General features: G+C 42.0%; 2 protein-coding genes across 2 annotated transcripts; both read left to right on the top strand.

The window, feature by feature from the left end:
- The first annotated feature begins 6170 nt into the window (after positions 1 to 6170).
- MAD2L1 (mitotic arrest deficient 2 like 1) lies at positions 6171 to 14032 on the top strand. The gene is made up of 5 exons (XM_058549980.1): positions 6171 to 6327; positions 7181 to 7327; positions 9891 to 10011; positions 11005 to 11108; positions 11831 to 14032. Exons 1-5 carry the CDS (start codon positions 6255 to 6257, stop codon positions 12001 to 12003), a joined length of 618 nt encoding a protein of 205 aa, XP_058405963.1. The 5' UTR covers positions 6171 to 6254; the 3' UTR covers positions 12004 to 14032.
- An 11944-nt stretch (positions 14033 to 25976) lies between these two features.
- Positions 25977 to 62861, top strand: LOC131411605 (rho GTPase-activating protein 20-like). Its single transcript, XM_058550632.1, has 17 exons — positions 25977 to 26077; positions 27985 to 28152; positions 34508 to 34657; positions 35714 to 35755; positions 36391 to 36475; positions 40516 to 40593; positions 42909 to 42975; positions 47775 to 47942; positions 50632 to 50807; positions 52186 to 52347; positions 55119 to 55228; positions 56020 to 56209; positions 57397 to 57535; positions 57644 to 57829; positions 58455 to 58630; positions 60034 to 60195; positions 62769 to 62861. Exons 1-17 carry the CDS (start codon positions 25977 to 25979, stop codon positions 62859 to 62861), a joined length of 2253 nt encoding a protein of 750 aa, XP_058406615.1.
- Positions 62862 to 72089: the final 9228 nt, after the last annotated feature.

Genomic DNA, 72089 nt, shown 5'->3' with positions numbered 1-72089 from the left:
GTGCACGCCCGGGATCCGAACCCAGGCCTCTGGTAGCGGAGTGCGTGCACTTAACTGCTAAGCCACGGGGCCGGCCCCACATTTTATATTTTTGATGGCACATTTTACACATTTTTATTTTATGTATCCATTAACTAATTATTGTATTTTAGTTAATTTTACTACTTTTGTCTTTTGACTTTCATACTTGCTTTATAAGTGATTGATCTACTACCTTTAATAAAAATTTACCTTTTCCAGTGAGATTATTACTTTCATATGTTTTCTTATTATCAATTAGTGTCTTTTCTTTTCAGCTTTGAGAAGTCCTTTTAACATTTCTCGTAAGGTTGATTTGCTGTTGATGAACTCCTTTAGCTTTTGCTTATCTGGGAGACTCTTAGTCTCTTCTTCAATTCTGAATCATAGCCTTGCTGGGTAGAGAATTCTTGGTTGGAAGTTTTTTCATTTCAGCACTTTGAATATGTCATGCCACTCCCTTCCAGCCTGTAAAGTTTCTGGTGAAAAATCTGCTTATAGCCTTATGGAGTTTCCTTTGTATGTGACAAATTGTTTTACTGCTCTTAAGACTCTCTCTTTATCATTAATTTTACCATTTTAATTACAATGTGCTTGGTGTGGTTCTCTTTGAGTTCATCTTGTTTGGAACTCTCTGGGCTTCCTGGATCTGCACATCTGTTTCCTTTCTCAGATTAAGGAAGTTTTTAGCTATTATTTCTTCAAATACTTTTTCTGACCCTTTCTCTCTCTCTCCTCCTTCTGAGACCCCTATAACGTGAATGTTATTCTGCTTGCTGTTGTCCCAGAGGTCCCTTAAGGTATCCTCATTTAAAAAAATTTTTGTTTCAATTTGCTGCTCTTTCTGGGTGATAGTCATTGCTTTGTCTTCCAGCTTGCTAATTTGTGCTTCTACTTCACCCATTCTGCTATTGAACCCCTCTAGTGCATTTTTCAGTTCAGCTTCAACTTCTAATTGGTACTTATTATATCTTCTGTCTCTTTGTTGAAGTTCTCACTGTGTTCATCCATTCTTCTCCTGAGGTCAGTGAGAATCTTTGTGACCATTATTTTGAATTCTTTATCAGGTAGGTTGCTTATCTTCATTTCATAAGGTCTTTTCCTGGGAATGTGTCTTCTTCTTTGATTTGGAAAGTATTTCTCTGTCTGCTCATTTGCCTGACTCTCTGTGTTTGTCTATATGTATTAGGTGTAACAGTTACCTCTCTCAGTCTTGAAGGAGTGGTCTTGTGAATTTCCACAGTGATGATGAGGATCTGTGGGGCCAGAAGTGCAATCTTCCCTGGTCTCCAGAGCCAGACACTCAAGGGTCATCCTTCATGCAGACTGCTTGCCCCTGCCGGCTGTGGCGAGATGCTCGCACAGTGCAGTTGTGGTGTGGCTGCAGCACAGGGTCAGCAGGGCTCAGGGTGTTCATCTGGCCCAGTTGTAGTTCTGATGCTGCACGGGGTGGGCTATGTGTGGGGTGTTCACCCAGCCTGGTTGCAGCACAGGTGCTACACAGGGAGATGGAGGTGTGGTACGCTTGCGTAGGTTGGTTGCAGTGCAGTTGCTGCTTGGGGTGGGTGGGGCTTTGGGCACTTGCCCGGCCCAGTTACCGTGTGGCTGCTGTGCAGGGAGGGCAGGGTGCAGGGTGCTCACCTGTCCTGGTTGTGGCGCAGCTGCTGTATGGAGTGGGCAAGGTGCAGAGCATGCTCACTGGTGTTAACAGGTTTAAGGACGGGCACCAGAAGTGGCGTCTGCCAGCTCCGTCATGATGAAGTTAGAATGAGATTGTGAAAATGACATCCACCAGTGTTTCTGTCTCTGGAGAGATTTTCTGCAGGTCCCTGCCTCTCCATCAGCCACTGTAGGATTGGTAAGTGGGTCTCCCTCACTTATGCTCTAGGCGCTTTTCAAACTGTTGCTTTTGCACTGGATCTCAAGGCAAGTGTGTCTACACAAGCCCTGTAAGAGCAGATTCTCCATTTCCTACAGTTCCGTGTTTCCCCTGGACTTAATCCCTGTTGATTTTCAAAACTAGATGTTTTGCAGGCTTGTCTTTCTGGTGGCAGGCTCAAGGATCAGAGTGCCTGATGTGTGGCACAATCCCTTCAATCCTCAAGGGAAAGTTCCATATTTACAGATCCCTTCCTGATTGTGGGACATCACACTGGGATGGGCTCCCGGCCGAGACCAAGTCTCTGCTTCTCCTACCCTTCTTGATGCATCTCTTTTATCTTTGCTGCAGAGGTGCTGTTTGTCCAGTTCTCAGGTCCTTTTCAGAGGAAAATTATTCCATATGTAGCTGTAAATTTCTTGTATCTGTGGGAGGAGGTGAGTTTAGGGCCTTCCTGCACTGCCATCTTGAACCTCTCCCTAGAATCGTTAAGAGTTATCATGATAAATAAGAAATAGAACAGGTTCAGAGTTTGGGCAGCTCTTCCTAATATCCCATAGCTTTGAACAACTCTACTCTGTATTACAGGCTTGCCACCTTGGAGTTATCTGCACTACCATTTCATTCTTCCTCCATATCAGTCATCAACTCAATTCTTGTTTTAAAATGTCTTGCTCTGATGCGGTACCTTCTTTTTTTGGGGGGGGAGGAAGATCAGCCCAGAGCTAACAACCATGCCAATCATCCTCTTTTTGCTGAGGAAGACTGGCCCTGAGCTAACATCTATTGCCAGTCCTCCTCCTTTTTCTCCCCAAAGCCCCAGTAGAAAGGTGTATGTCATAGTTGCACAGCATTGTAGTTGCCGTATGTGGGACGCCGCCTCAGCATGGCTGGACGAGCTGTGCGTCGGTGCGCACTTGGGATCCGAACCCAGGCCTCCAGTAGTGGAGCACATGCACTTAACCGCCAAGCCACAGGGCCAGCCCCTGATGTGGTGCCTTCTTATTCAAACTCTCTGGCATCCATCTAGGCCAGGCTCTCAACCTCCTAGGCCTGCATGGCTAAAATATCCATCATAGTCTACTGCTTTTCAAAAAGTGATTTAAGAACTTGCATCAGAATCATTTGGGACGCTGGTTAAAACACGTCATCTCTTAAACCCCATAAAGTAGACCAGCACCGTCCAATAGAAATATAACATGAGTGACATATGTAATTTTAAATGTTCTGGTAGTCAGATTAAAAAGCTAAAAAGACACAAGTGAAATTATTTTAATAATATGTTTTATTTAATCCAATGCATGTAAAATATCATTTCAATATGTAATTAATTAAAAAACATATCAATGTAATTCTTTACATTCTTTTTTTATCGTCTCTGAAATCAGGTATTTCATACTTGTAGCATATCTCAGTTCAGACCAGCACATTTTAAATGCTGAAGCAGCCACCCATGGCTAGTAGCTGTGGTACTGGACTGACTCAGGCTTGGAGAAGGGGGAATAGAAGCCAGGAAAATACATATTTAGCAAAATACCCAAGTGATTCTTTCACATTCTTAAGTTTGAGGACTACCACTCACAGTCGTCCTGTACACAATCATTTCTACAACCATTACTGAATTTACACCTGAGAAAATGTCCCGCTAATCATTTCAATCCTAAGAACCTAGAAATCCCTGGTACTTCCAGTTCAATCAACATAGATGGGTATTCAGAGCTCCCTAAATGTGGCCTCACCTCATCCATCCAAGCTGCTCTCCAATGGGAAAATGTTTTCGGTTCTTCTGTCAAGTTTTCCTAGGAAACTATTCAAATGCTCATTCCTTCAACAAATATTTGTGGAGCACCCACCAAATATCATCATGGATCCTCCACCAAAACAGGGAAGATGGAACTCAAATCATTCTATAATCATAACAAGGTAATTATTTTCATTCTGACCTTGAAAGCAATGCTCTGAAATAGCACTATGAAATGCTATGAAAATGCCTAAGAGCAGGACCTTATAGTCTGAGGGGTCAAAGAAAATTTCTTTAATACAACATTTAAGTTAAAAAAAGAATATAGGGGCTGGCCCCATTGCCTAGTGGTTAAGTTCGGTGCGCTCCACTTCCGCGGACTGGTTCAGTTCCTGGGCGTAGACCTATACCACTCATCAGCAGCCATGTTGTGGCAGCATCCCACATATAAAATAGAGGAAGACTGGCACAGATGTCAGCTGAGGGTGAATCTTCCTCAGCAAAAAAAAAGAGAAGAATATAAACATAACTTGAAATTTGAACAGATAAAATGAAATTTCTAAGCAGAGGAAAGCACATTATGAAAAACCCTGAGATGGAAAAGTTACTAAAGGATCAGGCAGACTAGGAAAGTACAGGGCTGCCCAGGTAGGCAGAAGGCAAGTAAGGTCAAATTTGTAAGCCTTTAATTTTTCTTTTTTTTTCCCCTTAAGTATGCATATTTAATCAAAACTAGATTATAAACTCAAAAAGCACAGACCACACCTTCTAAGCCTTAATTATTTCTTATATCTCCTCACAGAGCACAAATAAAGTATTTAAAAAATACTTCATCTATACATGGAAAAATACATTTTGCTAGCCTTTTAAATTCTAGAATCTCCAAAATTATACTAACAATTATTTGCATCTTCAGCTAATTTACAAGCTATATTACTATGAAACCTAAGGAAGTCTTTCCTGAATTGCTGAGTATTAACATAAAGTTCCTTAGAAAGAGAGACAATTTGTATACACAGTAAGGTAGCATTGCACTCTAACTCAAGTTCCTGGTGCAAGGAGTGAAAAGATGGTGATTTACACACACAGATACACACACGTACCACAGAGACTGAAGGATGTAAGGAAAATATTTTGTTGGGTCGTCAGCCTCTTACTTATTATACCTATGTTTTAATCTTCAAAGTGATCAAAATCTGATATATAACTGTGATAGGCAGAATTCTAAGATGGCCTCCAAAATTCCTGGTCTCTAGGGAGCACATCCTATATAACTCCTCTCCCTTGAGCGGGGCCAGAACCTGTGAATATGAGGGCCTATCACTTCTGGGATTACGTTCATCAAAGGAGAAACTGTTTGACCGGGTCTGACCTAGTCAGGCAAGCCCTTAAAAGGGAACTCCCTGAAGTCAGGGAGACTACAAGTGTGAGAAGGCTTACTGTACCTGGCAAAGGCACAAACCTGGCCTCTGGCCAACAGCTGGCAAGACAAAGAACCACAAGGACGTTAATCCTGCCAACCACCAAGGGGCTTGGAAGAGGACCCCAGCCCTTAGACGAGATCCCACGCACAGACGCCTTTATTTCAGAACACTCAGCTAGGCCACGCCCAGACTCCTGACCTACGGGACTGACATAATAAACGCCTGTTCACACCACTAATTCGTGGTAATTTGTTCTGCAGCAATAGAAAACTAATACACTCAGCCATTTCTCATATAATTAAATAACACAGTATGTCTGGTACAGTTTTTCAGACTGCATTTTACAAATAATCTTTCCACCTGCTACAAGAATAAACTCGTTTCACAACGGCCATGAACATTAATTGTGCACCATCTCCTTTATACCTCTCATCCTAACATGAAGTCATTGAATTTGTGCGTCAAAATCCACGGAAAAGTTCTTCAGTGTTGAGGGGCCTTTTTGGCGAGGTGACCTTGTTCCTGACCAGCCGCCTGCGGGTGGGCAGGGCGGACGGAGAGCAAGCTGCACCCCCAGCCGCCCCAGACTCGGCCGCGCAGGGGGCTGGGGGTGGAGGCGGGCGGAGCCCAGGGCAGACGCAGACTAGGCAGAAAAACGGCTGCGGTTCGCCCCTTTGGCCCCCACCCCAGTTTCTCGGGAAAAGCCGCGCTCCCACAGCCATCGAGGCCTCTAAAGCCGAGGCTCGGCTGTGCGCCGCTGCCTTCCGAACTCCCAACGTGTCCAGCCCAAGTCTCAGCCCTCCACTAGGGATCCCTGGGGAGTTCATATCATTTTGAAAATATCTTCCGAACGCAGAATCTGTGCTCCTCGGTCGCTCAGTCTGCAGGCCTAGGGAGCGGCCAACAAGACCGGGACGTGCCGTCTTCCTCCCTCCGCTCCACCTAGCCGACCGCAACGGGAACTGCCCGCAGACACCCACCGGGTTAGGACGCCCGGCACAGCGTGACCACGCTGACCCACTGCGCCTGCGCCCGTCGCGGGGGCGGGGCTTAGAGGCTGGTCGCGCCTGCGCGAAGGGCCCGACGGCGTGCTGCGTCGTTACTTTTGAAACGAGTGGCGGGCAACTGCTGCGAGAGCCCCTGCTGCTCCTGCCCCCCCGAGGAAGCGCGCGCCTCCGTCTGTGGCCTGGCCATGGCGTTGCAGCTCTCCCGGGAGCAAGGCATCACCCTGCGCGGGAGCGCCGAGATCGTGGCCGAGTTCTTCTGTGAGTCCTCCTGGCGGAGGCCGGGGGCGGGGAGGCCGGGGCAGGCCGCCCGGTAGGCCCGCGGCTCGGCTCCGCGGCGGGGAAGCCGGGGGGCCCGCAGCGGCCGCGAACTCGAGCCCTGTCTGTCCCGGCCTCCCGTCCGGCCGGAGGAATCTGGGGAGAGGCGGGTGCGGGCGTCTCCCCCGGCCGCGGTGCTAATGGCGGAGGAGGAGGCCTCGGTGCTGCGGCGGCCTGCCTCGCCGGGTACGGCCCCTGCCCTGGGGCGGTTCTTTAAAGTGCAGATCCGTGTCTGCCCCCCCGCCGCCCCAGGGCCTTGGGACGTAATGCGACCGGGGCGGGGGGCACGTGTGGGTGATTCTGGGGTTGGCGGTGATGCACTCGACTTTGGGAAGCGCTGTTCTGCACCTGGCCGGTCCTTCCTTCTGTTAGAACCTGGCAGGACTTGTGAGAGGAAAAGGAGGAAAAAGACAGAGAGAGGTTTGCCCGGGGCCTTGGACCAGCCAGTCAGTTGCTAACGCGCGCCGAAGCCTCTTTGACATCCCCGAACCACATAATCTGAATTTGGACTTGGATTACAATGAAATGAAATTTGGCAGTGGTAGATTAATGCAGTTTGGCATTTTTCTTTTATTGCCACAAAATGCAGGCATTGCTTTCTCTCTTTTACTTAGAAGCAAGACTTCAAGGATTTTTAATGAAATTTTGTACCTACTGTGCTTTCAGCAAGACCCGCACAAACACGTCTGTTCAGGCATTTACAGACATACCATTAATGAAACCAAAGCCAGATCTAAATGTTTTGTTTTCCCGAGTTACAAAGTGATAATAAGTTCAACATTTTTTTTCTTTTCAGCATTTGGCATCAATAGCATTTTATATCAGCGTGGCATATATCCATCTGAAACCTTTACTCGAGTGCAGAAATATGGACTCACCCTGCTTGTAACTACTGATCCGGAGCTCATAAAATACCTCAATAATGTGGTGGAACAACTAAAAGGTATTCAGTTGTTGGAAACGGTTTTGAGTTTTGCAGGCCTTCTAGAATCCACATTTTCTAGCGTCTTGGTGGTCATCTTTCAGCTCTGTACATAGGGTTGTAAAACACACTACCATCTCAGATATACTGACTCAGCTGGGAGGAAGCAAACAATGTAAATTGAAAGAAATCCCACCCTTCCCCCACCACATTTTGAGTGAGCTGAATATTTTGATGTGAGGAATCTGAGACGGCTTAACAAGACAGCCTCCATCAACTCCCTTAGAAATGACTCGTGCAATTCATGTGGCCAAATGGAGCAAGTTGGAATTTTACATAATTATGATGGTGTTCATTATCTGAGAAAAATCCACTATACATTCTTAATATTATATATATTCTGTAGCTGCTTGGAGTCTAAAGTTGTCATTATTAAGATCAAGGAAATAAAATTGGATTCAACGTGGGAACTAAACTTAAAAAAAGAAAAAAAAAAAGAACAAGTACTAAATAGTAGAGCCCAGTAGAGTTTTCTTGTTTTTCACCTGTTTCCATTTGTCTTTTTTAAAAATCTTGCCTGTGAGTCAGTAAGCTTTTTCTATCTGAACACTCATTTTTTTTAGCTCAAGAAGTTGCTGTATTGTTGGATCAATACTTGTTTTCCATCTATTCCTTTTTTTCCTTCCTCTAGAATTCCTATTAGTTTCTCTTTTATGTTTCTCAACACTTAGGATTCTTTTAATTTTTCTGTGTTGTAAAATGTTCCCATTTGATAATCCAAAATACTAGTTCCAAAACACACTACAGTGGTCATCTTTTTTTTTTTAATTTTTAAATTCATGAATCTCATATATATATTGTTTCAAGTAGCTTCATTTTTAAAATTACATTATTGTATTTTTATTAACTTCAGAGCTAAATTACCCATAGTTTCCCATACTTATTTATAGGGCTATACTCAGATTATTTGGCCTGGAAACCTCTAGGCAACTATAGAGCTGTGTCTTCATCTTAATTTGATGAAGAAGCAATACTTACCTAAGCTACTGGTGTTTTGGATTGTCTCCTTTGAGACACCTCAGATGTATCTAGACCATCCTATTTAACTTCTTCCTTTTAGTTTAGTTAAAATGGAGGAATTGCTCTCCTTAGAGGCAAATTGTTCAATCTGTTTTGAATCCCATCCCTCTAGCCTTCTGAGGGACTTTATCCTATGTTTTCTGTTGTATTTTCGACTTCTTTGTTTTGATTTGGATTATTCCCGTTGGTTTCATCTCTCTCCAATTTTAAAGAAAAATTACCACCTACCTCAAATCTTCAAATTACCACCTAATCTCCTCCTTTTCAGAGCTAAACTGAGAAAAAGTTGTTGATATATGCCAGGGGTCAGCGAGAATATTTTTACGTTTTTAAAGAGTTGTTTTGAAAAGAATATGCAACAGAGACCTAGGTGGCCCACAAGCCTTAAATATTACTGAATTATTTTGTCTCTTTAAAAAAAAAACCTGCTGATTCCTGGATATACTATCCCAATTTCCTAGATTTATTCAGGGGTCAATTGCAGGCCCTCTTCTCACTATAATCTCTCTCTCGATGATCTCTGACACGTTCCTAGCTCCATTAACAACATCTGTATAGTTGACTCACAAACTTACATCTAACCCAAGTCTTTCTGAACTCTAAGCTCATATATCAAGTGGCTCTCTTGATATCTTCATGTGGCTGTCTCAGGGATACTTCAAACTCAGCATATTAAAAACTAAGTTTAGGATCATCTCCATTTCACTTCTCTTTCCTCTCTGAATGGACAGCCACCCAACTATTGATGTAAGCCAGGAACCTGGGAGCTGTCCCCAACTCCTTCCTCTTCCTTACTCTCATAGGTAATCCAATAAATCTGAAGCATTATAACCACAAAATCTCTTGACTCTGTCTACTGCTCCATCTCTACCAGTTTATCCTCCTACAAGCTTTCGTTACCTCTTGTTTTAATTACTAATTAACTAGTGTCCCTAGATCCCCTCTTTACCTCCAGTTCCCTTTCTATATCACAGCCAGACTTGATGGTTTTGAAATACAAGTCTAATTACCTCACACCGAGCTTCAAACACAGTAATGACTTCCCTGGTTCTTAAAGTATAATTTCTTTAATTTGGCCCACGTGGCCTTGTCTGGCCCTATGCATCTGGCCAGACTTACCTTGTTCTTTCTCCCTTGCTTAACTGCAGTTGTATTGGCCTCCTTGCAGTCCTCTGGGCAGATGCTCTTCCCTTTTGAGTGTTTGTACAATTATAGTTTCACATGTGTTGGTGCAGTGATGAGGTTAATGCCTGGCTCCTGCACTCTAACCTTGGATTAAGATGGAAGTACTGGATGTTCACTACTCTCCTCAGCACCCACCACTATACCTGGTACAAACACGGAGAATTTGAAAACAGGAGCAGTGATGGGGCAGTGTTTCTGTGCAGGTTGGAGGAGTTCCAAAATACCAGTGGTAAGAATTTGCTGATAGGAGGTGGGACCTGAGAAGTGAGTTGATTTGTAATGCAGTGGACCAAAAAAGATGCCTTGTTGTATATTGCAGATTGGTTATACAAGTGTTCAGTTCAGAAACTGGTGGTAGTCATCTCAAATATTGAAAATGGTGAGGTCCTTGAAAGATGGCAATTTGATATTGAGTGTGACAAGACTGCAAAAGATGACAGGTAAGTATGAATTAGACTATTTTCACTTTCATATATTTTTTCCAAAACTTGTTTTCTTTACTAAATGAGTTCTAATTATATTGAACTAGGTTCATATAAGGTGTAGTTTGTTTCTAAGATATGTTTAATTTGATTTTAGTCTCCTGTGGAAAAGAATTTTGCTCACTTTAGCGTATCACTGATTTGTATAGAGAGTGTACTTTTAACATAATTGCCTTTAGTCTAAGTCGGTGACCTTCAAACCTTAGTATTTATGGTGGTATATGCAAAACTACACATGATGTACTAGATGGGCCACATAATGAATTGTTTAAAGGTACTTTTAACCATAAGGGATTATCCTAGACTCTCTCCCAGCTTACAGTGCCACAAACTTCCTGAGACACTTCATAAACTCTGAAGTTTCCAGACCTGCTGGATGGGAAATGCCCATCATTATATGCTAATGTCTACCATTGTCCTAGGTGTGCTTACCTGTAAACTCAGAACCACTTCTTATAATGAAATGCAGTTTGCTTCTGAAGCCTTTGGTCTATTTTAGAACATTTTTAGCTTATAAAAATAATTTGACTTAAAATTTAATATCTTATTTGAGGCAATAGGGAATTAGACATTTAAGCATTACTAAAAATGACAAAATGATTATACCAATTAAATGTTTTAGATACCACTTGTTATTTTTATTTTAAGAGGTGCTGACATTTTCTTAGCTTGAAACACTTGACAGATTTTCTAGTCGTGTGATATTAAATGACCTAGTACTAAGACCTATCCTAAAAGATGCTTGGAAGGATAAATGAAATAATAAAGATGCATATTGTGCCTACTAGATTATAGGTCCGAAGGATGTACTTATACTCATTTTTTAAAAACCTCTTTTAATGTGTTACTTATTTGATTTTGGAAGCATTTAATCAGATAAATAATCTTACCAGTTTTTAAAATAACTTGTTAAAACTTAAAATGAATTCATTGATTTGGTTTCTTTGATAGTGCACCCAGAGAAAAGTCTCAGAAAGCTATCCAAGATGAAATCCGTTCAGTGATCAGACAGATCACAGCTACGGTGACATTTCTGCCACTGCTGGAAGTTTCTTGTAAGTATTGTACAACTTCACATTGGCTTAAATTTGTTGGAGAAAAGACTAAGCTACTGATTTAAGAATTACCCCTTTATGAAATTTTTTCTTATCAATATCATGTAATATAAATGAGGAAAAAAGCATTATAAAACAAAAGTATTGTTGTTCTATTGTTATGTGTATTCTAGAAAATTTGGAAATGCTGAAAAGGAAAGGAATGAAAGTATTCCACAATACTCACTCTTGAATGTTTTGATGTAATTCCTTTCACGGTTTTTATTTTCTACACATTTTTATGTCTATAATTAAGATGATAGCTCTAATTGTGTCTTGCTTTTCTTAGTTATTCCTTCATTCATCAGATAGTTCCTGAATACCTACTATATGTCGGATGCTGTTCTGGGCACTGGGACACAGCAGTCACAGAACCAAAATGTTAGCTTTCCTCTGGCTTATTCATACTATCCCATGTGATTATACACTTTCTGCAAATATTTTTAATGGTTTTCTCGTTAAAGAAAAAAAACTTGAAGTTTTCGTAAGATAATGTATACGGAATGCAATATTTTGTGTACTAAAATAAATTTCCATTGAGGAAAAGCAATTAACTAGTGAGTAGAGACCAGGCTAAACTATCTTTTCTAACACCTCAGGTGGTTGAAAATGTGAGAGAGACAAGGAGGGTAGTTTTACTTTTGAAAAAATAATGTACTTTAACCATCTTATCCCCATTTTAGGTTCATTTGATCTACTGATTTATACAGACAAAGATTTGGTTGTACCTGAAAAATGGGAAGAATCAGGACCACAGTTCATTACCAACTCGGAGGAAGTCCGGCTTCGTTCATTTACTACTACAATCCACAAAGTAAATAGCATGGTGGCCTACAAAATTCCTGTCAATGACTGAAGATGAGATAAGGACAATAATGTGGTTGTAATTCTCAAATGTGGTTTTCCTAAAGCCAAGTCAACTGTAGTTGATGTGTTTTATTTCATTGGTTAATTTCTAGAAGGGGAAAACTTCACATACTTTACTGAACTGTGCATAATTGTTCCATTTTTTGGTACCGGTTTGACTTTCCATAGGGTTGACATAACTTATTGGACACTGTTCAAGAGAGAACCAGCAGATTACATCAGCACTGTCATGTCGGTTCCTTTGAAGGTGGTAACTGTGGATGGGAAAACTTTTGCTGTAAAGCTAAATGCCTTCCTAAATAAGACTTTTTGGTCAAGTAACTTGACTCAGAATATGGGTAGGGAGATACAGCAAAAGAAGTCTGAATATTCAGAAGCTTTGTTTAGATCTTAAAAGTAACCAATATTATCCATAAGTAATGAAATATTGTTCCTATTAGGTCCTTTTGCTGTTGACTGCATTTGTAGTTTCCATATTAAAAACACTTCCAATTATTTGATTTTAATTTATATAACTTGAACCCATGAAGCTATGAATATTTCTACTCGTTCAATTCCTATGATACAGATCTCTTAAAAATGTCTTTTTATGTTTTATAAAATCAAGCTTTAAATCACAATGATGAAATAAAGTTAAATGTGTATGTTTTAAATTCGTCTTAAAATATTTTTATATTGGTGTGGTTTAATACAGTTAAATAGTAGTTAGGATGGATTCTGTGCAGCAAATGATTTCTTGTGCCCACTAGGTTGTAGGGCCTAAGGATACAAAGTCGAGTTAAGTCTTGAGGTACTTTCAGTTTAATGGACAAGCTTTGATTATACCCCCTTCATCTCAACAGTAGTTTTAAAATAAGTATTATTGTTTGTAAAACAATAAATGTCATTTGGAATTAATTCAGTTTAGCAAACATTGAATTGTAGAGCCTTTCTATTCTCCTAGTCTTCCTGTCAGCCTAGTTTTCCTTATATACTTAAACACCACGCTTATTCCTGTGCCTTCATTAATACTCTCATCAGGTATGTTCTTTCTACCCAGTTTCCAACTATTTTTCTGAGGTCAGTTTAAGACAGACTTCTAAAACGTCTTTTCTAAATCTTATCTTATTTTGTAATAGTTCAGTTTATTAACTGCTTATTATCAGGCACTGTTCTAAGCTCTTTATATATATTAATTCACTTAACCTTCACTATTAAGTAAATACATAGAATCTGTATCGATCCATTCAAAAATTACATATTGAGCATCTATTAATATGTAGAGTACTTTGCCAAGTGCCAGAACGAATGAAACAAGATCCTGGCCTTTCTGAAGGTTGAGGTCTTATGAAGGAGAGAAAGGTTCATTTCATTATGCATTCAGTCTTTGTTATTTCCCCTGGATAATCTTCTCTCTTTGATCCAACGGTGTGCTGTTTAAGGGTAAAGGATGCTGTCTTTCATTCTTTCATCTTTCAGTGCTGGATAAATAGGAGGCAGTATTTGATGATGAGCATGGTGAATGCTGCTGTGAAAGCCCATTTCTTAGAGTGGTTGACGCTGCCTAATTGAGGGCCACCCACAAGCTTTCTGTTTCCTGAATAAGAAAAGTAGTTTTGCAGAAATGGAAATGATAGTGGCTTTGGTATAGGCAAGAGTCAGGCTTCCAGACAACATGAGGTATATTACAAAGTGGACACTATTAAGATTGAAACATTTGAATTCCTGGGTTGTTCGTTACCTCTTAACATTTGAAATATGGGTTGAGAAGGAAAGCAGAAATAGAACTTCAGTAAAAATATGGAGGGAGTTGAAAATTGTGGTCCTATTTTAGGGAATATGTTTGAAAATCTTTATAGAAAGCAGTGAGTGAGGGCTTCGGGAAACATTGAATGCCTCTTTGCTAAACAACGGGAATAATGAAACATGGTTCTTCGTCCAAAAACCTTGCTGGTAACAACATTCTAATATATTACTAATAACACTTAAGTTTCTGTCATTTATGTCTTTAGTTGTGAAATTAAATGATCCTAATATTACTACTTTTAACTTGTGATTTATTATGGTCCTGACCTCTCTTCTGTAAGAGCTACGTCCGGAAATTCGTGCTCTGGATTTGAGTGTTGGTCTCAATAATAGGAGCTTCTGCCGTACAATCTGTTGCCTGCAGGTTACTCTCTAGTAACGGTTCTGTACCAGCTAGGCTCTTGTTTATTTGAAAACAGCAAAAACTGGCTTTGGAAAAATTTAATGGAAGGCTATTAGCTGCATAAGTCACCAAAGGAAAGGCTGAAAGCTGGAGAACTAGGGCAGCTTCAGGGTTCTCAGTGACAAATGTGTGAACTCTGCATAACTGTATGTAATAAATGGACCACTGGTGTTACCCGGTGATCTATCCAAATGACTGATGGTTTCAAGAAAAGTGATAATGACAAGCTTCGTTTGTGTTTTAACAATCTGAGATGTAAGACTAAGAATTATGTGAAATCACATTTTAGATATTTTGAGCACTTCATCTCAGCCAACATTGTGAACAGGGTTAAATTAGATTTTTACATTATCTGCATGTTACTATTCACTTGTATGAGATTTCTGAGGAGCTAGTCCTGATCTTTTTCACCCCTGACAGATTATGTATCAATTGAATATCAGAGTTGAGTAGGAGCCAAGCTATGAGCTTATTGATAAAGCTAGATTGGAAAAGCCTTGGCCTATGTCTCCAACTGGACTTGTCCCACCCTCTCTCTTGACCTTGAGGCTCACCTTAGCAGGGAGATATTTAAACAGACGGATGGGTGAAAGAATCATGACCGATTTCCACCCCATGTTCAACATACAGAAGCCGAGATGCCAAGAGAATCTGGTGGGCCTCTAGATCTGGCCTGGACTCTGATTCAGTTTTGCTCACCATAGGCAGAGGAATGAAAACATGCTCCAGTCGAGCCCATCAAGGTCTGAAATAGAGTCCCAGAAGGGACTGAACCACGTTTGGTCTTCAAGATCATTCTCCCAGAGTCATCAATGGGAGAAGTCAAGCCTCTGTGGGAATGTTTACGTTGAGGTATGACAATCATGTATTAGTTGGCTTATGGTGTACAGCAGACAACTATAGAATATCAACAAGAAGCATTTTCTACTGCCAGTCTGCAGGTCAGCGGGGGTGCTTGTCATTCTCATGCAAGTCTGCAGGTCACATGTCTTTCTACCATTGAAGGGGCAGTGGCTTGCCAGGACTCAAGCCTTAGCTTCAGAACTCTTACACTGACACTTCTCCTACATTCCACTGATCAAGGCGAGTCATGGCTAAGCCAAACTTCAGTGGCCAGGGAAGTATACTCCTCCCATGGAGATGGGTGGAGGGGTGTGAAAATCTGATGAAAGTGATCTAATCGACCAGGGATTGGCAAACTTGGTCTCTAAAGGGCCAGATAATAAATAGTTTAGGTTTTGCAGGCTTATGGTCTGTTGCACCTAGTCCAGTTGGTCATTGTGGCTTGAAAGCAGCCTTAGACAACAGGTAAACGAATGAGCATGGCTGTGTTCCAATAACAAAGAGGGGCTTCATTTGGCCTATGGGTTGTAGTTTGCTGACCCTTAATAGAACACAGTTTGCCTTTCTGGTCACAAATATTCAAACCCCTCTCTAGCTCAGAGCATTTGATATTGTGATATATAAGGCTCACATTTAAAACAATACCATTTGCTGTCTCCATCCGTAGGATCTCAAATTGGATCTTTTTCTATTTTATCTTAATTCCATATTATCTGAAACACAACTGGCTATTCTTTTGAGGTACTCCTCGGGACACCCCCCAGTGAATTTTGATCTGAAACCTTGAAAAGGGAGGTTCTTTGGCATATGAGGCATAAAAAGAGACTCAGAATAGCATAAAGGCCCTATACATCTATTTTTAATCACCCTATAAACATGTATGCTGGATAAATGTTTTTATTAGAATGCATTCAAGTTTCTTAGCTTCATTACCCTCCTAATATTTTAGAATATAGACTCAAAAATTATTAGCATAATGTGGGTATCCACTAGACATTTAATTTTTTTCTCTATGTTTTCATTTGCTTAGTCTGCAAAATTTATCTTAATTTTATTATATAGTCATGCAGTCATGCATTGCTTCATGACAGGCATATGTTCTGAGAAATATGCTATTAGGTGATTTTGTTGTTGTGCAAACATCATAGAGTGTACTTATACAAACCTAGATGGTGTAGCCTTCTACACACCTAGGCTATATGGTACTAATTTTATGGGGCCACCATCATATGCCGTCCGTCATTGACCAAAACGTTATGTGGTACATAACCGCACATGAAAGATCAGAATAGCTATAATGCCACATTGTAATACCTATATTTTCCACCAGATGTCATTAATGCTGAAATTAAGGTGCATTTCTTTTCGACTCTGAAGACTATAATATTCAGCTTTTCTTATTGGAAGTTAACATTAGGATTTCTGACTACAAAAATCTGAAGACATCAGGAGGAAAAATACAGTATCTGTTATTTGCTAGGCGCTTTACATGAATTATTTCATTTAATTCTCATGCTTTAGTGCACAAGTAGAATTGCGGGGTCAATGGGCCAATTACACTGTTTTTTAAAGTTTAGGTCTCTTCTGTCCACGGCCAAGGAAACTCTTCTGACTCCTCAACAAGCTCATCGAAAGAAGTGTTTCTTCACCGTTTTCCTAATGGCTCTTACTTTTTACATCCTTTTAGCAACGGAGTGTCCAGAACAAATTGGTTTTCCTTTCCTGCACCTTACAAAACTTGACCATGTCTCATTGGGTGAGTTTATATTTATACTTTCCTCACCTGACTCTGACCACTGAATAGAAGGAACCAAAGACAGAGGACTTTATCTTATACCTTATCTACTGTTTAAAGAGTAAACCAGGTGTGAATTTGTGAGCAGTTGTGAAACATAGTTTTCCAACTAATCAGAAGAATTGGTATTAAGCAACCTCAGTTCCTCTTTGGGGAATTAGTTTTTGGCTTTACTTGTAAACAATAATTTCTTATTCTTTTTTTATTAAATGTCAAGTTATTTTGTTCAATGTAACCGTGATAAAAGTTTGTGTTGGAATAACTATGGGACAGAACCTGTCTATTAAATTTCTAATTTTATTAGTTACATTTTCTAGAAACAGATCTTCAGCGATCATTCCATTTGTCATGAATATGGCTTTAAAAGCTAGCAGTATTAACTGATGCTTATTAAAAAAAAAATCTATTTGGGAAAGCTACTTAATCTCCACTCAAGTTGACAATCCTGTTCCAATCTGGCAAAAACACTGTAGCCCTAGCAACAAAACTATTAGAAAAGGCCTGGAGAGAAGAATGCCACAGTTGACCCTCTGATTGCACAAGTCAGTTTCTGTTACCATTTCACCTATTTTTGTCCTCTTTGTCCATTTGATCTATTTTTATACTAGAGAAACATAATATAGTTTCATTTATTCGTATAAACTCCATTTTCATCTACTTTTTTTTTTCTTTCATGAGGAGGACTAGCCCTGAGCTAACATCCAATGCCAACCCTCCCATTTTTTCTTGAGGAAGATTGGCCCTGGGCTAACATCTGTGCCCGTCTTCCTCTACTCTATATGGGACGCTGCCACAGCATGACTTAACAAGCTGTGTGTCAGTGCACACCCGGGATCAGAACCTGCAAACCCCAGGCCGCTGCAGCGGAGCGCGCACACTTAACCGCTGTGCCACCTGGCCGGACCCCATTTTCATCTACTTTTATCTGCACCATTTTGCTATGCAAGTTTGTTTGCACAAGAAACTTATATCAGATCAAAATCCTTGTCTTGGAATTTTATCTGTGCTAAAAAAAAGCCTGTGAGTATAAGCAGGACCACCCATACTCCATTTACATGCAAGGGAAAGATCTCAAATGTCTTTAAAAACTATCTAGATATGGACACATCCAGTGGATGCCTAGACATAGAGCTGAATTTCTTTCTGAATGGCAGTCTCAACTAACCAAGTGCAGAAGTTAGTGGTTTTAAAGGTTGAGTCTGTAATGCCCAAAATCTTTCAAGTCTACAATACAGTTCTTGGATCACGGTGTACTCAATCATAATAGCCAATACAGCTCGGTAAAAACCAGTTCACAGTTTCCAGGTGTAGGAAAGGAAATTCATGGGTAATGATAATCTACTGCATGCCAAGAACCAATTCATCCTGGTTCCTTCTAAGTGAATGGAGGTAGGGGTTGGTGGGGAAGTGGGAGACTTGGGCCATAGCCTGTGTTCTTAGAAACTGGTGCTGGGATGTGGGGAGAGCCATGAGGCAAAGAAAATGATGAAGTCTGAGTCCCAAATGAGGAGTCCTCTGGAGCAAGAAACAGCCCGAAAACCTCAATTCAGAGCCAATTGTGAGAGGAAAAGAGTGCAAAGAGAGAAGAAGGGCTTGATCCAAAATGAAGGTTTTAGAACTCTGCTGATGCCCAGTGAGTCCCAGAGAATAACCATGAAGAGACACTAGGGAGAAAGAATCCTTCATAGAGTATCTTGAGCTCAATTTGTGGGCAGGGAGGGGCTCAGGCATCAGTCTAGTTCATTACGTGCATTATCTCAGTCCTCACAACAACCCTATGAGGGTTATTATCCCCATTTTACACGTGTGAAAACTGAGATTCAGGAAGGTTTAGTAATCTGTCCAACTTCAGACATCCAGAATCCATCCCTGGGCCCGAGTTTCTACTATATCTCATTGCCTCTCAGAGACTAGGGAACAAGGGAGGGTCCCCCTGCTCCAGTGTGCACAGATCAGCCAAGAAGATACAGTTCCATATGAATCTAACTCCAAGTTGGGGAAGTGAGGACTTGTAGCCACAATATTCGAGTTGCATTATTAGCTTTATTAAGAACACTTTTTCATAATAAGCTATCATTGCACAAACACAGCCTATTTTGCTGTATGACAGGAGCATTCATCTTTCTCCACCAACACTTTCTTCTTTCTTTCTTTCACTTGTTTTTGTAACCAAATGCTGCGTTGGAATTGGGCTTGTACTCTATGCGTTTTAACCAGTTTAAGAAATAGACACAGGAAACAGAAGGAGACTGAAATGTATGTCTTACCCAAATTATGGGGTTCCCTAGTAAAACTGGGTAGGAGAACGAGGCTTAGACCTAAAGCAGAAATAGGGTTTGCTACTCCTCCTCCGTGCATGAGCTATGGAGTGGTCAGGCAACTTCAGTCTTCCTCGCAAGCCCCACTCCAGCCCGGGAGTAAGCTCTGCAGGCTGAAAGCCCAGGGCAGGAGGAGGAAGCACTTCACTTGAGCTCCTGTGAGTCTTAGAAAGACGTCGTCTTTGTTGCTTGGGATGGAGTGAGAAAGCAGTAGAGAAAGGGGCCCCAAATATTTCTCCAATACCACTTTCCGTCATCAGGATTGGAAGGGAGGCCTGAAGAGTGGAGTAACAGGCATCCCTCCCAACGTGTGCCAGCTTCGTAATCTTTTAGTATAGTACAGTGTGTGTTCCCCTGGCCTTATGTGAGTTGATTTTAGGTAGCATGCTGACAGGCATGTTTTAAAAAATTTTCTTAATTACGTATATATTTTAATCTGTTTTTAGAAAAACTATGTAATACATTTTAACACTACCGTAAGCAAAAGATTTTAAAAATACACACTGCGTATTTAAAGAAAATAGATCGGTATTAGCATGGGTGATATGGAAACACAGAAAAGCATGAAGGCAGCACACATATGAAGGAAGGTTGGGAAACAATGTGCTAACCCATTGTACTTAAGCAAGTCAGAAGCAAGCCCTGGTGGGCTGTCCCTCTCAGCAGGGCGGTCTGCGTGCTCACAGTTATTGTGCTCCACCATCCTAAAGAAGAAAGAAGGAAGGCCTGCTTCTTTCTACACAGAGCCCCTCTGGAACTGCTGGTGGGCATCTTGCTTTTTGCCCACAAAAGACTCTAGCAACATGAGTCAGGATTCCATGCAGCACCCTAGGCTGAAAATTCACTCCCTATTCTATTTCTCATCACTAATTATGTCCAGTCACGTTGTCCAAAATAGCTCACCAGACTTTAAGAAAACAAGGACTAGATCAACAACATAAAAATGTCCCAAATTTGAACAATATGAAACTCTCCTTATTATTCAAATTCCCCCAAATTAAATCCCCTTGCAAATAAAAGCACACGGAAATTAAAGTACAAATGCCTTCATTCCCAATTTTATACAGTTGGCTCAGTCTCAGCCAGAGGGTCTGACTCAGATCCATGCTGCAGCTGGGTTCCTCCAGCTGCAGCATGTCCTGGGCTGTCTCTCACAGGAATGGGTGTAGCTTCCTCAGCCTCTTCAAAGTTATTTCAAATCTCTAGTTAGTTCTACTGTCCAAGGGCTCAGTAGTCACAAAAGACACTGCAGCTCCACTAGAGAAGTTAGCACAAGCAAAATTATGGCCCCAAATTAAGTGAATGGTGTAGTGTCGTTCGACATTGCTGTTGTCAGCCATAGAGCGTGGCAGATACCTTAGTGGTACTTGTGTTGGAGAGAGCGAGGGCTTAAGAGCAGCTGGGTGTCAGTCCCACTGTAGGCCAGCCAGCTGCACGCCTGCCGAGTCCACAGTCTGCAAATCTGCACTCTCCAAGCAGAAACTGCCCATCAACAGTCGTGCCTCCACACGTTTAGTATGTGTTTGCATTTCTTTATTTCGTTTTGTTTTGGTGATGCTTGTGAAGATCTCCCCATGTATATTGCCTACTTTCTCTCCGAGAGTGACATTTGAGACATTATTGCCTTCTTAGAACATTTAAATATTCTGGTTTCTTCATTTCCTCGTGCCTAGTGTCTCGTGCTTTCTGCACTTCAGGGCCAGGTTGTGGTCAGTCTAGAGAAAACCTCTACTCCCCAATTCCTCCAAGTGTGTTCTCTGCAGGACAGTAAAGTACACTCTTCTCTATGCAAACATGAGGAATGGGGTCATGACCATCACTCTCCTCCCTTAGCACTATATTTTAACTTAATAATATGCCACGTTTTATTTATTCTGATAACAGTAATTGTCATCACTCTTCCATAGACTTTTCATTCCTACCTAAGCAGGTTGATTTGGACCCAGCTAGGCAGTAGTTGATCAGAGTCAAGAGTGAAAAAAAACGTTACAATACTAGGATCATAGTAAAGGCCACTGAGTTAGGATTACTCCTGTCAAGAAGTAACAGAAGGATACCAACGTTTAGCAGAACTTTAAGGAGATTCTAAATATCACGATTAAAGTAGTCAAAACGTAGTAGTCCAAAAGGTTGGGCCAGTGAACAGACAGAACACAAACACACGCACACAAATACTCCAGAAAACCCAACCGTCAGGGCAGAACCTTGTCTGTTCTCTCTCACAGCTCCCTGTCTTGCTAGGATCTGACCTTGGTGTGAAGAGAGAGGCTGCAGCTGGGGAAGGAGAGGGGGCCAAGAGCCGCAGCTGCAGAAAGTTGGCTTTTTACTTGTATTTGTTAGACTGTAACATTAGTCCACGAGTTCTAAAAGTTCAAACAGTACAGAGTGGTATCAAATGAAAAGTAAATTCTCTACCTGACCTTGTTCCCCCACGCCCCATTTCTATTCCAGCTCCCACTTTTTAAACATTTCTTGTTCTGCTCGTGGTTATCACCACACCTTTGACACCTATGTTAATGCTTCCATTTCTTGCTTATCACCTTTAGACAGTATCTATTAAAGATGAGGAACCGAGTTCATATTTCTTTATCCATCCACTCCTAAGTTTTTCCAGTTATATTAGTTTGATTTTTCTGGTGGTTATCTATAATTTTAAATCATATGCTTAAACTCAGTATTTTGTCACATCAATTTTAGATAGTATATCTTGATATAAGGTGAGAAAAATCTGTGTCTGACATTACCTTCCACATCTCTCTGCTGCTTTAACATTCAGACTCCCATTTTTTCATCATCAATGTTAATATTAGATTATCTTTTACAGTCATTAGTATCTTTCACATTTTATATGTTGATTCTGCAAATTGAAATACCTTTTACATTATTCTAATTATTAAACTACTGCTTACTGAAGGGCTGAATAGCTCAACTTCTTGAGAAGAAAAGATAATCTTATGTCATTAAAACTGAGAGGTGAATGTTCCCAGTCAAATGGGATTCCTGGAACTCAGTCTTCAAGACTTTCTATTAGGTTATTAATTTGGCCAATCACAGCCTTAATTTCCAAGAACTCTTTCTCCTTCCTCGATTGTGCTTGTTTCATAGCCACCTATTCTTTTGCTACTTGACTCTGAAGGTGTTAGGTTTTTTGTTTTAAATCAGTTTTTCTTTTCTTTTCTCTTAATTATCTGTTTTCTTCAGGAGTCAACTGTCATATCTGTTCCACTTGGACCTTCTCGTTTTTGCTGTTGATTTCTTCTAAATTTTCTGGGTTTTTTTTTCACATATATGAATGATGAAAAAGGTTGATCAATATTGGTAGCATGATTTTCCATTGTGGTATTAGACCTCACCCTTGAATGAAAAGATGGATGGCAGGGTCTATGTACACATAAGCCAAGAATACTAGTTTAGGGTGCATTTATGTATTTTGTTGATCATCCATTTTTTTTGAAATTTGAAATACATTTTTTGAAATTTGACTTTTAAGAATATTGCATGAAAATATCATTTACCTTATTTAGTTTTTTGGCACACCCTTAAATTTTGTGTGCCAGGCTTCACTCCCTCACTCTAGTATCTGTCTTATGCCAAGGCCCTGGAAAGTTAAACATAATTTCCAGGTAGGGTCAGCAGAGGACAGCAAAGGCAGTGCAGCAAGAGCTCCCTGCCAAGGCCTGGCATCCTTCTCTTTCCCTCTCTCTCTGGAGGTCAAAAGCCGTTAGACTGTAGTAGAAGGTCCAGAGTGCCCGAGTCAGAAGAGAAATTGCTCACAGGCTGGGGATTCGGCTGAAGAAGCAGCGGAGAGGGTTAGCCACAATTCACAGCCTGGGATCTGTCACAGACTTGTGAACAACTGGACACCAGGGGGCGAATCGCCAGTGAGAGCACTTTCACAACCCTGATGGCTCCTCCCCGCCTGTCTGAAGCCCCAGCTCTGGCTCCTGAAGGTGGCCGGAGTCTACCATCCGCCTTGAGCGCTGATGCAGGCTCCCTGTCTGAGAGGTGGAACGTGCTACCAGCAGTGGCCAAGGGCTCCACGAGCAGCCACTGAGGGGAGGAGAGACTGAGTGGGCTGTGGGCACCAAATGCAAACGCTGACAGTTGATGAAAACACTCAGACACAGGCCAGTTAAATAATCTGGGAGCCAACCTCAACGTGATATGGCTTAAAATATAGTTTCTTCCCCCCTCCAGAGGGGAAACACTGTTTAGTTGTGGAAACACTATGCGACTTTGAAATTAGACAAATTTGACTCTGTGAGTTGTTAGGTATGCGGCTCTCAGTTAGTTAACTTTACTAAGACTCAGTTTCTCCATCTGTACAAATGGAAATAATGATTCTTATCTCACAAATCTGCTGCAAGGAAATGAGATGATATAGATAAACTGCCTGGCAAAGAGTTTGGCCACTTGTAGTTAATCGATATTACTACCTGTTCTGTCTCCTTCTCTTTGGTCATGGAAGAACACCCATGATACTGCTTTGCTATTTTTGAATATCAAGTCTCGCTATCTCCTATAAGCCTACCTAACACGAACTGAGGGATGACTGTGTTAGGTACTATACTAAGTTTTCCGTAGTGTTATCTCATTTAATTCTCATTACAACCTTATGAAGCAGGTACTTTTATCATCATCTCTATTTCACAGATGAGGAGATTGAGGCTTTCAAGGTGTAACTGGGTTTCCCAGTGTCATGTGAGTAGTGAATAATGAGAAGAGATTCAAAACTAGGTCACTGGATTCCAGAGTTCATGCTCTTGACACTACACAACCTGTTTTCCAATACAGACATTTAATCAAAGATTTAAAAATTTAAAAGAAAAGATAGAATTAAGACAATAGTCTTGTCTCTGTGATATGCTTACTTGTTGGTATTATTGGCACAGGATCACCTTATACTATCTCTTCTTTCTGATATTTAGGGTGAAAATTCAGTGTTCAGTGAAATAAATGAAAACAGACTCTGTCACTGCTATTCCATTTAGAGGTCCTTTATGAAATTAAAAGAAAGAACAATGGTATTTTGGAAGAAATTAAGCTTTAGCTATTACATGTAAAGGTAACTATAACATGACTAAGGAAAGCCTTATCTTTGATCTTTCTAAGAAAAAGTTTTCTCTCCTTTGCTTCACTCCAAGGGGAAGATGGTATCTGAACAGCACTTCTTGCTCAGTGGATCCTAAGAAACGGTCCCTCACAATCCTGGTTCCATATAAGAATCACTCAAAAAATTTTTAAGCTACAGATTTTCCGGATCTGATGAATCCGAACCTCTGAAGAGGAGTGCCTAAAAAACTCCCTTCAGTAATTCTGATGCAAATCACAATTGATCATCAGTGACTAGAGTCTAGAGGGAGAGAAGTTGTCCTGGCCTCGAACCTCTCCAAGAGGGAGAGGCAGAGAATGAGAGATGATCAAGGAACTCGAGAAGGTGCGGAGATAAGTCTGCCCCCATGTCTTCCCTTAAATAGATTCTGTCAGATGCTTGATGGAAGGCCAGAAGTGTTGCCCAGTGAGCCACCATGGTTCCAAATACAGTCAAGCATGTCCAGACTAGCATCGTCCCTTTAAAAGTGGTTAGAAGTCTCCGGAGGCCACTGTCTATGCACCGCTTCTGTGCTAGTTTAGTCTTAAGATGAGAGGCTTTAGCAAGGTCTAAAAGGACTAAAAGGACCTGTGTTTTTGGCCTCAATCTACTTTTTCATGTTTGCTTCACTTTCCTGTACCTTCTGTTAGTGTCTCCAATCAAGCAAACTGTTTCATGTCTCTCAAACTTCATATACTCGGGTTCTCTCTCTTCCACATGAAGAATGAAACATCCCCTCCCAACACACACTCCTTCCCCTTCCCTCCCCTTCCCTTCTTGCCCCTTCTCTTCTCCTCTCTCTCTCTATTTAATTTCAAATTATCCTTAAAGCTCATTTCAAATGAGCTCTTCAAAGAAGCCCTCCTTGCCTGCCCTCCCCACAATCGAAGTCTGGTGTCAGGTCCCTCTTTTAGTTTCTCCTCTCACTCTTGAACATTTCTCTGCAGCACCCACCAGAGTCTGGTGTTACACAGTGACTGGTGGGACTCTTCGTTCAAGTTCCGTGTCCCCCATTCAAATCCAGGTTTTGTGAGAGTTGGCGGGTCTCTTTTGTTCCCTGCTCCCAGCCCTAACCAAGTGCCTTCCTCCCAGGACAGGTTCAAACACTATCTGTTGAATGAATGAAGCAAATGAAAGAGAGACTATTTCAAATCATCCCTCTTTTTCTCCATCTAGGGCAGAAAATGATTTCACTCATTCATTCAATAAAATTTTCTGAATTCCTCCAATGTGCCAATGCCTGTGAGAATTAAATGATAAATTAAATATAGACTCTTTCCTTGAAGTCCTTAGAGTCCAGTGGGGACTAAAAGATATGTATTCAAATAACTATTAGAGGGGCTAGAAGGGAAACCACAAACTTTTTTAGAAGGATCAAATTTCAGTCCTCCACAGTTATCAAAGGAAAGAGACTGCCCCTGTGAGAAGAGGTTAGAGGGCCTCCCTGCCCAGAGGCTGTGTGACCTGCTGAGTCAGCTGTAGTTGAATCCTTTGTGCTACATCATGGCTGCTTGGCCTCCAAGTACCTAACCGCTCTGTGCAGCAGCCTCCTCATCTGTAAAATGGACAATTTTCTAGTGGAAAGAAAGCATGTCTTTGCATGAAACATTTCGAACAGACTACAGTAGGTTCCATAACACTGAAGAAGATATACGCATGGCAAATGAGCACATGGAAAGATATTCAGCATCATTAACCATTAGGGAAATGCAAAATGAAATCCACAATGAGATATGACTACACAGCTATCAGAGCAGCTAAAATAAAAGATGACAGCACCAAAAGCTGGTGTGAATGTGGGGAAACTGAATCACTCACGCAGTGCTGGTGAGAATGTGAAATGGCACAGCCACTCAAGAAAACAGTTTGACAGTTTCTTAAAAAACAAAACACACAACGACCATACAACCCGGCAATGGCACGCCTGGGCATTTAGCCCAGAGAAATGAAGACTTACGTTGACACAAAAACCTGTACACAAATGTTTATAGCAGCTTTATCTGTAATAGCCAAAAACCGGACACAACTCAGAAGTCCTTCAACAGTTAAACAAACTGCTATGTCCATATCATGGAATACTACTAAGAAATACAAAGAAATGAACTCTTAATATCTTCAACAATCCAGATGAATCTCCAGTTATGCTGAGTGGAAGACCAAATCCAAAAAGGCTGCATACTGTATGATCTCATTTATGTAACATGCTTGAAATGGCAAAATTATAGAAATGGAGAACAGATTAGTGGTTGCCCAGAATAAAGGAGGTGGTGGAGGTGGGAAGGAAGTGTGTGTGGCTGTGAAAGGGTCATATAAAGGGTCCCTGTGGTGATGGAAATGTTCTGTACCTTGACTGTATCAATGTTAATATCCTAGTTATGATATTGTACTATAGTTTAGAGAGAGAGTACCATTGGGGGAAGTGGGTAAGAGGTTGACATAATCTCTCCGGATTATTTCGTACAGCTTCCTGTGAATCTACAGTTATCTCAAAATAAAAAGATTAATTTTAAAAAATCAAAAGATGGAGGCAAAATCAGGGAAATAGGTATGTCAGTTGGTCAGTTATGGCATGAGCCTTAGAACCCTGACATCATAATGGCCAGTGATCTTGACGACTACGGAATCCTCAGGCTTCATGAACTAGTTTACAGAGCTCTGCCAAGACCTGTAGACGTGCTTGGTTTTCAGTGCCAAGAATTGAAGAAAAAAGGATGTTCTCGTCAATCAAAAAGCACTTTGAGCTTTTAGGTGGTCGCTCAAGGCTTCACCGCATCAGGTAGTCTGTTAATATACTACTTTTGGTTGTCAGAAGAGACTAGCAGTCACAGGAAGTGTTCTGTTTTGTTTCCTCTAAAATGTATGAACTAATTCTTCACTTCAGTACTGGTTTCATGAAAAGTTACTCATGTTCGTAAGATTCAGTGCTGCTGAGCACAAGAGAAGAGGCTTTACAGTCTCAAGAGAGATACTTTCTTGGCTCCATGAGAGAAAATTTTCTGTGTGTCTATGAAAATATCTACCCTATTTATGAAAGAGTTTTTGTGTTCTGTTAAATTTAGTTGTTATACCTGTTAGGACCAAAGAGTCATAGCTTAGAGCTTAGTTATAGCTCAACCAAATAATACCCAAGAATTTCCTTGGGTTTAGAAACTTTTTGATGTTTCCAGTATTATTTGCTGATCTTTGAGAATTTTCCCCCAAAATTTGAATATTGATTTAGATAAGATTAGAGTCAATTTTCCAGAATCTTCAGTTACCTAAATTTTTATGTTAACATGAAACTAAATTGTAATTACTTTTTCACAAATCTCCATATCATTTTATTTTATCTATATCAGGCCACAAATTGTCCTTTTTTTCTTTTTTTTTACTTATTTTTTTATTTTTTTTTTACCCTCTTGTCATACTCTCTACCGTTGGCCTCTTGGTTCTCCCCTTCCCAACAGCTCACGACCAGCTTTGCTTTGCTGCCTTCTCCTCTTCCCCACCTCTAACAGTTGGCATGCCCCAGGGCGTGTCCTTGAAACTGTTCTCCATCTACCTCAACTCCCTAAGTGACCTCATCTCTTTTGATAGCTTTCTATAACGCGGTGACTCTTGAGTTTGAGCTATGGAGCTCTGTTTTGGGGATTGAGACTGATTTTTAGTGTTGTGTCAACCTTGACATTTAGCATAAATGTCTATCAAACGTTTGGTCAGTGACTCACTGTTCTGTGGTGCTTGATGTGTTGCAGGGGAAGCCCTTCTGTTGAGGTGGACGCCCACAGTGAAAATGCTACTTCACCTGAGGGCGCCGGTCATACCCCGCTGATCCACAGCCCCGTAGAACTCAAAAGAGGCTGCAGGAAGGAGAAGCGGCACCTCTTCTTGTTCAGCGACTTGCTGCTTATAACTAATACCAAGTACGTATACGCTACATGCTCTCCTGATTATCATAAAATTGCATTTTCACTAACTCTTACCATAAGAAAATACTAAGTGGTTTTTTTCTTTTGTTTTTCAAATGTTTTGATCCTTCCTTTATTCAATAAGTATCCATGGAGGTTTTGTTCTGTGCTATGTCCCTCTAGAGAATACAATTGAGAATGTGACTGGCAGGGTCTCTCCTGTCTGGGGCTTCCAGGCAGATGGTAAAATTAAGGGGGCGGGGGGACATTACAGATCAAAGTTAGTGCTTCTGATAAGAGACAGATAAGGTACCACGTGGAGGAGAAAACGGGACCATCCTGGAGAGGGGTTGTCTAGGAGGGCCTCTCCCAGCTGCCACCTATGGGGTAAGAAGCAGCCACCATTCCTAGACAAGGTGGCTGAGCCTTCGAGGGTGAGGGAACAGCAGGTCTCAGTGGGGGCCACTTGGCCCTTTGGAGGCAGGAGTCTAGGAAAGGCTGACACGACTGGAGCCTACAGTGTGGGGCACAACATCAGGGATGATCCTGTGGTCAGGGGTCCATTCACATGACGTCTCCACAGGCCACAGTAAGGGGTTGAAATATTATGCTGGAGGGTTTTTAATTAGGGAAGTGACCGTATCTGGTTTATACTTTTAGCATGTTGTTCCGCCTATCGGTAGATAATGGGTTGGTGGGTAAGCAAGAGTGGACGCAAGGAGACTCCTTAGGGGAGGCAATAGTCCTGATGAAAGATAACAAGGACTCCGTCTCAGGAGTGGCAGTGAAAAGGAAAGAGGCAGCAGACAGATGTGGAATATATGCTGGAGACAGAACCAATTGGGTGCACTTTCCACTCAACCCTGAACACAAATGCAACTAATATCCAGCCTAGACCATGGTGATGGCTCAACTACTGTCCAAAGCAGGTGGATGCAAGGTTCTCTTGCTTCATCTCTGTTTTCATGATTTATGAAACACCATAAAAGACAAAGAACATTTCAACAAACAAAATATCAAGAAGCTTTTTCACTACTAGAGAAAACTAAAACCCTTCTCTGCTGCCCTCCCCCCAGCTGCCAGTTACACCACGTCATAGGTAAGACATGCAAGTACTGATTTTGCCAAATGCTGTATTTAATCTGAGTAACATGAATAAAAAGAGGAATGATTTATCAGAAGTTTATTCTGTGCCAGGTATTATGCTAAGGCCTTTATGTACCTAATCTTGTCTAATCCTTACAACTACCCTGTGAGATGGGATCATTTTCTGTATTTTACAGAGGACCTTGATGTTCAGAGGTCGCTTGCTTTCCCAGGTCACACATTAGCGATTAGTGGAGGCCACATTTGAAACTAGGTCTGTTAATTCCAGCACACAGGCTCTTACCCAACATGTGGTGCTGCTGCCTCTATTCTTTCTTTTGTCTGGATTTCACAGAACATTCCACAATCACCTAGTTTCTCTCTCATCATCGAAATCAACGTTTCCTGTGTGGTGAGGAAATGACTAACTCGCATCTGCTTGGTACCTGGTGAGAAATGGAACAGAATGCTCAGGCAACTGAAAAATGAATGAGAAGTCTAGCTATCAAAAAAAAAAAAACAGAGGCAAAGATAAAGATAATGATATATATTTAAGATGAGTGAAGTTGCCTACAGATGTAGCCGGGGAGGTGGTGATGTCATAATGAGGACAGAGAGAAAAAAGGTTCTGTCCAGGTCTTGGCATGAGGTCCATTCGAAACACTCTGCTCCTGATAGAGGGACAAGACATTATTTTTAAAAATGTAGACTAGTTACCATTTTCTTTATTTAACCAAGGTGAGTATAGGAATCTGAAATTTATTGGATGTGTTCTCTAGGAGCATCACAGATGGCTTGTGTAGTCTTTCCAACAGCCCTCCGAGGCAGGTATTGTTATCATCTCCAGACTTCAGATATGAAGACGAAGACTGAGGACGGCTCAGGAACTGGCCCCAACGTCATACACAGGAAAATGGTGGGAGAGACTCGCCCCAGGCCTGCCTTCATCCCAAGGCCGCGCTCTTCCTGCCACCATGTAGTACTCCATGCTCAGCCTGAGACACACACAAACAAGCAACCACTCACCCATCTCCTGCTTGTTAGGACTCTGCAGAACCACTCACATTCTATTTTTAAGGGGAACATGTTCTCCTTCACTTTTTTCCTACCTTTGTAATGATTATAGTATTTAGAAAGAGTAGAAGACCTTCGTTTTCTTACCAGAAGCCATTTATTGTCCCAGATACTGCTAACCTCTGAATGGGTTTTATAGAACCTACAGAATTCTGCTAAAAACATTTTATATAGAGACAGTGTTCTTTTCCCCTAGAAAATTGCACCTATTTAAGAGCTAAATTTGTATTTCAATTGGTCCATTATCATAAAAGATGTGCAATATCTTTCATTTTTCACATACTGCTTTTGAGACAGCTCTTTCTTTCTACTCAAGGGTTTTTATGATGTGACAAAATCTATATCAATTTATTTAATAATGTTCTTGTTTAAGAGACTCAGTTGCTGAAAGATTACTTTTATATACTTTCTACATCCACTGGGGATATCAGAAAGTGTAAGTGATCTAAGGCATTTGAATTTGGTTTATAAGACCTTGATATTGAGAGAATACAGATTTTTGATAAGATACCTGTCTTAATCTGGTCAGGCTACCCTAACAAAATACCATAGACTGGTTGGTTAAAACCACAGAAATGTATTTTCTCACATTCTGGAGTTCTGGAAGTCTGTGATCAGGGTGCCAGCAGGGTTGGGTTCTGTAAGAGCTCTCCTTCTGGCTTGCAGACGGCCTTCTTCTCACCCTGTGCTCACATGGCCTTTCCTCAGTGTGTGCATGTGGAGAGAGAGGTCTCTCTCTCCCTCTTCTTATAAGGTCCCCAATCCTATTGGATTAGGAGCCCCCCACCCCTTATGACCTCATTTAACCTTAATTACCTCTTATAAGCTTTATCTCCAAAAACAGTCATATTGGCAGTTAGGCCTTTAACATGTGAATTGCGGGGTGGGGATGGGGGTGGGGTGGGAGTTGGAGACACAATTCAATCCATAGCAGTAGCCAAACAGTACAGAATCCTGCCACTTTGTACAAGTTCTTACCACAATTTTTAGAAAACTACCTACTAGATCATTTCTATAGCTAACATTTGGGTACATTCGTGATTACTGTTAATATGAAAAAATTTACTTTTTTTTTTCAGAAAGAAACAACAACTACAAAGAAATAGCCCCCTAAAAGAGCAAGCTTATTTCTTTTTTGTCATGCCTCACTCTTAGATGGAGGATTGTGTTATGCCCTGGATCAATCTGTTCAAATTGATTACCTGAGTTTAGTGCCTCATTTTTCCACTCAGCCGTAAGCAGGGGTGGAGTGACTTAGGTTCCATTTTTCCTCAGCACATCTTCAGGCTTCAGTTGGAAACTCTTTCGTCTTTAGGTTGATGCTACAGAAATCAACACAAATGGAATAAATAGTTGACTAACTGCTGTCTATGTGTTAGTCAGAATAAGTGAAATTTGTGTGTAATAATAAAGGGGATTCAAATATTTCTCTCTTCATGAAGAAATTATATTTCTCCAGTTGTGCTGGATGTTAATAATAGTCAGTGAAAATTGTTGTGAGATTTTTGTCATTTTTTTCATACTACATTAGAAACTTCTCAAGAATTAAAGTCAGATGGGACCTTTGTTAATACTTTTGATATTCATTAGAAGCTAAATAAGAAGTTATTTTTCAAATGAAATTAAGACTTGTTTTTTTGAAACAGGATCTACTTCATAAATATCAAGATATTAACATTAGTAGAGGCCCGTGGAGAATTTACAGCAAAGGAGGGACTGTCCTTAGCTCACATCCTCTTTAGACATCTCTGTCCTCATATTTAGTTATTAAAGAATAAAGAAACAATGAAATCAGATTTTGTTTACATCAAAACATGAAGATGACTATTAGCTTATTTTCAGTGGAATTACAAACAGATTCTTACAGATACTCCCAAGCATCTAAGGGAACACTGCTATCTTAGAACAGGGGGAATCTCTCTAGAACCTGTACATGTCCACAGTTCACCGGCGCTCACCCTCCGGTATACAAGCTGAGGTAGAGGAAAGCAAGAGGGATACCGCCGTCTTAGCAGATAAGAGAATGAGGGCCCACACAGTAGAAATAATAACTGCCATCTTCCTCCTCCTCCTCTGAGACAGTTTACATTAGGTTCATCCTTTCTCATTTCTATTGACGTAATCTGAAGAGTCAGCGACTGATAGCAAAGAAACACAGTACCATCCCAGGAGAACCCACTGTAGTACAAGGCTTTGTTACAAAACATTTTCAATATTTTCAGGCTAGCTTTTAGCTTTATTGATAGAATGTCATGAGATTCATCCTCTCACTCTCAAAATGAGAGAACAATCTCATCAGAAAGCCTGAAGGCTCTGTGGAAAGAAAGGAGGCTGAAGGCAGGAAAGATGAGGAGGGTACTTCATGGAACTGGGCAGGTCAAGACTCATAGAGGCCAAGTGGTTATGAGCACAGGCTCATGAGTTAGGTTGTCTGGCTTCAAAGCCCGTCTCTGCTGCTTTGGGCAATTTACTTAACCTCTCAGTGAGTTTCTTCATCTATAAAATGGAGCTAATAGATGTAGTTGATTGAGGATTAAATGAAATAATGTTTATAAAATATTTAGAATGGTGCTTGGCATATGGTGAGAGCTCAATAAATGTTAGAGGAGGATGAAAACCATACTCTGGGCTTTTGGATAACTCTGTGGCTTGGTTTCAAGGGAGTGGATAATCTTGGCACTTTACTGAACTTAGGAGAGAATTATTGAAGTGACTTTTTCTAGGTCAATGTTCTGGAAGTTACCACTCAGTACCTTAGGTGTCTACACATGTGGACACCTACATTAGAAAACTTTAAAAATCTGTAAAAGCAAGCAGATATGTGTCTCTCTTTCCTATTGGCCTTCGTCTACTTTTAGCTTCCTAATGCTTTTGGAGTTACTATCTAGAAAAATTATTTTATGTGATAATTGATTGTGTTTCATAAAAATCTTCAAATACACCAACATAGGGTAAAAATGTGAAATACATGCAGAAAGAAGCCGCCTGTATCACAAGGCATGTTTCCATCTTATTTACATTCATTGTGCCCTATACTTTGAATCTAGATTATCCTTCAGGTGGGCTTCCTGTAAACTTATTTTCATTTCATAAATCCCATTGAAGCCTTTTAGTTTTGTTCCATGAATCAGCAGAGTCATAGGGGTTTTTGCACATGAGGTGGCTTGGATCACATTTTAGCTTTAGTGTTTCCACATGTGGTTCTGAACAGCAGGGAATTCCAGAGTGGTGTGCCCATCTTCCCTAGGCATCCTTCAGAGGGCTTGTAACTATTTAAATCTCAGGCCCATCTGAGAGTTAAATTTGTGAATTAACCAAGAGATATGGTGGTTTCCGTGTCAGAGTTCAAAGGAGATTAGGCAGAAATTGTCAGAAAGCAATTTCACTGCTGACAAAGTCGATCTCCTTCTGACTCCCCAAAGATAAATGGGAAATACCTCCATGACTTACATGTAAGACCTCCTGGCCACTGATTTGGGATTGATCGATTGATTGATTGATTGATTTTTAAGTTGGGTTCAGTCTGTACGCTAACAGTTTTTCAGTTTCAGCCAGACTCTAAGGGAAAATGGTATGAACAAAATCTTAAGCGAGGAAATTTAAAATAACCTATACTTAAAGGCTAGAAAATCTTTTTAAAAATTAAGGCTGAAAATGTATTTTAAATCCCTCTGATCCAAGCTTATTATTTTGTTTAATCTGTCTCTCTTAAGAAAAAAATTGTATAATTATTTTTATAAATCATGTATCTTTGTTCAGCCCCTCAGATGCTTTTTGATGTAAGCAAGACATGAATGAATAGTAAATTAATTATCATAATTAATAAATTAATTAATAAAATTATATATGTGATATAATAATAAAGAACAAATAGAACTCTATTAAATGAATACTAAATGAATTAATGGTTCTCTAATACAGCTCTAAAATATAGAGTATGGTCCATACTCAATACTCAACATTCAGAAAAATGGCTATTTGCTGCCATCGAGGAAGTGTTCTCAGGGCCTTCCTGGGCCAGGGGTCCCTCAGCAGACGCTTTGTAAAGCCCCATCTAACCACTGGCTGAGCTGTGCACAGAGGGTAACAGAGAGAAAGGAGGCTTGCTTCTCCCCGGAGCCGTGAGAATTGGCTTCTTACCGTGAGCACAGCTGTTCCCATAACACTTAAGAAACAAACTAACAGAGGTCTTGTTTGGTGATCTTTCTAGTTACCAAAAAACCCTAAAGATAGAAAATGAAATACCATTGAACACCATATGGACTGCCAACTGTTCGGACGAAGTGGGGGAAGCCAACACCTGTGCCAGCAGGTCCTTTGTCTTGGGCTGGCCCACGGTGGCCTTCGTGGCCACCTTCAGGTAAGACCCGCAGCTTGGCCCTGTGTTTACATGGGTTGAAAAGGAAAACATTTTCATCTGATTGTATATTAAGCCAGTGGCTCACTTTTTGACCTCTCATAATGACACTGTGTGTCTGGTACTTTCCCCAAAAAGGTTTTTATGTGCACATGTGTGCAAATTGATCACAAATAGTGGGAACTATTGGAGTAATTTCCTTTGGTTTGTATCAGTGGTTTTTCAAATGGGCTCTAGGAGTACGTGGGGACGTGGATGTTCAAAGCATGTGGAAGGAGAATCGAGAGAGCAAGGTGCTAGGGACCCTCTCCAACATCCTGCCCCTAATCCCCAGGGAGCAGCTGTGTTTTTAAATCACTGGAATATCTTCTTAAGCAAGTACTACTAAATAGTCCAATTAAGTTTGAAAAATTGCTTTGTAATCCCAAATTAGTTCCCTTAAAAATAGTATTTAATTATACAAATAAAATGAATCATGTCCTCAAATACTAGGTTGCCTGAATTGCTGTGTGCATATTATCTGGTGTCTATAGAAAGGTGACAATCTAAAACAAAGGTATGATTCCATGGAGTACAAGTTAGTTTTCCAAGACACATTCTTAGGCTGGCATGAGAATGGGGAATGTGGCCCCCCACCCTGGACATCCTGAGTCAACACTCCTGGGTTCACAGGGCTCCTTCTTTATATTTGAATAGCACTGCCAGCTGCAGGAACACTCTGAGGTATAATTAACCCTTTTCCCGTTCTGGAAACTGAAACTCAGAGTGGTTAAGTGACTTGCCCATGATCACATAGTTTGCATCCCATAGTTGCAATTAAGTGTTTAGATTCCAAACCAACATCTCTTCACCTTAAGATCTATTTCCCATTGCTGTAATACTGCTTGTAAAAGTGCAGGGTCCATCAAAAGCCGAATGATAAGGAGAGTACAGCTTACACAGGCATCCACATCAGTGATAACTGGCTGCTGATGGTTTCATCTGGAGTGGCAGTCTTAATGTGTTAGTAGAAGTATTTTATGTAGTTTAATTTTTTTCTCTCATTTTTTTAAATTGCAGTTCTTCAGAACTAAAGGAAAAATGGCACTCTTCCCTTCAAAGGTATTTTGTCAGCATACGTATTTTAAATCTTTGATCCACGATGAAAGAATGCAGATTTCTTCAAAGCAGTGCCCTCAAACTATTCTCCCTCTTCCTAGTAGAAATTGACCATCCTCAAATAACTTCCTGTTTAGATTTACCCTGGCTGCTACTGCAAATACTGTCCTCTCATTTACATGCATGTTTTGCTTATTTTTGTGGAAGTTCTGCTGATCACTCTCACCTTCCCCTTCTCTCCAACCTAATGACTGGAGATGACATTATTCTCAAAACACACATTGAACTCCCTTAGAGCAGATTACTCTACTGAGTGATTCTCGGAGCAACTGCTACTTCCTGCCCTTGAACCAAGGAATGTGCTGAGCCCTCCAATCTGGGCAGGAAAGCTCTGACGTCTGGATCTGCTGCCCAAATCTCACAGGACAGGGGCAACCTGTTATTTTCCGGGTCACATCTTATTCTCCTGAAATATTTTGCATAGTCTTCCAACCCATAATTTGATTTTGCTGAGTCTATTTATATGCTTTTAAAAATAGCCAAGTACATTGAAAATGTTAGCAATGTAGATTGATTTGAAAATAAGTTAATAGCTAATTCATTCTACTCTATTTTGGGTTATTATTGAATTTGATTAGGTACATCAATCTAGCCAAAGAGAAGGACCAGCCAAAAAGCATTCCCCTCAAAATCTTCACTGAGGACATTAAGAACTGTGTCTGTGTAAGTATTTTTCAAGACCAAAAATTAAATTCCAAGTTCCTGATTTGGGCAGAATGAAAGAGAGAGACATAGACATGGACAAAGACATAGAGAGATAGAGATAGAAATAGAGAGAGAGAGAGAGAGAGAGAGAGAGAGAGAGAGAGAGAGAGACACAGATAGGAGGGGGAGATGGGGAGGGAGGAGGGAGAAAGGAAGAGAGGGGAAGAGAGCGAATTTAGAAAGTACCATGTGGGAAAATGTATTTTCCTGTGTACACATCGTGTCTATAAAACATGAATCCTAGGCAATATGAAGCTTGAGGAATCTGTGATAGCTACAGTGCTTAAGCATGGAAAGAATACTGCATGTTAAGTGTCCATAATGTTTCTCTGGATCCTTCCAGTAGCAATTATAGTGGCTTGTTGTAGTAAAGTGACTTTCACAGGCAGGTATTTCCTATTAGAATGAAACATTTTTTCCAATTGTTGCTACTTCCATACAGAGTGGTCTGGGTTGTTTACACAGTTTTTTTCTTCCCATGATGTTTTATTTGGAATAATTGTAAACTTACAGAAAAGCTGCAAAAATAAAAATAGTGTAAAGAACACCCATACACCCTTCGGCTAGATTGATCTATTTAGTAACATTTTACTCCATTTGCTTTATCATTTATTTTCTGTCCCTGTCTGTCTCTCCTTCTCTCTATTGTGCATGAGGATACCTATTTTTGAGGGTCACACATACACCATGGCCCTTAAATACTTCGGTATGTCCTAAGAATAAGGATATTCTCTTATATAACACCATACAGTTATCACCTTTAGGACATTTAACATTGGTGTAATACTTTAATCTACCATTCACGTTCCCATTTTGTCGGTTGACCTCAGGAATGTCCCTTTTCCGTAGAGAATCCACTGGAGGGTCAGGTATTGCAGTTAGTTGTTATGCCAAATGCAGAGGAGTTTTGAAAGGTCTTTCATTCTGAGGAATGTCAGCACTGAATTGAGCTGAGAGGGATGACACTTTTAAGGGAGCAGCAAATTTCTACCTTATTGTGTTTATACTATTGGGGAAAAAAAACCTACGCCTCGGTTATTTGTGTGTAATTTGATCTCTGAAATTGTACTGCAGGAGCCAGGACATTTACCCTACTGAGCGAGATATTCGGGGTATTTTTTATGACACTTTGTTCTGTTACACTTTACAGGAGCTCCCGCTCACACAAAATAGTATGTGAAGGTGGAAAAAGAGGTGGTTTAAGACAGTTCTTTCTCTGGCCAATGGGAAAAGCCAATGGGAAAATCCATGTAAATATTCTGATCTGTTTCCAAGTATCAGAGAGATTGCCTTGCTGGAGGGAGATATGACTAGAGAGTTCCCTAGCAAAGCACACTATTGTCTCTGCCTGCTTTGATGTCAGTTATGGCAGTGCCTCACATTCAGAATTTTTCATGGAAAATCACCTTGAAATTTTTAAAAATCAACTTTATTTACATATGCTTTACACAAAATAAACACTTCTAATGTTCTTCATTCATTCCTGAAGATCTAAGTTTCCCTCTAATACTACTTCATTTCATCCTGGAGAAACTCTCTGTAGCAATTCTTGTTGTGCAGATCTGGTGCCAATAGATTTTCTTAGTTTCTTTTATCTGAAAATGTCTTTATTTCACCTTCACTCTTGGAAGATATTTTTGCTGGATATAGAATTTTGTTTGCAAATTTTTTCATTTCAACACTTTGAAGATGTTCCACTGTCTTTTGGTCTCTGTGCTTTCTGAAGAGTACTCTGTGATCATTCAGACATTAATCCTCTGTATGTGATTGGTCATTTGTCTTCAGCTGCTTTCAAGATTTTCTCTTTAATTTTGGTTTTTAGCAGTGTGGCTACGAAGTGTCAAATCATGGTTTTCTTTGAATCTAGCCTGCTTGGCCTTTTCTGAACTTCTTGAATTTTTAAATTTGTGTCTTTATGTATGTAAATTATGTCTCAAGTTTGCGAAATTTTAGTCCTTATTACCTTATATTATTTTCTTGCCAATATTCTCTCTTCTTTCCTTCTGAGAGTCCAGTTACATGTATATGAGACCTTTTCATATTGTCCACAGGTCCCTCAGGCTCTGCTAATTTTTTTCAATCTTTTTTTCCCTTTTTATTCTTCAAACTGGATAACTTCTATTACTTATTTTCAAAATCGCTGACTCTTCCACTTGTCATCTTCATTATGCAATTTAGCCCATCCAGTAAATTTTTTCTTTCAGATATTTTTCAGATAAAAAATTTCTATTTTTCAATATTTTCAGTTTCTACACTGAGACTGCTTATTTTTGTTTATGATGACCATATTTTCACTTATATAATTAAGCATAATTATAATCGCTGTTTTGGGCTAATAATTTGAACATTCAGATCATCTCAGGATTGGCCTCAACTCTTGAGAATTGATCACATTGTCCTGGTTCTGCATATATCAAGTAACACTGTAGCTCATATGAAAAAAAAGTCACATTTCCATTTTTTTCAGATTATTTGATAAAATAGTTTATTTTTTTTAAGTTATTTGTCTACAAAAAGCTGTATCTACTGGAATTTATCTGTTTTGGAGAACAGACAACATGCAGGAAGAAATACATATATCCTTGGAATTACTATTTTGAACATAATATGTTCCTTATGCCATGAAAAACCATTATCTTACAGCCCAGATAAATTAGGTAGTAATTATTAGCATTGCAAAAGAGATTTTTTTTACTTTACAAAAGATTTCGTGGGAGAATTTTTAAGTTGTATTGAATGGTTTTCAGACATATTAAAAAATAGCAGAACTGTTACTTATTAAACCCCAAGCTAAAGCCCAGTCTTTGAATCCTCCCAGAAAATTTAGCACAGGAAGCTCCCAACGTCCCCAAATTTGGGTACTCTGAGCTCTATGCTGGGTTCTGAAACACTTTTTCACAATCCTTAGGGCTACAGCAGTTTGAAATCAATGAATGCTTTCGTTGATAAAAGTTCAATTATCAAACAACTTTCAGGGCCATCTGTCATCTCAAGCAATTGAATTGAATTCATAAGAAGAAAAATAAAACGAAAGAACAAGTAATGAAATATGAAAGAATTTCCTTCAACTTTGTTTTTGATATCATTTTTAAGGCCTGGGAATGTCCCCTCATGCTGTCTGTCTTCTTTAAGCAGTTTATCAAAGGACACAGGCTTATTGCCTGATAATATTATAAAACCTATGTGCATAGTAAACGTTCTTGGTTACATTTTGTCTTATTTTAATATGTCTTTTGGAATTCAGATAGTTTGATGGATATTACCTCAGAATACTATTAATCCCTTTCAGGTACTTTTCTGTAAATCTTCTTCCTATTTTGATGGAGCAGTTTCTCAATGGGAGGTGTGGCAGAGAGCTATTATGAATACCCTATTCACTGGCAGAGTTGGGAATGGAATTTAAGTTTCTAAAATTTTTAGTCTCATTTCCTAGACTCATTGGTTTTATTTCACTGTCTCAACAGATTTCAACAATGAAAACTTAGTAACCATGATGCCTGACACAAAGAAAGTACTCACTAAATAGTTTTTAAAAATGTCTCTTCTAGCCAGTTCTTAATCTGATTTTACTGCAAAGAAATACAGCCATACTACAAAAACACAACTCAGGAAGAGAAAGGGTCCAGCTCCTCCTTTTTAAACTATTGCCCTTCCATTGCAGAAATAGTGTTAAGGCTCTGAGGACCAGCCCATGTGCCCTCTGGGAATTCTCAGTCTTTCTCTTTCTTGCTTAAGTTGTTACATGTCGTGTGCCACAAATCCTTTAAGAGAAATATATGTTTTACTGAAACGCTTCCTGCTAGCTTCATGTTATATAAAGGAATGAAAGTAAATTATAATTAGGGGTTCATGCTCTACATGTGCTATACGTCGTCATTACCTGAAAACAAGCTTGCCTTTAGAGTACGGATAGTCATTTGACAACAAATTATTTACTCACCTGCTTTAAAGTTTTTAAATTTAAATTATAGCAATTTTTATCATTTATTTTTTTACAGTCTGTAACTGTAACAGTAACAAATTCAGACACAGTGAATGACACTATCAACAAGTCACTACCAATGCTAGGAATAACTGTAAGTTACCTGCAAGCTATTTTTACTTAAAAAACAACTTTGATTTTTGAGATTCGTGTGTGTGTGTGTGTGTGTGTGTGTGTGTGTGTAATGCAGCTCCCATCATGACAACCAGTTACTATAGATATCAAAGTCATATTTTTTCCCCCTCCAGATTTGGAAATTGAAGGCAGCAAAGCTGTATTATTAGCCTACACATGGGTGTTACTCTTGTATTCCCACTTAAAATTTTGTGCAAATGGAAAGTAATAGCATAATAAAATTGGGCTCTAATTTTAGAGTGCTAATAACAACACACATTTTTACTGTACATATTTTATATGTAGATAGTAAAATATTTATAAAAGTCTAAATATTTCCTCCTCCACTGGACTGTTCTTTCTGTATCTTCTTTCCTGATTCCTTCCCTCCCACCCCCATTTTCCCGGTTATCACTCAAGGACTCAATCTATAGGACTTTGTCTATGATAAATCCTAAATAACACGTTTTGTTGTAAATTTTGACATAAAGACCACCTGGCTAGAAGCTACATGCCCTTGATGCAGATCCTGAGAATGAGATGGCTGATGCCTCTTGTGAACTGGTAAAGGAGGAGACAAGTTCTAAATAAGACCATGAAGCTGGGTGCACTTGTGTACACATCACTTTCATCCCGTTCTGCTTTTAAGTGTCTGTTCCTTGATGTTTTGATGGGGCTGGTGTGAGTTGTTGAAATTTTTTTGGTGAAAGAGGTGGGTATATTTGAGGATGAGGCTGTATAAGGGAAAAGAGAGAAAGAGTGACATTCAGAGGGACAGAAATGAAGGAAGCACTTCTAAAGCACAACTCCTTATGTAAAATTCTATGTCAATGTAAAAATGTCCTGCTACTGTGACATGACATAATTACAAGATTTGTATTTAAATTTTGCCTGACCCAATGGTATAATAAAGCTCCTTAAAAACTAAGGGCAACCAGAATTTGCCATAAGAAATCAATGATTTCTGTACAAACAATTTAATAATACATTTGAAATGAGATGGAATTTATATGCACAGAGTAAAGCACACTTCTGCATCGATTTCTAACCTATGTGATATATATGCCCTGAATGACAATTACATCTTGGAAGAGAGTGAGTGTTTTTAGGGATGAGGTTGGGGAGACAGATTAATGTATAGCTCATTTTATTTCATGTTTGTAATTTTCCTTTGCTTAAGGTGATCAATCTCACTAGACAAGAACAAATTTCTATTTTATTGAAGAATTGGGGTTATTAGGCCATATATGTATGCCTGATTTAAGAGAGTCCAACATAGTGTTTCTAATCCCTACTTTAAAAAAAAAAGATTTTTGTTAGCTTTCACTTCCTATTTGCAACACAATATTGAGCGGATTTAGCTGTGCGTGCATGTGTCTGCGTGTGTGTCTAGGTGTGTGTGTGTGTGTGTGTGTGTGTGTGTGTGTGTGATTGCTGCCATAGCTGGGACCCTTCTTCATAGGGTCAAGGCCATGATTTTTAATCAGGAGTCAGGGGCAAGCACAGTACCTATCACCAACAACTCCACGTAAAACATTTTTTGCTTTATCCTTTCCTGGAGGACTCTTTAAAATAATTCAGCAGTCTTCATAATTTAGACTTGTTTGTTTCAAGTAGGATTTACAGTATTACTGGGCAATAGTTCTGCTGGGAGTGACTGTCTTCTTCATCTGACTTGTTCTCTCGGTTACATTTCTTGTCCCTACTTTCCCTAGAGTGGGGCTTTTCTGCACCAGAGTTAGTGTGCTGACCTCACTCTGCCATCTCCCCAAGGCCTCCTGGGCACCTGTCTCCTTGTGTGCAGGGTTGCTGAGCTATAGAGACCTTTCAAGTGTTACGTTCTGAGAAACAGTCATGGCAGGGTGTATGGCTCTCTGGACAACATGCTTGTCTGGGCAGGGACATTTGAAGGCAAAAGCCAACCGTCTCCAAGGAGTCTGGAGATAGCAGAAGGCAGGACTCTTGAGATTAGACTTTTGCTCCTTAGTGAAAGGGGCATAACTGATTTCTTACGCCACAGGCCACCCTCAAAGTGAGGGGCTGATTGGAAATATGGTTCCGTAGATCCTGGGCCTTTATCAAAAGGGACAAGAACCTGGGACAGTCTGTTGGAGGCTGTGCAAGAGACGAGGGGTTACTGAAATCAGCACTGTTGACTCAAAAACTGTAGCCACCCCCATGGACCGAAAAGCATTTATACTGGCCCCAATTTTTCTTTTTGGAAACCGAAATGCTAAGGAAATGGTAGCTACTGTGAAAGATTTAGTGTGACGCATAGTTCTTTTTGTTTCCAAGGGCTCTGAGAAAGATTACCAGCTGTGGATCAGTTCTGGCAAGGAAGAGGCCCCATGCCCACTCACTGGTAAGTGTCAGAGAAAAATCTAAGAGGGGTGGACTGGGTTCAAAATTGTAACTCTGAAGTGTCAAAGTAAGGATTGCTCGGTCTCAAGCTCAAATATCCTTAAAAGTGAAAATTTCATGCAATATTCATTCACACATTTATTAAATAATTACCAAGCACTTACTCTATCCCAGGCACTGATAACATCTCTTCATTCAGCAGCTTATGGTCTATTTGGGGAGAGAAATGTGAATTTTTCTTCTCTGCTTTTTTACTTGACAAACAGAGCTGTCTTGAAAAACTTTTACTTACTCTGGTATGATAGCAAGATGGATTGGAATTTCTTTTCCCATATATTTATGTTTTTATATTCCAGTCTTGAATTCCTCTGTTCCATTTCCTAACTGCTAAGTAGCCTCTATTGTGTGAAAATCCTCAAAAATCCAGTCATAACTCTGAATCCAAGTACAAATATTTATTTAACACCTGCTCGGTGTCTGGAACTTTTCTCAGCATCATAAAGAAAATGAGACAATCACAGTTAGACTCCTCAAGTCTTCACTGACTAAACTACCTGTACGTTGCTGTGTCTCAGGCTGAGTTTTCCAGCATTGTTCTCGAGGTTATTGATAAACAGATTACACCTCTCCTAAAGTAGTTATTAGAGCAAGTTAGCTAAAAGAATAGGAATAATTCTTGGAGCGGAAGATTGGTTCAGTGTGGTTCACGGAACTGGAGGGATCAGGACAGGGGCAAGGACAGGACGTGCAGCAGACCTTGCAGCGGAGCAACGGGGATGGCACGTTCTGCGGGACATCTCAGAGCAGCCCTTCTTACATGCACTAGCTTCTTCTTTTCTATCCTTTCAACGATCCTGTGAGGCTGTAACTCTTTTTCAAGTGATCCGCAGAATGTTTTCAAGTCATGTGGAAAATCTAAACAACCAGGTTTTTTCTTTGAAATGTATATTTTCAGTCTTTAGGGAGTCACCAAGTACACATCTGAGGACAAAATCCCCCCACCCATTTCATATTTTTTTATTATTGTTGACAACTTCATAAAAGTCAGTCAGCAATAAAGTGAAAAAGATCAAATAAACACTTAAATATATTTATTTTAATAAAATGCATTAATTTAGATAAAACAACCTAGACGATAACTTTTAGGCTAAGAACAGCTTCACACACCATGGCTAGCTGTAAGGAATCCTAAAAGCCTGTCCTTCATGAGGATCCCTTAGCAGCTATTTTGAACACATTTTTTAACATGCTCTCAGTCCTCAACTGTGGATTAACTCCTCAATATCCTGGTGATTTGGTTGCATTTTACTGCTGTCATAGAAGCTTCTTTTGTCTTAAAAGATGGCTGGAAGTCACTGTGATTCTTGTTCTGAAAGGAGCATTGACACTGTATCTACACCAGATGAAAAGGAAAAGCAAGAGCTCCCCAAGTTACATTCAATAATAAATCAGAAACAAAAGAAAGAGAACTTTCATTCTACAGGCCACCTTGGAGATGTTAGGCGTTCGGTTCCCAACCACCACAACCAAGCGAATATTGCAATAAAACAAGTCACATGAATTTTTTGGTTTCCCGGTACATATAAAAATTATGTTTACACTATACTGTAGTCTATTAAGTGTGCAATAGAATTATGTCTAAAAGAATGTGCATACCTTAATTAAAAAATACTTTATTGCTAAAAAATGCTAATCATCATCTGAGCCTTCAGTGAGTCATAATCTTTTTGCTGGTGGAGGGTCTTGCCTCCATGTTGGTGGCTGCTGACTGATCAGGGCGGTGGCTGCTGAAGGCTGGGGTGGCTGTGGCAATTTCTTAAAATAAGACAACAATGAAGTTTGCTGCATCGATTGGCTCTTCCTTTCATGAGCAATTTCTCTGTAGCCTGCGAGACTGTCTGATAGTACTTTAACCACACTACTGTGGTTAAAAACTACTTTCAAAATTGGAATTAATTCTCTCAAACACTGCTGCTGCTTTCTCAACTAAGTTTGTGTGATATTCTAAATCCTTTGTTGTCATTTCAACAGTCTTCACAGCATCTTCACCAGGAGTAGATTTCATCTCAAGAAACCACTTTCCTTGCTCATCCATAAGAAGCAACTCCTTATCTGTTAAAGTTTTATCATGAGATGGCAGCAATTCAGTCACATCTTCAAGCTCCACTTCTAATTCTAGATTCTTGCTATTTCCACCACATCTGCAGTTCCTTCCTCCACTGAAGTCTTGAACTCCTCAATGTCATCCATGACGGTTGGAGTCAACTTCTCATAAACTCCTGTTGATGTTGATATTTTGACCTCTTCTCATAAATCACAAATATTCGTAATGGCATCTAGAATGGTGAATCCTTTCCAGAAGATTTCCAATTGACTTGCCCAGATCCATCAGAGGAGTCACTATCTATGGCCCCTATAGCCTTACGAAATGTATTTCTTAAATAGTAAGACTTGCAAGTTGAAATTACCCTTGATCCATGAGCTACAGAATGGATGTTGAGTTAGCAGACATGGAAAGAACATTATTCGCAATGTACATCTCTATCAGAGCTCTTGGGTGACCAGGTACATTGTCAGTGAGCAGTAATATTTTGAAAAAAAATCTTTTTTTTTTTTTTCTGAGCAGTAGATCTCAACAGTGGGCTTAAAATATTCAGTAAACCATGTTGTAAACAGATGTGCTGTCATCCAGGCTTTGTTGGTCCATTCATAGAGCACAGGTGGAGTGGATTTAGCATAATTCTTAAGGGCCCTAGAATTTTCAGAATGGTAAATCAGCATTGACTTCAACTTAAAGCCACCAGCTGCATTAGCCCCTAACAAGAGAGTCAGCCTGTCCTTTGAAGCTTTGAAGCCTGGCATTGACTTCTCCTGTCTAGCTATGAAGTCCTAGATGACATCATCTTCCAATATAAGGCTGTTTCATCTAATTGAAAATCTGTTGTTTAGTGTAGCCACCTTCATTACGTATCTTAGCTGGATCTGGAGAACTTGCTGCGGCTTCCACATCAGCACTTGCTGCTTCCCCTTGCACTTTTCTGTTATGGAGATGGCTTCTCTCCTTCAACCTCATGAACCAACCTCTGCTGGCTTCAAATTTTCTTCTGCAGCTTCCTCCCCTCTCTCAGCCTTCATAGAATTGAAGAGAGTTAGGGCCTTGCTCTGGACGAGGCTTTGGTTGAAGGGACTGTCGTAGCTGGTTTGATCTCCTATCCCGACCACTAAAACTGTCTCCATATCAGCAATAAGGCTGTTTCCCTTTCTTCTCATTGGTGTGTTCACTGGAGTAGCACTTCTAATTTCCTTCAAGAACTTTTCCTTTGCGTTCACAACTTGGCTAACTCTTTGGTACAAGAGGCCTTGCTTTCAGCCTATCTCAGCTTTAAACATGCCTTCCTCTCTAAACTTAATCATTTCTAGCTTTTGATTTAAAATGAGAGACGTATGACTCTTCCTCTCACTTGAACACTTAGAGGCCATTGTAGGGTTATTATTTGGCCTAATTTCAATATTGTTGTGTCTCAGGGAATAGGGAGGCCCAAGGAGAGGGAGAGAGATGGGGAACAGGTCAGTGGAGCAGTCAGACCACACACAACATTTATCGATTAAGTTCTCCATCTTATATGGGCGCAGTTTGTGGCAAATTATTACAAAGAATTACAACAGTAACATCAAAGATCACTGATCACAGATCACCACAACGACTATAATAATAATGAAAAAGACTGAAATATTGTGAGAATTACCAAAATATGACACAGAGACATGAAGTGAGCAAATGCCATTGGAAAAATGGTGCCAATAGACTTGCTCAACACATGGTTGCCAGAAATTCTCAATTTGAAAAAGCACAATATCTGTGAAATGCAGTAAAGTGAAGCATGATAAACCGAGGCATGCCTGTATTCTTAAAAAGTGAAATCCGTGCTACAGTCCTAGAGAAAAATGAAATTCTCCATGGGGAATTCTATGGAAAGGAAGCAATTTAAAGCATGAAAGAGCAAAACAAATCACTTGGCAGGCAACTCCAGATGATTTTGGGTGCAGTTTTCCACTCTGGAAACACTGTTTTGCATTTTGCTTCTGGGTTTCCAACACCATGCAGCCTCCCTCTGATTACTGCCTGACAGGGCCCGTGGAGGGCCGGCTGCAGTGGGAGGGAAGCAGAAGGCAAACTCCACTGCTGCTCTGAGTAGCCCTGTCTGTAGAATTGACAAAAGGAAATGGAAAATCTGTTCGTTAAACTGACATCACGTGGGAGAGAACAGTGATCACAACAACTCTGAACGTATATAGTCCGATTATTTAAAAAACATTGACCACCGATGTTTAGTAATATATTTTCTTTGATCCTTATAAGTCTGCATGAGGGTAAGCATTTAAAAGGATGAATGTAAGGCTCAGAGAGGTCAAGTAACTTGCCTAAGATGTACAGACCTAGTGAGTATCAAGGCAGAAACTAGAAGGCCTTAAGTATTCTCAGAGGGAAACACAGCAAAAGTCAACACGGTGCTACGCCCTGGCGGATCTATGCATTCCACAGGAAGCGACGTGTTTAAAAAATTTTTTCTCTTTACTTTTTAAACAATTCTGCTTGGGCACCTGCTGTTTGCAAGGTGTCCCCCACAAGGGTGCACATGGGGTGTGCATGGTGCTCCCTCAGGAGGCACAGCCTTCTCCATCCAGAAGCTCCGAAGAACAGCAGCACACAGCAGTGTGGCACACACGCTCACAGTCCGGAGGTTTGATCACGCCCTTCACCATCATCCTGGATCTATATTTAGATTTTTCTCCATACAGGGCATGAACATCCCTATGGAATTAAAATGAGCCATCTTCCAGCTACTGTGCTCCTGCCACAGGGACCAGAGGACTCCGCCTCTCCTTCCACCCTCCAGGAGTTCCCAGAGATGCCAGGCCAGTTCATCTTGAAGCCCAGGCACCCAGCCAGGAACCAGCAGGGGAGAGGTGAGCCCCTTCCCTTCCTGCAAGTGCCTTCTCTTGGCTCATGTCTCCACTCCTCGAAACAAACTCATGACTTAGAGCTGATTCTCCACGTGCGGGTGGAGGGACAGTATAGGCAGGAACTCAACACCCACCCAGAATCAAGCTTAGAGAAACCCCAAAGGTCTGAAATCAAGACTCAACTCAATTCTAGGAAGGTTTTTATTTTTAATCCTCTAGGTAGGCAGTTGCTCCCTTCTCTGTATCCCCAGAGCACCGTCTACATGTAACTATGTGTGTCCACGTCTGTGTGTCTCATAAGAGTATGTGCTTCTTATGGCTGGGAACATGTCTTCCCCATCCCCGGATTTTGTCCAGTATCTCAGTCCATCACAGGAGGTGATCAGATGACCACATGGCTTAGACACACCCAGAATAAAAGAACTCCAGTGGAGCAAAGAGTTCTGGAATTGAATTGGAACCTATTCTGGGTTTAGGCTAAAGTGGCCTGGGGGTTCCAGTTAGAATTGAACTCTCAATTCTGCCTCCACAGCAAGCTCACTTTCCACGTCTGCTTCAGACCCAGGTTGAGACTGAAACTAGACTGAATATTTATGGTCAGGGCTTTTCTATCTTCCTTCTGGACACTTTTCCCCTACCATTCCAATATTCTCCCATTGATATTTCTTTCTCTGAAGAAAACATTTTATTTATTTGGTAAGTATTTGGGCCAGAATAGAATTTCTACTTAAAGTATTTTTATTGTTATGATTGTTATTCTATAAGCACAAAGTTTCAAAAAATTTATTTTTTAACACACCCTAATTTGAACATGAGGAATTACTAACCTAAATCTTGCCAAGACTGTTTAAGAGAAGCTAGGTTTCTATAAAGTTAGTTTATTTAATCATTCCCGTATTTTTCGTGGCTATAGCATATATTTTTATTGGTCAGAGAGTCAAAATGAACTCCAACACCAAGTAATATAGATTACCAAAGGTCCAGCTAAGCCTGAAAATATTCTTGAGAAAGTACAGGACTCAATGTCTATCTGCTTTCTGCCTCTGCTCCTAAGAGTAGCTGGATATATAGCTTTGTATCGAGGGATAGAGCACTCTTCTTAAGAGTATTGTTATTAAAGCTGAATAATGGAATAAATTTGGATAGTTTCAGAAATAATAAAATCAGGTTAAGAGTTGGGAAACCAGGTTGCATACAATAACTCAACTTATATATTAACATGTATCTTAGACAAACATTTGTTCATGTTGACATACAGGAATCTCCTCCTGGATTTAAGAATGTATTTGCTTTCTTCTCTCTTTTTAAAACGGTGGAGGTATGAATGTCAGGCAGGAAGAAAGAGCCTTAGTTAGTGGTATTCCTTCACGACTGCATACGTTCTGGAGGCTGCAAAATCAAGTGAAGAATGGGAGGGGTCTGTGCTGCAAGGAGGAGATTGATGTCTAGGCTGCCTTAGGCCCTCTGAGTGAGGGAAATTACTCTTGTCAAGGCTGCTATGAGCTATGCCTTGTGCTGAGTAGTACATTATATTATTCAGTCCAATGAAGTGTAGGTAGCATCATTGATGTTAAAGTTGAGCAAACCAAAGCTCAAAGATTTTTGAGGAAACTTATCCAACTAAATGGCAGAGAACCAGAAGGTTCTCTGATCCTGATCTCTGTTCCAGCGCCAGGAGCATTGCACTCATGTGAGTGGATGTGGAGAGGCACTCACTACTTCGCAGAAAAGCCAAGTGGACGAGCGTTTAAGAATATTTGGTGAACTGTTGCTCAGCCGTTTATCTTTCTACAAGTTGGCTCTTGTGTTGACGTTTTAAGTATTCGGTATGAGAACGTTATTGAAACAAATGTTAAGGTACCTTATTAGGAAAACATTCATAGCTGAGCAGTAGAAACTTTGAACTCAGCATATCACGTTTACTTTGAGAAGCTCTTCTTCAGCATTCCTTTCAGACGGGCTGCTGGGTAGTGAAAAATCATCTCTGGGTAGCTGGGTGGGGTGCCACAAGAAGCAAGGCCACCTGGCGTCTTACCACATAGCCAGCATTTAATGACTACACCCCAAAGACACTGACTGCAGAAGGTCATCCATGGAGATGGCAGACAGTTGTGGACCCCCAGAGCAGAGGGTACAGAGGCTGGCTTAGAAGTGGGCTGAGGCAGGTTGTGTCATGAAAGGCAGATCCTGTTGAAGGCAAGTTGACCATGGCTAGCATTCAGAACACAAACAGAAAATCTAAGAGACGGTGGATACTTAATATAAAAGTAAATGATTGCTAAGGTTTGCTTGGTTTGAAAATCTGGTTAGCTTTTAAAAGGTGGTGTGAACCCACTGCTCCCACGTAACATCAGAAAACACGTCCAACTGCAGGTTACATGTCTCATGACGCGGCTCAACAGGCAGGAGACAGCACTGTCGAGCAAGTACCTCCACTGGAAGAATTGACCCTGAGTCTGATCAAGCCTCTAGGTTTCACCCCCCGTTTGCAGGATGTGGGGAAGAAGAACACGTTAACACCACAGGGATGCAGTTAGCCAATTTCAGAACGTTGGAAATCCAACACACACAAAACTGACTCAGTTTCTCTCTCTTCCAGCCATCGCAGTGAACATGCTGTAAGATGGAAATGGTAAAAATCAGGTTCAGTGACTTAAACTAACTACTAATTATGATCTCACTTCTTCCTTAGATTCAGGCCAGAAGTCAGCTAAAATGAATTCTCTGGGCAACTGGGCCTCTTGGCAGGGCTCCGGCACCGGGGGGGACCTCCGGGACACACCTCCACCGTCCGCAAAGCCGGGACAGCTCTTCGGCGTTGGCCTCCAGAATGTGTGTGACAACGACAATCTGCCCGCCTCCATTCTGGTGGGTCTCACTTTGGTCTTCTGTAGCTCTCCTGAGGAGGGGAACTCTGAGAGGTCAAGAGTTCTCATCCGAGTCTACCCCCAAGTGGAGAAATCATTAGACAGTCCCTGGCTTTGGGGAGAAGTCTGCTAATATTACTTCAAAGAACAAAATCTGATTTAGGTGCTGCAGAGTCATAAGGCAAACACAAAAGAATATATATACCCTTATCCCTTCCACAGCTTTCAGCCAAGACCCGCACACGCCTGCTGAGATCAAGCAAAATGGGCTCTGTGCGTGTATCAGTCTCTGAGAGTCCCCCTCCTCCTCATCTTCTCTTTTATCTCCTTCCCTCAACTCCGCACTGGTCTCCATTCTCCTTCAGCTGAGTCTCCTCAATCCCATAACTCAAAATCTCTCACATGGACTTGATCTGTGTTTCCAGTGCTCACGCACAAAGACTCACCTCCTGGCCAAAAGGAGTCTATTCATGCGAACAGAATGTGTCAGATGAAAGCCACAGAGTTTGGCCTGTGTTATCTCAAATTAGTGTGTTGAATTGCCAGTGTTAACACCTATCGAGTGTCCTGTATCTCTCCAAGCACTATACCAGACGTAGGGAATTTTATGCTAGAGGTGAAGAAAGGTGTCGCGCTAGTTACACGCTAGCCACTACCCCAGTCCTTGCCACTTTCACGGCAAATTTAAGGGGGTAGCTATGATTATCATCATTCCCACTTCACAAACGAAAAACAAAAAGAAGCCTCACTAAAGTGTGCACTATGCCCAAGGCCACACAGCCGAGATGTAGCATCAAAGACTTCAGGTCCCTTGGACTACCTGAGTCCAACACCGGGAACCTTTTTCTACACTGCAAGCAGAGGACGCGAAGATCCAGCAAAAGGAAATGGAGGGTGATGAGAAGGGGATGTCATCAGAGAAGGAGGAGAGGGGTTTGGAGCCCGATTTTGCAAAGAGGGAAGGCATTACAGGAAGTAGGAATGGGCTCTACAGCCCCATCAAGGGGAATAAACAGTGGGACACGGGTGTGGCACAAAGATTCCCACAGTTGGAGAAGCGTGTCTATAGTAGGGCATAATGAGAAAAGAATGATGGAGTAGGAGAGGGTGATTCCACAAAGGCCTGAAAACAGGGACGCTTGATCGAAAAGTGTAAATTCACTGAAAAGGAAAATCTGATTTAAAAAGTGTTTCAAACGTTTGAGTGTATGAATGTAGAAGGGACTGTTGGGTAGAAACCATACAGAGAGACACTGAAAAAAACATTGCAAGTTTGCTTGCGTCCTTGCCGCTCCAGCACTGCACCCACTGAGACCCAAGCTCTGTCAACGAGGGGATGCAGGACGCCATCGACATTTCCTTTCTTTTCTTCCCTACAGGATATGCTTCTCCTCATCAATCAAAAAGGGCCGCTCACAGAAGGCATCTTCAGAAAATCGGCCAATATAAAATCATGCAGAGAGCTAAAGCAGAAACTGAATTCTGGGGACAAAGTTTATGTGCAAGCCGAATCTGTTCTTGTGGTGGCCTCTGTCTTAAAGGTAGGGAAAGTTCTAGCGTTATCCACACACAGCGTAACTCTGAAGCTACACGATCGATTTCCTTCACCACGATTGCCCAAGAACCACGGGAGGGTTAATAGATTAGGAAACTGAAAAACACTTCACAAAGTCAAATTTAAGGAAGCTACTTTGAGTGCTAAAAGCCCCGTGTGTTAGATATACTTTCCCTTTCCATCACACACCACCCTCCCCATCCTCACTCCTGCACACTCCATGCGGAATAATAGTCATACAAATTTTAAATACACGCTTAGATATACAGAACGTTTACCAAAACAGACATCCTACTTTTGGTGACTTCTTCACCATCGTCCTAATGAAGGCAACGTTTCCAAAAGAAAATTCATATTCAACATTCGAAAACAGATACAGAAGTTTCCCGTAGTGAGTAAGCCAACATTTGCCTTACACTGAATCCAACACCGTTCGATGAGCGACCAAAAGCTCTGTTCACTTCATCATCCTTCTTTCGCCTGTCTCTCTTAATGCCTTTGAATTTAAAAGTAGTGTAGGGGTGAGTCCACTTTTTGTGACTTCTTTCACCTTTACCAACATGGGCATGCTTTGTTAACGTTTGTTGTGCCTCACCCACCACCCGTGATTACAGTTACATAGCACCAGATAAGAAGAGCACACGCCTCTTCTTATAAATCTGAATTTTAAAGGAGGTGCAGCAACCCAAATTTGTCTGGAACTCTGAAAATTCAATACATTTATACCAAAAAATTAATTTTTAAATGATACAACTAAATCACCAATATCCAGTTACATTTCTATAAAGGGAATAACAGAACAGAGAAAGAATTTAATCAATCCATCTTGGTACTTGTTAACAGCTCTAGAGAAGAATATCGTAATGTAGAAATGACTACGAACAGGTTATTGAAATTATCTTAGAATCGCGATTACGTTTGGTCTTTCCTTGTCCCCCATTAACGTGCGGCTGTGTGATAAACAGGAACGTGACTGAGTCGACCACTATGACACTGGGACCGTTAGGAATATACACTAGGTATGCAGATAGCAAGTTGAGTGCTGCCCTCTGTAAGGTGCACACCTGGAAGTGATTTTCCAGCCAGAGTTAGGGGTGCCCATCTGCAGAGTCTTGCCTATCTTGATGCTGTAAGTGCAGACTAGCAAGAGGGTGGCCACTTGTGGGTACAGTTCTTAGGCATTCCCAAATTCGACTGATCTTGGTGGGGAATCAGACTTTGCAACCGTGGCCTTGAGGACACCATGCCCCATGAACTGGAGTGTGGGCCTGAACCAGAAACGAGTGTATCATCAGGACCCACATTGAGTCGCCCCTGAACTGTCTAAAGACAGAGGTCCAACAGTGAGTACCCTTGGCATATGCTCTTGGGTCACGTTCTGGCTTCATCACACTCAGCCTCACCAATGGACTCCACAGCACGGGGTCCAGGAAACAGAGAGGAGACACACGCTCCGAGTGCCTGTAGTGTGGTACACAGGAGGCAAAGGCCCTCCTGCACCCTCCCAGACTCCCAGAGGGGGCCGGAGTTGGAGCGCTTCCTCCCTCCAAAGATACTGGAAGCGCTCCCTAGGAAACACGGTGAAAAACACGAACTCCCGTGGGTGGGTACTGTACACCAATTAAGAGAGTAAAGGTGAGAGAGGACTGGGACTCTGTCCATTTTCTTCACTGCTCTGTCCCCGGTACTCAAAACAGTGCCTGGCACAAACAGCAGCTCAATTAAGTATGAGCACGAGTGAACAATCACTGGATTATAATCGTGATAGTTGCCCGGAGGCATTTCCTGAGCGAGCGACTATGAAGAGAAGTCTCGGGCTATTTAGAGAGACCAGTGGAAGCAAGGTGTGCCTTGGAAGCCAGCAAGACGATGTGACCACTTCCTCTCCGTCTTGCAGGAACAGTACAGCTTCATAAATGTTAATAGGGCCAATTCTGCGATATGAAGCTTGTTCCTCAGCCCTCTAAAGTGGGCTGACTTTCCAGGCCTCCACTTATGAAGCTGACATTTGTAGATCCGGAACGCTGATGCTCAGAGGCCTGAGGTTGTGATATATCTAAATTTTGAGTAAGGTTCGTTTTTTGGAAGGATATGTATGTTCCACTCATGGGGCTGCAGCGGGTAACATGTCATAACCCTTTGGGGATTTGGATATATTTCCAATCCCTGCTGCGTACAAGTCTGCAGAACTGAACTTTTATACAGTTAAAAGCGGGAAGAATGAAGCGATTATGAGAGCAGTTTTCTCCCAAGGAGTACACACACCTCAGTTCTCTCTTCATATGTGTGCAGGGGCACGAGGGGGGGCCTGTTTGGTTTGTTTCAGAACTTCTCCTGCTAGAGGTAAGAGCCAGCACTGTGTCTAAACTAAACAAGAGAATGGCTGTGGCTATTTCTTCTCACGAAACCAATAGGATTGAGGATGACTAGGACCAGACCGTGTCAGTTTCTACCAGTTCGCTAAAATGTACACCAAGAGGAAGTTCCATGTGACGGAAGGGGGCTTCATCTTCATTCCCACTGCAGCCCAGACTCTGCCTTTATGCTTCTAAGTTTTAGTCGGAGCAAATCCCCAGCACCTGCTGCTGGGTGTGCAAGTCAGCGGGGAGGCGGAGCCAAGCACCACGTGGGTCACAGTTTGGGGAGCTGTGAAGGGACTGGGGACAGAAACTCAATTTTTCAACTACATGTTTTCCCTGTAATTTCTCCGGTACAAATTTGCCATAAGAATAATATTATTCTTTTGATCTATGTAAGGAGTTTCTTCGAAGTATCCCCGGAAGTATATTTACATCCAATCTCTATGATAAGTGGCTTGGTGTAACTGATCAAGGGAACGAGCAGGAGAGACTCACTGCCGTGCAGAGGTAACGATGCTATGATTACTCTTTCGGGGCACACCTCAAAAGTACAACCAGCATACTCTTAGGAAAATATTAGCTTATACTTTACAGCTCTGTCCACTAAAATAGTGACCAAGGCCAAAGAGTTTGATTTGCCCACACCCTCAGAGGCCAGTTCAAAAACAGAGGCACGTCTTAGTGCTGTTATTGAAGTCTTGTTCTTCTCCTAATCTTATTCATGTGGCCTCCTTGACCTTTAATGCCTTCTGAGTATGTGAATCTGATAGGAGATGAAATCCATTGGTCCAAGAGAGGTGCTAGAGGACCAGTCCGCCAGGGGTTATGATCTTAACTTTGTCCAACACTTAACTAACCAGAGAAGTTCTTATCTGGTTCAGGAATTGAATTCAATGAAACATTTGTGTACGCATTTTTGCCTGGAATTTTGCTAGGCTCTTACCCTGAGATAGCATTCCCATATGGCTATGTGAAAAATAAAGGGGGCCTTTTAAATTTCATTGCTGTTTAATCTAATCACTAAGCTTTTGTGAACTGTGATTGAACACATTCTGTGATGTTTCAGAGTTTTAAAACAGATTTATGTTGAATTAGATATTAATAAGCTCTGCCCCAATTAAAACCCATTATAGGCATTTCAGGCAGTATGTTTATGAGACATATTTCTACATTCTTGTGGAGTTTCACTGGGCTTTGTACCTGGTCTACGAAGAATTCCTCTGTTCCCTGTCTCTCTATTTCCAACTTCCTAAGCGTAATGACTTGTTTTATTTAAAAGTCCATTTTGTTGTCTTTAGGCTTTTAGACCAGCTTCCGACAGCCAACCTGGTGCTCTTGAGATATCTGTTTGGAGTATTACACAATATCCAGAGCCAATCATCACACAACAAGATGACCTCTTATATCTTATCGACGTGTATAGCCCCGAGCCTTCTTTGTTCGCCTAATGCCTACAACTCAGAAATAGAAGATGACATCATAAGACAGGTAATGAGAGCGCTCATTTTCATGTCCTCGTGGCAGAGTCCCCACTTTTAACCCAAAACGTGCGATATTAACTCTGACAGACCAGTGTTTGAAAGTGCTCACGTTAAGTACACTCTGGAGTGGCCGACTCGTTCATCCCCCTCTGTGGGGATGGGAAGGGGGGTGTTAAGGGGGAATTGAGAGCAGTGGAGTCACTCCCTTCCCAGCCAGGAGACTAAACTCTGGCCTGACTAAACAACAGAGAGAGACGAGTGGCCTCCTCACCTTTGCAGTGTGACCAACCAAGGTTCCACTCTGCCCACCGAGGGATGTGTAACCCTGGGTGAAGTTTCCCAGCCGTGGTTTCATCCCTGCACAGTGGTGACAACATCCAGCTCCTCTGGTCGTTGCTGGCACATCCTAGGCGGCTTGGGCCACATGGGTCCCCGTGGCTCCACACACATTGACCCTCCTCTGCCGGTTGTGGCTCATTCAGAAAAATACTTGGCCACTATTTCGCCTCTGCTACAGGGTGAGGAAACCAGCAAAAGATTCCAGAACATCCCTATAGAGCCACAACACGCCCAATAAGATCACAGCTCTTCCCCAAGGTCACCCAGAGAGCAAGCGTGAGGCAGGCAATGCAAGAGGAGGGGCTGCAGTTAGACAGACAGACATGGTGTCTCTCCAGCGGCTTCCTTCCCTCACAAAAACACACAGAAACCTCCGCTTCCCAAGTTTAATCAGAACCTAAACTTAAGAATGAATTTCACGAGTTTTTGCCTATTGCCTGCTTTATAAATTTTAATAAGATATGATATGTCAATTATATCTCAAGAAGACTGGAAAAAAATGTTAAATAACATGAATGAGTAAAATTTAGTAAGAGAGTATACATCTTTCCCCCAAACATCCTATGTGGGTTACACTTGAAAACTACCCTACTTTGCAAGATGTAACCATTGATATAAAGATGTCAGCCATTAAACTAGACCACAAATGATGCCCTTAGTCCACTGAGGAAAAGTATTTTAAAACCTGTTCTTCTTTCTCAGAGAAAACTGGTTTATATATATTTTTTATCACCTTGGAATTTTTCTCAGAATTCTTTCACATTGTTCGTTAGAGCCAAGATTCATAGATGCAATGTGATCTGTAACTATGCCATATGAGAGAGAACACCCCGTTTTCGCCCTTGTGTGTTCCAGGTTTCTCTGGTACAATTCCTCCTCGAGAACTGCCTGAAGATATTTGGAGAAAACATCCCTTCCCTCTTGGGGGAGAGCTCCACGAGTTGTGATCGCAGCCAGGAGGCCACGGAGAGCAGGACTGATTTGATTGACTTTGGTGAGCAACAGACTGCGAGGCCGCCGGGGCTCATGGGAGATGCTTAGACAGGGGGAGCCCAGAGCACATCCCAGGGGCAATGATTCCCACCTGCTCCTTCCTCCACAGGCTGGCTCACAGCTCGGGGAGGGTTTCACACTGTCGTGAGACCAAAGAAACAAGAAGTCAACGTCTCTGACTTCAAGAAGTTGCTAGTGCAGATCATAATAGCTTTGGAGACATCATGGGACGATACAGTGTTTGGGAACTTTTTAAAACCAAACTTCAAACGGGACCCTTATCTGTATAATAGACGTGCTCTGGTTGAAACCAGAGTCAGGGCTCCAGAGCACTGCCGCTTTGATTCCTCCCTCCCTCCTTTTCCCGCCCATTGGTCCCTGAGGCACCGCGGGATTCCAGTGCTCTTGGAAACAGGTTGAAAGCAACCAGCATCATTGAGAAGAAAGCAAATCGGAAATCTAAGAGCGGGTGGAGACTTACTATGAAAGTAGGTGATTAGTAAACTCTGCTTGGTTTGAAAACCTGGTTAGCTTTTAAAATGTGGAAAGACACCTGAACCCACTGCTCCCACTTAACATCAGAAAACACGTCCAACTGCAGGTTAAGTGTCTCATGACGCAGCGCAACAGGCAGGAGACAGCACTGTCGAGCAAGTACCTCCACTGGAAGAATTGACCCTGAGTCTGATCAAGCCTCTAGGTTTCACCCCCCGTTTGCAGGATGTGGGGAAGAAGAACACGTTAACACCACAGGGATGCAGTTAGCCAATTTCAGAACGTTGGAAATCCAACACACACAAAACTGACTCAGTTTCTCTCTCTTCCAGCCATCGCAGTGAACATGCTGTAAGATGGAAATGGTAAAAATCAGGTTCAGTGACTTAAACTAACTACTAATTATGATCTCACTTCTTCCTTAGATTCAGGCCAGAAGTCAGCTAAAATGAATTCTCTGGGCAACTGGGCCTCTTGGCAGGGCTCCGGCACCGGGGGGGACCTCCGGGACACACCTCCACCGTCCGCAAAGCCGGGACAGCTCTTCGGCGTTGGCCTCCAGAATGTGTGTGACAACGACAATCTGCCCGCCTCCATTCTGGTGGGTCTCACTTTGGTCTTCTGTAGCTCTCCTGAGGAGGGGAACTCTGAGAGGTCAAGAGTTCTCATCCGAGTCTACCCCCAAGTGGAGAAATCATTAGACAGTCCCTGGCTTTGGGGAGAAGTCTGCTTATATTACTTCAAAGAACAAAATCTGATTTAGGTGCTGCAGAGTCATAAGGCAAACACAAAAGAATATATATACCCTTATCCCTTCCACAGCTTTCAGCCAAGACCCGCACACGCCTGCTGAGATCAAGCAAAATGGGCTCTGTGCGTGTATCAGTCTCTGAGAGTCCCCCTCCTCCTCATCTTCTCTTTTATCTCCTTCCCTCAACTCCGCACTGGTCTCCATTCTCCTTCAGCTGAGTCTCCTCAATCCCACAACTCAAAATCTCTCACATGGACTTGATCTGTGTTTCCAGTGCTCACGCACAAAGACTCATCTCCTGGCCAAAAGGAATCTTTTCATGCGAACAGAATGTGTCAGATGAAAGCCACAGAGTTTGGCCTGTGTTATCTCAAATTAGTGTGTTGAATTGCCAGTGTTAACACCTATCGAGTGTCCTGTATCTCTCCAAGCACTATACCAGACGTAGGGAATTTTATGCTAGAGGTGAAGAAAGGTGTCGCGCTAGTTACACGCTAGCCACTACCCCAGTCCTTGCCACTTTCACGGCAAATTTAAGGGGGTAGCTATGATTATCATCATTCCCACTTCACAAACGAAAAACAAAAAGAAGCCTCACTAAAGTGTGCACTATGCCCAAGGCCACACAGCCGAGATGTAGCATCAAAGACTTCAGGTCCCTTGGACTACCTGAGTCCAACACCGGGAACCTTTTTCTACACTGCAAGCAGAGGACGCGAAGATCCAGCAAAAGGAAATGGAGGGTGATGAGAAGGGGATGTCATCAGAGAAGGAGGAGAGGGGTTTGGAGCCCGATTTTGCAAAGAGGGAAGGCATTACAGGAAGTAGGAATGGGCTCTACAGCCCCATCAAGGGGAATAAACAGTGGGACACGGGTGTGGCACAAAGATACCCACAGTTGGAGAAGCGTGTCTATAGTAGGGCATAATGAGAAAAGAATGATGGAGTAGGAGAGGGTGATTCCACAAAGGCCTGAAAACAGGGACGCTTGATCGAAAAGTGTAAATTCACTGAAAAGGAAAATCTGATTTAAAAAGTGTTTCAAACGTTTGAGTGTATGAATGTAGAAGGGACTGTTGGGTAGAAACCATACAGAGAGACACTGAAAAAAACATTGCAAGTTTGCTTGCATCCTTGCCGCTCCAGCACTGCACCCACTGAGACCCAAGCTCTGTCAACGAGGGGCTGAGCGGGGGCTCAGGGCCCGTGGATGCAGGACGCCATCGACATTTCCTTTCTTTTCTTCCCTACAGGATATGCTTCTCCTCATCAATCAAAAAGGGCCGCTCACAGAAGGCATCTTCAGAAAATCGGCCAATATAAAATCATGCAGAGAGCTAAAGCAGAAACTGAATTCTGGGGACAAAGTTTATGTGCAAGCCGAATCTGTTCTTGTGGTGGCCTCTGTCTTAAAGGTAGGGAAAGTTCTAGCGTTATCCACACACAGCGTAACTCTGAAGCTACACGATCGATTTCCTTCACCACGATTGCCCAAGAACCACGGGAGGGTTAATAGATTAGGAAACTGAAAAACACTTCACAAAGTCAAATTTAAGGAAGCTACTTTGAGTGCTAAAAGCCCCGTGTGTTAGATATACTTTCCCTTTCCATCACACACCACCCTCCCCATCCTCACTCCTGCACACTCCATGCGGAATAATAGTCATACAAATTTTAAATACACGCTTAGATATACAGAACGTTTACCAAAACAGACATCCTACTTTTGGTGACTTCTTCACCATCGTCCTAATGAAGGCAACGTTTCCAAAAGAAAATTCATATTCAACATTCGAAAACAGATACAGAAGTTTCCCGTAGTGAGTAAGCCAACATTTGCCTTACACTGAATCCAACACCGTTCGATGAGCGACCAAAAGCTCTGTTCACTTCATCATCCTTCTTTCGCCTGTCTCTCTTAATGCCTTTGAATTTAAAAGTAGTGTAGGGGTGAGTCCACTTTTTGTGACTTCTTTCACCTTTACCAACATGGGCATGCTTTGTTAACGTTTGTTGTGCCTCACCCACCACCCGTGATTACAGTTACATAGCACCAGATAAGAAGAGCACACGCCTCTTCTTATAAATCTGAATTTTAAAGGAGGTGCAGCAACCCAAATTTGTCTGGAACTCTGAAAATTCAATACATTTATACCAAAAAATTAATTTTTAAATGATACAACTAAATCACCAATATCCAGTTACATTTCTATAAAGGGAATAACAGAACAGAGAAAGAATTTAATCAATCCATCTTGGTACTTGTTAACAGCTCTAGAGAAGAATATCGTAATGTAGAAATGACTACGAACAGGTTATTGAAATTATCTTAGAATCGCGATTACGTTTGGTCTTTCCTTGTCCCCCATTAACGTGCGGCTGTGTGATAAACAGGAACGTGACTGAGTCGACCACTATGACACTGGGACCGTTAGGAATATACACTAGGTATGCAGATAGCAAGTTGAGTGCTGCCCTCTGTAAGGTGCACACCTGGAAGTGATTTTCCAGCCAGAGTTAGGGGTGCCCATCTGCAGAGTCTTGCCTATCTTGATGCTGTAAGTGCAGACTAGCAAGAGGGTGGCCACTTGTGGGTACAGTTCTTAGGCATTCCCAAATTCGACTGATCTTGGTGGGGAATCAGACTTTGCAACCGTGGCCTTGAGGACACCATGCCCCATGAACTGGAGTGTGGGCCTGAACCAGAAACGAGTGTATCATCAGGACCCACATTGAGTCGCCCCTGAACTGTCTAAAGACAGAGGTCCAACAGTGAGTACCCTTGGCATATGCTCTTGGGTCACGTTCTGGCTTCATCACACTCAGCCTCACCAATGGACTCCACAGCACGGGGTCCAGGAAACAGAGAGGAGACACACGCTCCGAGTGCCTGTAGTGTGGTACACAGGAGGCAAAGGCCCTCCTGCACCCTCCCAGACTCCCAGAGGGGGCCGGAGTTGGAGCGCTTCCTCCCTCCAAAGATACTGGAAGCGCTCCCTAGGAAACACGGTGAAAAACACGAACTCCCGTGGGTGGGTACTGTACACCAATTAAGAGAGTAAAGGTGAGAGAGGACTGGGACTCTGTCCATTTTCTTCACTGCTCTGTCCCCGGTACTCAAAACAGTGCCTGGCACAAACAGCAGCTCAATTAAGTATGAGCACGAGTGAACAATCACTGGATTATAATCGTGATAGTTGCCCGGAGGCATTTCCTGAGCGAGCGACTATGAAGAGAAGTCTCGGGCTATTTAGAGAGACCAGTGGAAGCAAGGTGTGCCTTGGAAGCCAGCAAGACGATGTGACCACTTCCTCTCCGTCTTGCAGGAACAGTACAGCTTCATAAATGTTAATAGGGCCAATTCTGCGATATGAAGCTTGTTCCTCAGCCCTCTAAAGTGGGCTGACTTTCCAGGCCTCCACTTATGAAGCTGACATTTGTAGATCCGGAACGCTGATGCTCAGAGGCCTGAGGTTGTGATATATCTAAATTTTGAGTAAGGTTCGTTTTTTGGAAGGATATGTATGTTCCACTCATGGGGCTGCAGCGGGTAACATGTCATAACCCTTTGGGGATTTGGATATATTTCCAATCCCTGCTGCGTACAAGTCTGCAGAACTGAACTTTTATACAGTTAAAAGCGGGAAGAATGAAGCGATTATGAGAGCAGTTTTCTCCCAAGGAGTACACACACCTCAGTTCTCTCTTCATATGTGTGCAGGGGCACGAGGGGGGGCCTGTTTGGTTTGTTTCAGAACTTCTCCTGCTAGAGGTAAGAGCCAGCACTGTGTCTAAACTAAACAAGAGAATGGCTGTGGCTATTTCTTCTCACGAAACCAATAGGATTGAGGATGACTAGGACCAGACCGTGTCAGTTTCTACCAGTTCGCTAAAATGTACACCAAGAGGAAGTTCCATGTGACGGAAGGGGGCTTCATCTTCATTCCCACTGCAGCCCAGACTCTGCCTTTATGCTTCTAAGTTTTAGTCGGAGCAAATCCCCAGCACCTGCTGCTGGGTGTGCAAGTCAGCGGGGAGGCGGAGCCAAGCACCACGTGGGTCACAGTTTGGGGAGCTGTGAAGGGACTGGGGACAGAAACTCAATTTTTCAACTACATGTTTTCCCTGTAATTTCTCCGGTACAAATTTGCCATAAGAATAATATTATTCTTTTGATCTATGTAAGGAGTTTCTTCGAAGTATCCCCGGAAGTATATTTACATCCAATCTCTATGATAAGTGGCTTGGTGTAACTGATCAAGGGAACGAGCAGGAGAGACTCACTGCCGTTCAGAGGTAACGATGCTATGATTACTCTTTCGGGGCACACCTCAAAAGTACAACCAGCATACTCTTAGGAAAATATTAGCTTATACTTTACAGCTCTGTCCACTAAAATAGTGACCAAGGCCAAAGAGTTTGATTTGCCCACACCCTCGGAGGCCAGTTCAAAAACAGAGGCACGTCTTAGTGCTGTTATTGAAGTCTTGTTCTTCTCCTAATCTTATTCATGTGGCCTCCTTGACCTTTAATGCCTTCTGAGTATGTGAATCTGATAGGAGATGAAATCCATTGGTCCAAGAGAGGTGCTAGAGGACCAGTCCGCCAGGGGTTATGATCTTAACTTTGTCCAACACTTAACTAACCAGAGAAGTTCTTATCTGCTTCAGGAATTGAATTCAAGGAAACATTTGTGTACGCATTTTTGCCTGGAATTTTGCTAGGCTCTTACCCTGAGATAGCATTCCCATATGGCTATGTGAAAAATAAAGGGGGCCTTTTAAATTTCATTGCTGTTTAATCTAATCACTAAGCTTTTGTGAACTGTGATTGAACACATTCTGCGATGTTTCAGAGTTTTAAAACAGATTTATGTTGAATTAGATATTAATAAGCTCTGCCCCAATTAAAACCCATTATAGGCATTTCAGGCAGTATGTTTATGAGACATATTTCTACACTCTTGTGGAGTTTCACTGGGCTTTGTACCTGGTCTACGAAGAATTCCTCTGTTCCCTGTCTCTCTATTTCCAACTTCCTAAGCGTAATGACTTGTTTTATTTAAAAGTCCATTTTGTTGTCTTTAGGCTTTTAGACCAGCTTCCGACAGCCAACCTGGTGCTCTTGAGATATCTGTTTGGAGTATTACACAATATCCAGAGCCAATCATCACACAACAAGATGACCTCTTATATCTTATCGACGTGTATAGCCCCGAGCCTTCTTTGTTCGCCTAATGCCTGCAACTCAGAAATAGAAGATGACATCATAAGACAGGTAATGAGTGCGCTCATTTTCATGTCCTCGTGGCAGAGTCCCCACTTTTAACCCAAAACGTGCGATATTAACTCTGACAGACCAGTGTTTGAAAGTGCTCACGTTAAGTACACTCTGGAGTGGCCGACTCGTTCATCCCCCTCTGTGGGGATGGGAAGGGGGGTGTTAAGGGGGAATTGAGAGCAGTGGAGTCACTCCCTTCCCAGCCAGGAGACTAAACTCTGGCCTGACTAAACAACAGAGAGAGACGAGTGGCCTCCTCACCTTTGGAGTGTGACCAACCAAGGTTCCACTCTGCCCACCGAGGGATGTGTAACCCTGGGTGAAGTTTCCCAGCCGTGGTTTCATCCCTGCACAGTGGTGACAACATCCAGCTCCTCTGGTCGTTGCTGGCACATCCTAGGCGGCTTGGGCCACATGGGTCCCCGTGGCTCCACACACATTGACCCTCCTCTGCCGGTTGTGGCTCATTCAGAAAAATACTTGGCCACTATTTCGCCTCTGCTACAGGGTGAGGAAACCAGCAAAAGATTCCAGAACATCCCTATAGAGCCACAACACGCCCAATAAGATCACAGCTCTTCCCCAAGGTCACCCAGAGAGCAAGCGTGAGGCAGGCAATGCAAGAGGAGGGGCTGCAGTTAGACAGACAGACATGGTGTCTCTCCAGCGGCTTCCTTCCCTCACAAAAACACACAGAAACCTCCGCTTCCCAAGTTTAATCAGAACCTAAACTTAAGAATGAATTTCACGAGTTTTTGCCTATTGCCTGCTTTATAAATTTTAATAAGATATGATATGTCAATTATATCTCAAGAAGACTGGAAAAAAATGTTAAATAACATGAATGAGTAAAATTTAGTAAGAGAGTATACATCTTTCCCCCAAACATCCTATGTGGGTTACACTTGAAAACTACCCTACTTTGCAAGATGTAACCATTGATATAAAGATGTCAGCCATTAAACTAGACCACAAATGATGCCCTTAGTCCACTGAGGAAAAGTATTTTAAAACCTGTTCTTCTTTCTCAGAGAAAACTGGTTTATATATATTTTTTATCACCTTGGAATTTTTCTCAGAATTCTTTCACATTGTTCGTTAGAGCCAAGATTCATAGATGCAATGTGATCTGTAACTATGCCATATGAGAGAGAACACCCCGTTTTCGCCCTTGTGTGTTCCAGGTTTCTCTGGTACAATTCCTCCTCGAGAACTGCCTGAAGATATTTGGAGAAAACATCCCTTCCCTCTTGGGGGAGAGCTCCACGAGTTGTGATCGCAGCCAGGAGGCCACGGAGAGCAGGACTGATTTGATTGACTTTGGTGAGCAACAGACTGCGAGGCCGCCGGGGCTCATGGGAGATGCTTAGACAGGGGGAGCCCAGAGCACATCCCAGGGGCAATGATTCCCACCTGCTCCTTCCTCCACAGGCTGGCTCACAGCTCGGGGAGGGTTTCACACTGTCGTGAGACCAAAGAAACAAGAAGTCAACGTCTCTGACTTCAAGAAGTTGCTAGTGCAGATCATAATAGCTTTGGAGACATCATGGGACGATACAGTGTTTGGGAACTTTTTAAAACCAAACTTCAAACGGGACCCTTATCTGTATAATAGACGTGCTCTGGTTGAAACCAGAGTCAGGGCTCCAGAGCACTGCCGCTTTGATTCCTCCCTCCCTCCTTTTCCCGCCCATTGGTCCCTGAGGCACCGCGGGATTCCAGTGCTCTTGGAAACAGGTTGAAAGCAACCAGCATCATTGAGAAGAAAGCAAATCGGAAATCTAAGAGCGGGTGGAGACTTACTATGAAAGTAGGTGATTAGTAAACTCTGCTTGGTTTGAAAACCTGGTTAGCTTTTAAAATGTGGAAAGACACCTGAACCCACTGCTCCCACTTAACATCAGAAAACACGTCCAACTGCAGGTTAAGTGTCTCATGACGCAGCGCAACAGGCAGGAGACAGCACTGTCGAGCAAGTACCTCCACTGGAAGAATTGACCCTGAGTCTGATCAAGCCTCTAGGTTTCACCCCCCGTTTGCAGGATGTGGGGAAGAAGAACACGTTAACACCACAGGGATGCAGTTAGCCAATTTCAGAACGTTGGAAATCCAACACACACAAAACTGACTCAGTTTCTCTCTCTTCCAGCCATCGCAGTGAACATGCTGTAAGATGGAAATGGTAAAAATCAGGTTCAGTGACTTAAACTAACTACTAATTATGATCTCACTTCTTCCTTAGATTCAGGCCAGAAGTCAGCTAAAATGAATTCTCTGGGCAACTGGGCCTCTTGGCAGGGCTCCGGCACCGGGGGGGACCTCCGGGACACACCTCCACCGTCCGCAAAGCCGGGACAGCTCTTCGGCGTTGGCCTCCAGAATGTGTGTGACAACGACAATCTGCCCGCCTCCATTCTGGTGGGTCTCACTTTGGTCTTCTGTAGCTCTCCTGAGGAGGGGAACTCTGAGAGGTCAAGAGTTCTCATCCGAGTCTACCCCCAAGTGGAGAAATCATTAGACAGTCCCTGGCTTTGGGGAGAAGTCTGCTTATATTACTTCAAAGAACAAAATCTGATTTAGGTGCTGCAGAGTCATAAGGCAAACACAAAAGAATATATATACCCTTATCCCTTCCACAGCTTTCAGCCAAGACCCGCACACGCCTGCTGAGATCAAGCAAAATGGGCTCTGTGCGTGTATCAGTCTCTGAGAGTCCCCCTCCTCCTCATCTTCTCTTTTATCTCCTTCCCTCAACTCCGCACTGGTCTCCATTCTCCTTCAGCTGAGTCTCCTCAATCCCACAACTCAAAATCTCTCACATGGACTTGATCTGTGTTTCCAGTGCTCACGCACAAAGACTCATCTCCTGGCCAAAAGGAATCTTTTCATGCGAACAGAATGTGTCAGATGAAAGCCACAGAGTTTGGCCTGTGTTATCTCAAATTAGTGTGTTGAATTGCCAGTGTTAACACCTATCGAGTGTCCTGTATCTCTCCAAGCACTATACCAGACGTAGGGAATTTTATGCTAGAGGTGAAGAAAGGTGTCGCGCTAGTTACACGCTAGCCACTACCCCAGTCCTTGCCACTTTCACGGCAAATTTAAGGGGGTAGCTATGATTATCATCATTCCCACTTCACAAACGAAAAACAAAAAGAAGCCTCACTAAAGTGTGCACTATGCCCAAGGCCACACAGCCGAGATGTAGCATCAAAGACTTCAGGTCCCTTGGACTACCTGAGTCCAACACCGGGAACCTTTTTCTACACTGCAAGCAGAGGACGCGAAGATCCAGCAAAAGGAAATGGAGGGTGATGAGAAGGGGATGTCATCAGAGAAGGAGGAGAGGGGTTTGGAGCCCGATTTTGCAAAGAGGGAAGGCATTACAGGAAGTAGGAATGGGCTCTACAGCCCCATCAAGGGGAATAAACAGTGGGACACGGGTGTGGCACAAAGATTCCCACAGTTGGAGAAGCGTGTCTATAGTAGGGCATAATGAGAAAAGAATGATGGAGTAGGAGAGGGTGATTCCACAAAGGCCTGAAAACAGGGACGCTTGATCGAAAAGTGTAAATTCACTGAAAAGGAAAATCTGATTTAAAGAGTGTTTCAAACGTTTGAGTGTATGAATGTAGAAGGGACTGTTGGGTAGAAACCATACAGAGAGACACTGAAAAAAACATTGCAAGTTTGCTTGCATCCTTGCCGCTCCAGCACTGCACCCACTGAGACCCAAGCTCTGTCAACGAGGGGCTGAGCGGGGGCTCAGGGCCCGTGGATGCAGGACGCCATCGACATTTCCTTTCTTTTCTTCCCTACAGGATATGCTTCTCCTCATCAATCAAAAAGGGCCGCTCACAGAAGGCATCTTCAGAAAATCGGCCAATATAAAATCATGCAGAGAGCTAAAGCAGAAACTGAATTCTGGGGACAAAGTTTATGTGCAAGCCGAATCTGTTCTTGTGGTGGCCTCTGTCTTAAAGGTAGGGAAAGTTCTAGCGTTATCCACACACAGCGTAACTCTGAAGCTACACGATCGATTTCCTTCACCACGATTGCCCAAGAACCACGGGAGGGTTAATAGATTAGGAAACTGAAAAACACTTCACAAAGTCAAATTTAAGGAAGCTACTTTGAGTGCTAAAAGCCCCGTGTGTTAGATATACTTTCCCTTTCCATCACACACCACCCTCCCCATCCTCACTCCTGCACACTCCATGCGGAATAATAGTCATACAAATTTTAAATACACGCTTAGATATACAGAACGTTTACCAAAACAGACATCCTACTTTTGGTGACTTCTTCACCATCGTCCTAATGAAGGCAACGTTTCCAAAAGAAAATTCATATTCAACATTCGAAAACAGATACAGAAGTTTCCCGTAGTGAGTAAGCCAACATTTGCCTTACACTGAATCCAACACCGTTCGATGAGCGACCAAAAGCTCTGTTCACTTCATCATCCTTCTTTCGCCTGTCTCTCTTAATGCCTTTGAATTTAAAAGTAGTGTAGGGGTGAGTCCACTTTTTGTGACTTCTTTCACCTTTACCAACATGGGCATGCTTTGTTAACGTTTGTTGTGCCTCACCCACCACCCGTGATTACAGTTACATAGCACCAGATAAGAAGAGCACACGCCTCTTCTTATAAATCTGAATTTTAAAGGAGGTGCAGCAACCCAAATTTGTCTGGAACTCTGAAAATTCAATACATTTATACCAAAAAATTAATTTTTAAATGATACAACTAAATCACCAATATCCAGTTACATTTCTATAAAGGGAATAACAGAACAGAGAAAGAATTTAATCAATCCATCTTGGTACTTGTTAACAGCTCTAGAGAAGAATATCGTAATGTAGAAATGACTACGAACAGGTTATTGAAATTATCTTAGAATCGCGATTACGTTTGGTCTTTCCTTGTCCCCCATTAACGTGCGGCTGTGTGATAAACAGGAACGTGACTGAGTCGACCACTATGACACTGGGACCGTTAGGAATATACACTAGGTATGCAGATAGCAAGTTGAGTGCTGCCCTCTGTAAGGTGCACACCTGGAAGTGATTTTCCAGCCAGAGTTAGGGGTGCCCATCTGCAGAGTCTTGCCTATCTTGATGCTGTAAGTGCAGACTAGCAAGAGGGTGGCCACTTGTGGGTACAGTTCTTAGGCATTCCCAAATTCGACTGATCTTGGTGGGGAATCAGACTTTGCAACCGTGGCCTTGAGGACACCATGCCCCATGAACTGGAGTGTGGGCCTGAACCAGAAACGAGTGTATCATCAGGACCCACATTGAGTCGCCCCTGAACTGTCTAAAGACAGAGGTCCAACAGTGAGTACCCTTGGCATATGCTCTTGGGTCACGTTCTGGCTTCATCACACTCAGCCTCACCAATGGACTCCACAGCACGGGGTCCAGGAAACAGAGAGGAGACACACGCTCCGAGTGCCTGTAGTGTGGTACACAGGAGGCAAAGGCCCTCCTGCACCCTCCCAGACTCCCAGAGGGGGCCGGAGTTGGAGCGCTTCCTCCCTCCAAAGATACTGGAAGCGCTCCCTAGGAAACACGGTGAAAAACACGAACTCCCGTGGGTGGGTACTGTACACCAATTAAGAGAGTAAAGGTGAGAGAGGACTGGGACTCTGTCCATTTTCTTCACTGCTCTGTCCCCGGTACTCAAAACAGTGCCTGGCACAAACAGCAGCTCAATTAAGTATGAGCACGAGTGAACAATCACTGGATTATAATCGTGATAGTTGCCCGGAGGCATTTCCTGAGCGAGCGACTATGAAGAGAAGTCTCGGGCTATTTAGAGAGACCAGTGGAAGCAAGGTGTGCCTTGGAAGCCAGCAAGACGATGTGACCACTTCCTCTCCGTCTTGCAGGAACAGTACAGCTTCATAAATGTTAATAGGGCCAATTCTGCGATATGAAGCTTGTTCCTCAGCCCTCTAAAGTGGGCTGACTTTCCAGGCCTCCACTTATGAAGCTGACATTTGTAGATCCGGAACGCTGATGCTCAGAGGCCTGAGGTTGTGATATATCTAAATTTTGAGTAAGGTTCGTTTTTTGGAAGGATATGTATGTTCCACTCATGGGGCTGCAGCGGGTAACATGTCATAACCCTTTGGGGATTTGGATATATTTCCAATCCCTGCTGCGTACAAGTCTGCAGAACTGAACTTTTATACAGTTAAAAGCGGGAAGAATGAAGCGATTATGAGAGCAGTTTTCTCCCAAGGAGTACACACACCTCAGTTCTCTCTTCATATGTGTGCAGGGGCACGAGGGGGGGCCTGTTTGGTTTGTTTCAGAACTTCTCCTGCTAGAGGTAAGAGCCAGCACTGTGTCTAAACTAAACAAGAGAATGGCTGTGGCTATTTCTTCTCACGAAACCAATAGGATTGAGGATGACTAGGACCAGACCGTGTCAGTTTCTACCAGTTCGCTAAAATGTACACCAAGAGGAAGTTCCATGTGACGGAAGGGGGCTTCATCTTCATTCCCACTGCAGCCCAGACTCTGCCTTTATGCTTCTAAGTTTTAGTCGGAGCAAATCCCCAGCACCTGCTGCTGGGTGTGCAAGTCAGCGGGGAGGCGGAGCCAAGCACCACGTGGGTCACAGTTTGGGGAGCTGTGAAGGGACTGGGGACAGAAACTCAATTTTTCAACTACATGTTTTCCCTGTAATTTCTCCGGTACAAATTTGCCATAAGAATAATATTATTCTTTTGATCTATGTAAGGAGTTTCTTCGAAGTATCCCCGGAAGTATATTTACATCCAATCTCTATGATAAGTGGCTTGGTGTAACTGATCAAGGGAACGAGCAGGAGAGACTCACTGCCGTTCAGAGGTAACGATGCTATGATTACTCTTTCGGGGCACACCTCAAAAGTACAACCAGCATACTCTTAGGAAAATATTAGCTTATACTTTACAGCTCTGTCCACTAAAATAGTGACCAAGGCCAAAGAGTTTGATTTGCCCACACCCTCGGAGGCCAGTTCAAAAACAGAGGCACGTCTTAGTGCTGTTATTGAAGTCTTGTTCTTCTCCTAATCTTATTCATGTGGCCTCCTTGACCTTTAATGCCTTCTGAGTATGTGAATCTGATAGGAGATGAAATCCATTGGTCCAAGAGAGGTGCGAGAGGACCAGTCCACCAGGGGTTATGATCTTAACTTTGTCCAACACTTAACTAACCAGAGAAGTTCTTATCTGGTTCAGGAATTGAATTCAAGGAAACATTTGTGTACGCATTTTTGCCTGGAATTTTGCTAGGCTCTTACCCTGAGATAGCATTCCCATATGGCTATGTGAAAAATAAAGGGGGCCTTTTAAATTTCATTGCTGTTTAATCTAATCACTAAGCTTTTGTGAACTGTGATTGAACACATTCTGCGATGTTTCAGAGTTTTAAAATAGATTTATGTTGAATTAGATATTAATAAGCTCTGCCCCAATTAAAACCCATTATAGGCATTTCAGGCAGTATGTTTATGAGACATATTTCTACATTCTTGTGGAGTTTCACTGGGCTTTGTACCTGGTCTACGAAGAATTCCTCTGTTCCCTGTCTCTCTATTTCCAACTTCCTAAGCGAAATGACTTGTTTTATTTGAAAGTCCATTTTGTTGTCTTTAGGCTTTTAGACCAGCTTCCAACAGCCAACCTGGTGCTCTTGAGATATCTGTTTGGAGTGTTACACAATATCCAGAGCCAATCATCACACAACAAGATGACCTCTTATAATTTATCAACGTGTATAGCCCCGAGCCTTCTTTGTTCGCCTAATGCCTGCAGCTCGGAATCGGAAAGTGACACGAGAAGAAAGGTAATGTGGGCGCTCATTTTCATGTTCTCATGGCAGAGTCCCCACTTTTAACCCAAAACGTGCGATATTAACTCTGACAGACCAGTGTTTGAAAGTACTCACGTTAAGTACACTCTGGAGTGGCCGACTCGTTCATCCCCCTCTGTGGGGATGGGAAGGGGGGTGTTAAGGGGGAATTGAGAGC

Source organism: Diceros bicornis, chromosome 11 (genome assembly GCF_020826845.1).
Source record: "Diceros bicornis minor isolate mBicDic1 chromosome 11, mDicBic1.mat.cur, whole genome shotgun sequence".
Classification (NCBI taxonomy): Eukaryota; Metazoa; Chordata; class Mammalia; order Perissodactyla; family Rhinocerotidae; genus Diceros; species Diceros bicornis.
The sequence above is the reverse complement of the archived record's forward strand: the minus strand, read 5'-3'. Positions and strand labels throughout refer to the sequence as shown.

Bases quoted from the DNA above. Each gene is read 5' to 3' on its own strand.
- MAD2L1 (XM_058549980.1), top strand. From the start codon at position 6,255: ATGGCGTTGCAGCTCTCCCGGGAGCAAGGCATCACCCTGCGCGGGAGC. The intron at 7,328-9,890 runs GTATTCAGTTGT...TGTATATTGCAG, and splicing joins TGTGGTGGAACAACTAAAAG to ATTGGTTATACAAGTGTTCA. The intron at 11,109-11,830 runs GTAAGTATTGTA...TCCCCATTTTAG, and splicing joins GCCACTGCTGGAAGTTTCTT to GTTCATTTGATCTACTGATT.
- LOC131411605 (XM_058550632.1), top strand. From the start codon at position 25,977: ATGAGATATGACTACACAGCTATCAGAGCAGCTAAAATAAAAGATGAC. The intron at 47,943-50,631 runs GTGAGCCCCTTC...CTTCTTCCTTAG, and splicing joins CAGGAACCAGCAGGGGAGAG to ATTCAGGCCAGAAGTCAGCT. The intron at 55,229-56,019 runs GTAACGATGCTA...TGTTGTCTTTAG, and splicing joins AGACTCACTGCCGTGCAGAG to GCTTTTAGACCAGCTTCCGA.